Genomic DNA, 71,794 nt, shown 5'->3' with positions numbered 1-71,794 from the left:
ATAAAGAAAAATTATGATGTAAGGTAAAATTACTATATAAAAAAGTAGGGTAAATGATAAATAAAATAATTTAATAATAATAAAGGGTGAGATTGAGAGAAAAAGACAAGGTAACGACGCGACCACACCAAATCGGTCGTTACGTAAAGTGGCACATTTCGTCGTTATGTAACAATGGATTTAACAATAAGATACAATAAAAGTTGAGTAACAATCAAAACAAACATTGTATTTAAAGTAACAATATGATACGATACAATGGGTAACAACCATCCAAACAAGTTGTAAAACAAAATTGAGTACCAAAATTGATTAGGGTGGAGTTATGGTGGTGTTGAGGGCGACAGAGGGTTTGGGAGATAGGGGAGTGACGGCTGGGGGGTCCTTACGTCTCTAGGGTTCTGTCGCTGTTGAATTTTTTATCGAGAAGAAGGTCCCTAGCGGCCGTTTTCAGGGGTGTGTTCGGTTGCTTCTCCAGCTTTTAGGAAGGTGAAATATATAAACGGCAATTCAGTTGTATCTTGTAAACATCTCGCCCTGACAGGGCAATTCAGTTGTGTCTCAATTAAAATCGAGCTCGTGAGGATTTCTGTTACAATTTTGTTTTTAATTTTCAGTTTAAATTATTTTTAAGTGGGGCCTGCACCACATTTAATTTTTCTTCACCCTCACTCTGTCACTCTCTTTTCTAAAGCAGACGCCGAACTCACCGTCTCTTTTGCCGGCCCAGCCTTTTTTCTTCGAAATTGTTTCCACCTCCCCCAAAAATTTCAATACAACAAACAAACCTTCCTCAGCAAAGTCCAAGGTTGACTAGCAATAATCAGTGAAAAAATAAGTGATTTTGTCCGAGTTCATCATGCTGCCCATTTGTTAAAGCTCCAAATTGTACTGAAATTGGAGAGTATATTGCTTAATTGGTGAAGAACCCAGATGAGGCGGGTTCAAAAGAAACAAAATAGAAATTGAAGATATATTGGGTTTCTATTTTTGTTTTCTATTATTTCCGTCCAGTCAGTCCTCCAGCCGTTGCCGTCGTCTCAACAATTTTTACCGCCGCCACCTGTAAGTGATTTGCACCCTGGAAACATGTAAATGTTCACTGCCTAACATATCTTTAACATCTTAATTCTTAAATGTTCAGTGTCAAAAATTTATTTTACTTGTTGGAGAAAAACATGTAAGAATTATGAGAGAAGCCTACTGGAAATTTCTAGGCTCTATGTTAAAGATAAAGCATAGCTCTTGTTGGAAACATGTAGAAGAAAAATATTGAGAGAAGAAATGGAGAAAAATCAAAAAATAAAATAGGGGTGGGGAAGAGGATGAACTGTTCTTTTCCATGAAAGACAGTGAACATTTTGTAAAAAAAGGGAAATTCATTTTTAGTTTTTCCTGATTTTTAAATTATATGTGATAATTTTTTGTTTCAAATTACATGTGTCATTAATTGATTGGCTCATTTGACATGTCAAGAGCAAGTAGATCACACGCGAGGTGGGTTGACTAGGTCGGTATTTATTAGATACATTTTATAGCCTCTTAAAGTGTCTAACCGAAAATGAGCTCAGTTAAGATGGTCGTCTGATCGTTGGAGACAACTTAAAGGGGTCGTTCATGCATTTCGCCTTTTAGGAAATTAGGTCTTGGAGTCTGTATTGATGATCTCTTCTTCTTTTTTTAAAGGGTGGGGTTAAAAGGGGTTATGGGTTAAATACTTTGGGCTATCCGAAATTGGATTTTTCCAACCCAAAAATCTTAATTCTTTTCCTACAAATGATGTAAAATCTATACTATAAAATACATAATTAACTCTAATTAATTAAAATAAATAATATTATATTGTGAAACTATTTTTTAATATTTTTCAAGATTATAAAATACACGAAACTGCTAATATAGCTTGAAGACGTGGCGGGTCAAAAATTACATGTCTACACTTAAAATGTTTGAATGTTCCAATAAGTTTTATAGTCATTAACATTAGTAAATTAATTGAGATAACGGTGCGAGCTTCAGCTTTCATGAATTTCCAGCAAATACAGTCATATTCACCCTACAGGTAACTTAACGAATTATTAACGTTCTGCTAGAATTTAGCAAACCGAACCAACTCTTAGCTCATATACTATCAAAACCAAGCAAATATCCTTAAAAGCAAAATCAGATTTTTATCTTATGTCCAATAACCCAAATGACTTAACCTCAAATTAATCCACATGGCAAACTTTTTCATTTATTAAGACTATACAACACATAAACAATGCACATTAATCTTTCTCCGTAAACACATAAACATTAACATAAACACATTATTAGAAACTTTTCATTTTAGGGCAAATCAATCTTATGTGTTTATGTGTTAATTGTTGCTCCCAAATGCACACGCAAGTATACGTGGTCGATAAGTAATATAGGATTGTAAGTCCAGATATCGTATCCACAAGGACTTGTGATTAACTATCAACTAAATTAAACCAAACAATTATTCTATTCAAGTGAATCCTAACGTATGAAGATTTAACTAAAATTAATCTAGAGTAGCAAATAAGGAGATTAAAGAAAACAATGACAAGCTTAACAACGAATTCAATGTGAGTGAATATTCTAGAGCTATGGGATAGCTAACAATCCTGTTGAGTTTTTCACTTAAATCGTCTAATTAATTTATCTGGTTTATTGGTTGACAGGGTTAATATTGCTTGTACCCTTCTCCCGAAGTACAACTCGCATATTCAAGCTAACCTAACATCTATATTCATATGGAATTAGAATTAACAAGAACACATTAATAATTCTTGTATAGTAACCAAGCAAGGCGATTAGGTATATTCCTATCCTAACCGCAAATCCCCCCCCCTAGAGTTAAGATCTTGCTCTACTCAATCTTAAATGCAATCTAGAATTCCCTCTCCCGAGTTCAATCCTAGATTCGTAGATAGTATTCAATTGGTGATCAAGCAATCAAATAATTAAGCGCAAGATTGAATAAATAAACCAATATGATAAAATAATAAGAACAATTCAAGCTTCAAATTACAACGTTCATGTAGCACCCAAAACTCTAGAACTAATAAACTAAGAAATTAAAGGAAGAGAAGAGAAGAAAAACTAGTTAAAAGCCTCCTCCAAAGTGTGGTGTGTGTTCCTCTACGTCAATTCTCTCCAAAATAGTCTCCCTAGGTCTAAGATGTGTTACAAGTCCTCAAAATAGTGTTTTTACATGTATTTATACCAAGTAGGGTCGGGCCTAGACGAAACACCCTTTCCTGCGCAAAATAGGACTTTGGCTCTGTAAAATTTGTGCAGGCCCCCAGCACGTTGCGTTGCACTGTGCGGCACGTAGTGGGAAGCTTCAGAGGGCTTGTTTCTGATGCCTGCCGTGAAATTGCACTACTACGGCGCATGCTGCGGCACAGTGTGCGACGCGGTAGTGGGAATTCGCAAAAATGCAAAACATGATATTGTAGCCCTTTCGAATAGCTTTCCAACGATATATTGTAGAGCCCAAACAAAATTCTGAGCGAAAAGTTATATGTATTTTACTAGACAATGCACCGTATGATCGCTCGATTCTCCGTTTTGTTCTTAACTATCATCCATTGATCCCCGAACACAATCCCGGCTTGATTTCTTGGGCTTTTACTCAGACTTCAAAGGTCCAAATCACTTGAATTCATTCCATAATACCTACATAGCTCGGAATCACTCCTACAAAGCATAAAATACATATCTAGTGCAAAATACTAGTGATTAAAGCTCAAACTCAATTAAAGTGCAGTAAATTAGAGTGTAATAAGCGACTAAAATACACAATTATAGTCGATCATCAACACCCCACACTTAAACCATTGCTCGTCCTCGAGCAATCAAACTACACTTTATATAGACACGACCTTTTTAAACAATTCTCGTAACTCATCACACCAAGAATATTTAAAATAGACTAAGCACAAGAGTGTAACATCTTCACCTCAATATTTGACTCACAAGTATCACGCATTAACTCACCCACTTACTCTAACATAGAGGACATAGAAATTACCTTTCCTTCATGAATCAAGTGCCCTCATACAACAAAAGAGAGTAGTTTCACACAATAAAATTTAAGAACACTTAGGAACTCAAGATAGAAAGAATTCACTCACTCTCAGAAATAACATTCATATGTCATAAGAGATGCACCATAGGCTTGCCCGTAGTGTATTACTCTACTAATCGAGCTCATTCGGTCTAGGATCAAGTAGTACTTTATTTGGTTGTAATGTAGGCTACGGGACGGGTAGGATACATTTAGATATAAGAGTGACTACACCTCCCTAAGCACTTTAATACATACACTTTAACATTTAAAACCCCATACTTATGTCAAACCATAACTCTACCCTCACATCAATATATATATTAACTCTTCACTTCTTTAAGCACAAGTATATCACTAGCCACCACCATCTAGAATTATTTTTCACAACAATACAATTAATTTTTTTTCTTTTCAATTCATGTGGCTCTTACTTTTTTAAAACAATGCACCTTTCTCCTTATTTCATTAGTTCCACTCAAAAACCAACCCAACTACCCCACACTTTAACTTTTACAAAGTTTATAACAATTCAAGTGCTCATGAGAGGTGAAAAGGTTCAAATAGATGGTTAATTCAAACAAATGGGTAAGGCTTGTAATGTAATTGCCAAAGAAACAGGATTACAGGCTCAAAGGGGTTAACTATAATTCATAACAATTAGGCAGGTAATATATATATATATATATATATATATATATATATATATATATATATATATATATATATATATATATAGGCTCAACAAAGAAACACATATATCACTTCCAAGACTGAACAAAACTACTATTTCGCATTTCAAACAGACGGGGCATGTTATAGACATCAAATGCAATGCACAGAATAACACAAAACCTTACACACACATGGCACATAACTCACTCAGGATTGGACTCAATAAGACACTCTAGTCAAAGAAGTTAAACAAACTTAAGATCATACGATTTAAGGTACTTATACAATAGTCAAAAGTTGAGCCTAATCGTCACAACCAAAGTACTCACTATTCTCAAGACATAACAAAGTTAAAAGATATTGCTTCAATTCAATTCTCAGCACAAGTTTTCCTAGTTCTAAAAAATAAAAACTAACTATACCTGGTTCAAACAAAACCATTGGAAAAGAAACGTGGCACAAAGAAAAACTAAGGGGGAATTACTACACTACCTACCAAGAAAATCTTTTTATCCTTTTTCTTTAGACTTAAATCCCTCAAGAAAACTGTCTAGGAGATCCATCGTCGGGAAAATTCCAATTTTCTATTTATTTTTTATTTTTTTAAAAAAAATCTACACTAAGAACGAGTACTACAACTAAGCTAAAATAGCACAGAAAATCACACAGACAATCTCTTCACCCCACACTTAAAATTGTGCAATGTCCTCAATGCACACTGAAAATAATACGAGGGTGAAAGAGACTCCCTGGTAGGCTAATAGCCGAAGTATTAGCACCTCACGGGATACTCAGACTTCTCCCAGGTATGATTCTTTGTGCGGGTACCTCACACTCAGTTTCAAACACATGCTTGCTTTTGCACTCACCTATTGGCTTTAACTCCATGTTCGTACTCCTACAAAATACAAAAACAACACTACAAAAGAAATAACACAAAAAAAAAAAGCAAAAGTGAAAAAGAAAAAAGAAAATTGGGTTGCCTCCCAACAAGCGCTTGATTTAACATCGCGGCACAACGCCATCACTTTCACCACTTTTGCTTCCACTTTGAAGATATGAATTGCGCCCCCAATTTGGCATCAATTTTTCTGTCACGTTCACGAGGCGGTGGTGTAAAAATAAAGGAACCAAGTAATAGGTATCACATCTTGTACTTCTTGGCCTTTAAGTGAGGAATGTCGTTTTGTCTCCTTGGTGTGGCAAATTTCAGAATATAAACACTTTGTTCCTCATCCATTGACTCCTCCATATGCTCGACTGGATCAATTCTCATGTCACCAACCAAACACAATGTTGAAAAGTGTTTAGAATGAGGTCCAATATGCTCCAACTCCAAAATATCATTATTTTTGACATTCTCAATTTTGCACTCTTCGTCAACCTTGGTATCATTAATAATTTGATCGAATAGTTGGGATTCCTCTTTTTTCTCCATAGTTGACCAGTATCCATAACAATTAGTTGTATGGCATCAGACGTCTCAACCTTTTTATTCAGTTGAGCTTGCAGGTCATGGATATCTGAGCCAAATTGATCTATCTCTTGCCTGAGCTCAGTTCTTCCTTTTATCAGTTGTTCTGTCATATTTGAAAGACCATCACAGAGAAACTCATGAGATTTTATCAGTTGAGCTTATTCCTCTAGCCAAGATTGGCTTACTATATCTGCTTCTTCTAAATTATCTTCTGGTGGGAATTCGCTCTCTTCAGCCACTTCATCCGCCTCGACCTTCATTCTCATGATTACTGTACTAATTCTTTGTATAGCCTTTCGATTTTCATCTTGTTGCTCGGCTACTTGCCTCATCATCATGTCATGTTGCTCGGCTACTTGCCTCATCATGTCCATAATATGAGCCGTGCTTTCCATATCCTACACTTCCTTGCTCCTATCAAACTCATAAACATTATTAGAAACATTATAATAAGAACTCTGAGAAGGATAATAAGAATTAGGACAACCATACCAATCTCCACCTTTACCACCACACATATTACAAATATTCCACCCATAAGATTAAGATTCACAACTTTGCCACAAGTGTGGTCCTCCACAATATGGACAAGAATCACCATAATAAGAATAACCAATATTCGACCAATTATCATTCCAAGATGCCATATCAACAAAGATAATAAATATTAAACTAAAATAAAAACTTAAAGATTTGAATAGACAAAGAGTAAAAATCTAATCTAGTAGACTAGTTAATTTCTAAGCCCCCGACAATGGCACCAAAAACTTATTGCTCCCAAACGCACACGCAATTATACTTGGTCGATATACTGTAGAGCCCAAACGGAGTTCTGAATGAAAAGTTATTGTATTTTACTAGACAATGCGTTGTATGCCCGCTCGATTCTCTATTTCGTTCTTAACTATCATCCATTGATCCCCGAACACAATTCCGGCTTGATTCCTTGGGCTTTCACTCAAACTTCAAAGCTCCAAATCACTTGAATTCATTCCATAATACCTACATAGCTCAGAATTACTCCTACAAGGCATAAAACACATATTTAGTGCAAAACACTAGCGATTAAAGCTCAAACTCAATTAAAGTGCAGTAAATTAGAGTGTAATAAGCGACTAAAATACACAATTATAGACTATCATCATTAATCATCTCCATAAACACATAAAAATGCACAAATAATGTAAGCTCAACAACGTTAAGCTTCAAGCCATGGACGAAATAAATATCGAAAGTAAAGATGGACCTTTATTGCTGAATTTGCTACGTATACAGTGAAAGGAAGTCTCTGATGCAGCAAACCAAAATGAGCTAACAACCTGAGCCTCAAACCAGTAATGGAACCTCGAACAATTCAAATCGAATGAGTTGGACGACGATTTCGGGCTGATTTTCACACTGATTTGGGATAGTTTCAGGGCATTTTGGAGCTGGGTTTACTGCTGGGTTTGAGCTATGTTTCGCTAGTTCAATGGAGGGTTGCCGTATTTTCAAAAGAGATAGAAGGTGAAGGAGAAGAGGAGAAGGGCAACAACAGCTTCAGTCATGGTCGTCGCCTCCGGCAACGGCAACCATGGAAAGGGCAAGAGTTGCTGAGTTTTTAGCCAACATAGAAAACGGGTAAAAATGACTTTTAAGAAGTAGAAGATGAAGCTCTATTTTTCTTTTCTTTCTAGTTTCGCCCAGATCTATTTTCGTTCCCCTAATCCCTTTTCGTTTTTGTCCAAATTTGTTCCTCCCTTATTCCCATTCACGTTTCCCCTCTGTTCTTTGTTTGTTATGGCTCTTCCTAATTAAGAAAATGGGGTAGTTTTTATGGTTCAAGGTTTTGAGAGGAAAGGGGTCCTTTCTTAAAGGGAATGAAGGAAAGTAAATGGGGTCGTTTGGAAGAAGGCAACGGCTAATAAGAGCTCTTAGGGTGCCGCTATTGTCTCTCTTTCTATTGATTTTGGAAAATAGTCCTTGCCCATCAGATTTTTAGAAGGGAAATGGCTGCTGCTCTCTCTGTTTTTGTCCAAACGAAGAGACGATGGGTGTGTGGCTCAGGGGTCTACTGCGACTCTTAACTTCTTACGGTGGGCAGCTCTTGTGTGTGAGAGATAGGGTTAGGATTTTAGTTATAATATGGCTTATATATGAGTGTGGGGAGTAATTATGGCCCTTGGATCTAAAGGATTTTATGGCTGAGATTGAAAAATAAAAATGAGACAGGTCAATAGATAGGGTTGTAGGTCAAACTGATGGGTCATGGGTTTGGAAAGATTGGGCTTAAGTAGCTCAAAATTGGGCTAAATATGCTTGGGTTTTTGATAAATCTGAAAATCCTAGCCCAAAACTCTACTTGTTCTAAAAATTAATAACCTCAACTTAAATATAAAATAAGACAAAGTAAAACTATTTTTGTGCTTTTAATTATTTATTTTTTATATTTTTTTTCAAAAGTCTTAATTAATATAAAATGGACTTAAATTCTAGAAAATTAAAATTAACTCAAATAAATGCGTAAAAATAATAAGAATACTTAAAAAAATACGCGGGTCAAAAATTACGTGCTTACAGCTGCCCCTTTTTGCTTGGAAACATGAAGAGTTTTCGGAGCAAAGAATAATAAGCAATGCAATTGATTTATGACTCGACGCTTATTCAAAAGAAAAGAAAGATGGGTAAAAGATTGTGACCGAGCTCTGGTATCTAAGCTGCCTACATATCCTTGACTATAAAGGAATCAGGTCACGTGTAGTTCAGAAATGAATGAAGTGATGGAGTGTGTGGAGAGGACGAGAGAGTCGAGTGAGGTACCGTTCCATCGATATTCCGGTCCACGGTCCCGTTTACAACAAAATCAAAAATGAAAAAGACTAACTAAGCCTGTCAGCTATATATGAGTTACAAGATTCCTTTCTATAAATCTTCTTAAGCTTGATCTTGAGTCTTGAATGGTTCTTCATGCAGACTTTGATTTGAACCTTGATGCTTGCTAGTTGCAGGTGTTGATTCACTCTTCCATGACTTCTTCGGATCAAGATCGGACATGCAGTGCTCGTGACCTCAGCCACGTCTTGAGCAGTTCACATCTTTATTTGCTTCTGCATTTTGGATTCACTTTTTTTATTCTGGATTGAGACTACTTCTGTTGGTCATCTCGGACTGTCGACTCGCATTCTTGCTGCGAGCTTCTGCTACTTCTAACTTGAATTGAATTCTGAAATGACTTCCCTCCTTCTCCAGGTGGGCGCCTGCTACTGACTTGAAACTTGTAATAATTCCAAAACGAATTCCCTCGTTCTCCAGGTGGGTGCCTGCAATCGAAACAACAAAACAAAGAAAATTTTCTGCCCCTGTTTGCACTCGGAAGATTTGTGAGTTATTAGCAAAACTGTAACCCACTTATGCTATTGATGCAATAATGAGAGTAAACTAAAGATTCGACTAGGATGTGTGTCTCCGGTGAGTAAAACCAAGAAACTTTGACTAGCAAATACGTCTGCTAAAATAAAACATGAATGACCCAAACTAGGAAGTGCGTCTCCTAGGGATGAAATCTCAATTTAGGAAGTGCGTCTCCTAAAATAAAAATATAACTTGAAAGACCCGACTAGGAAGTGCGTCTCCTAGGGGTGAACTTCAGTGACTCAAACTAGGAAGTGCGTCTTGTCACACCTCCTTTTTACCACCCGAGAGGGAAGTATATGGGAGTTTTTCCAATTAAAGTGATATTATTCGAAATGGGATTATTTATTTATTTTTCAGAGTCGCCACTTGGGATAATTTATGGTGTCCAAAGCCACCGATTTTAAATCCCGAATCGAGGAAAGATTGACTCTGTTTTATTGTCCGCGAACACAGAAATCCGGGTAAGGAATTCTGTTAACCCAGGAGAAGGTGTTAGGCATTTCCGGGTACCGTAGTTTTAACACGGTCGCTCAACTGTTATTATTAGCCTAATTATCTGATTTTTAAAACACTTTTAAACCTATGCGCATTTTAACTTTAAAAAAAACGCCTTTATTTATTTAAGGAATTATTTCAAAGTTATTTAAAATACATCGCAAGCCATGCTACATGAAATGCACCGTGGTTCACGACACGTCCTATTTAACCTTGTTGGAAATTAGAACCGGGCCACATGAAATGTACCCTCAGATTTTAATAACTGTGATAACTATATAGTTAATGCGCCTAAAACAAACTACGAAGTTCATTTTTAATATCTAAATTAACATTTGTAAGGGCCGTAGATGATTTAATTTGCTTATGGCACACCTCAAATCTATTTTCTCTAGTGATTTATAGTCTTACTAGGGCCATAAATTATGGGTCTTGTTTGATATGGCACACCTCGAGTTGTTATTTTATTTTAAGAAAAAATTGCACTTAAAGCACATTACGAACTTCATAATTATTAAAATAAATTCAAGGTTAATGGCAGATTGTGGAAAATCGAGCGCAAGCGGAAAAGTCATTCCCATGCCTCTTTATGGCCTTGCCCCATTCTTTAGTCCCAATGGCAATGAATGCCCAATTTCAACTATCTCACAAACGTATAACTGATTTTCAGCAGCATACCAAAGAGGTGAACGCATCAAATAAGAATTTCACTCAGATGGGATCATGGCATTATTACAAATGGATTATTTGACCAACTTTATATCATTTTCCCTTCCTATGGCAGTACTCATGCATGAACCACATAGTGAAAAGAGAAAAAAGGCATGAACTATTACATAAACCCTTTGAACTCTTATTTGAACCAATTCACAACTGATGGATTTCTATTTAAATATTTTTTCTACATCATGCTACCATCATAACTAAATCAAAACAGACGGTACACGATACTCATTAACCTAAACAACAACTTTGCATTAAATCCTCGAGAAGAGGAAACTCATACATACAATGTAACCTGCCAGAATATCAGCATGCAGTGTAAGGCCTTATAACATGCAGTACAACATCCTTTAATATCCTATAGTCCAAATGAGATTTTAAACAGAACAATTTCCTACAACATTTCGATCCTACTAGGCCACATTACTGTATACATTCACAACTGAATTCTAATTAGTTAAATGGAACATGGGCAATAGAGTAAAACAACAAGAACCAAATCAGCTAATATCAATCACTCCACGTGTTCATTATGCCATTTTAGAAGTAAGAGGCAGACAGTCCACAGCTTCACATGCACAACCGATAGCCAAAGATGTTCAGCCTACATACCTGGACACAGATAAACCAAACAAAGGAATAAACCTTGAGCTCGACAAAGAATAAGAGAAGCAGCAAAACCAGCAGCAAAGATCAGCAATAATAATCAATGTTAGCTTCAAATTAAATAATTTCCTTCATGCCAAATCACTAGAAATCGAATAGGGAGTTTCCTTTTAACTTTTTTTTTTGAAGAGAAAAGAGTGAAAAAGTTGAAGACTAGCACTAATATTTTTCAGACTAGCACTAATAGGTTCAGTGATTAACAAGAAAAGAAAATATTCCAGAACTAAATGATTTTTTTTTCTTTACAATTAACCCTTGATTTATGTTATTGACTAATTGAAGATAAAGACAAGCTAAGCCTAATCCAACTAACCGAAATAACGAAACAAATGAAAGCAGTAATATGTATAAGAAGAAAAACAGAAATTGATGTAAGACATAGAATCAAGAGAGAAAAGAGGGGAAGGGTACCAATTTATGCCGGAGTGACTTGACAAATTGAAACAACTCGATAAACAGTGAAGGGATTCGAGGTTTGTCCGGAGTCCGATGAATCAGTCAAAATACGACGGGCCTTGAAATGAGCTAAAATTGATACTAATCAATTGTTCTCATTGAGAACAGTTGATTGGCATAAATTCCAACTCAAATCGAACCCTAAAACCGTTTCAAATTATGAAAGGGAGATGAACTAGGTTTTTTCTATTTTAGATTTGAAATTGGGGTAAATGGGTGAAGATTTTGGGGAAATCAACACCGGCCCAGTGTTTGGAGGAGTATGGGGAGTGTATGGTCGATTTTTGGTGGAGTTTGGAGCTCTACCGCCGCCAATGGCGAAATCCGGTGGGTAGCGGACGGTGGTAAGAGATGAGATGAAAAAGAAGCTAAACAGGGCCCTAGGTTAATTTGATTATATTCAGACAATTTTAAACAAAAAAGGAAAAACATCACAGCCGTTGGATAAAATAAGATGAAGGGCCAAGATCTTTTTTAAACACTTGAGCTTAAAACGACATAGTATTGACTTGATACTACGTCGTTTTAACTGTCTCAATGCCTGAAGGATTTGGACCAGGTATGGATTGGGCCTGGGCGAAATTGCTTTGGGTTTTCAATGAACTGGCCTAATTCCGAGACTTTAAATCAAACTCTCAATTTTCCATTTCTTTGTTTCTTCTTTTTTTAAAAAAAAATTATTTTCTTTTCCTTTTTAATTAATTAAAACCTAAATTAGACTCTTAAATTAAACTAGGTTGTAAAATTAAGCTAAGTATCTGCTATAATATTTACAAAATTAATTACTCCTAAATTGAGAGAGGAAATTGCTAATTTAACATTAAAAGGCTAAAAATGCAAAAGTGAGCCATTTTTGTGATTTTCATTTTTTATAAAACAACTAATTTACTAATTAACCTAAAAATGTAAAAATAAATCCCAAATACAATGCAGGATATTTTTTGTATTTTTCATGATTTAAATAAAATAAACATGCACAGACAAAAATAATTAACAAAAATCCTACGAAAAATCTACAAAAAATGCAAATAATGGGGAAGAAAATTATTTTCTTAGAGCTTATGGGAGTAATTCATATAGGAAAAAAATCATGTGCTCACACGTCTCCTAGGAATGAACTTAAATGACTCAAACTAGGAAGTGCATCTCCTAGGGGTAAAATTTCAATTTAGGAAATGCGTCTCCAAAAACAAAATATAACTTGAAAGACCCAGACTTGGAAGTGCGTCTCCTACGGGTAAAACCTCAGTGACTCAAACTTATATGACCCAAACTAGAAAGTGCATCTCCTGAAGCAAAATATAACTTGAAAGACCCAGACTAAGAAGTGTGTCTCTTAGGGGCGAAACTTCAATGATTCAAACTAGGAAGTGCGTCTCCTAGGAATGAATTTAAATGACCAAAGCTAGGAAGTGCGTCTCCTAAAAAGTATAATCTGAAAGATCCCTACTAAGAAGTGCGTCTAACTTCAATGACTCCAACTAGGACGTGCATCTCCTAGGGATAAATTTAAATGACCAAAAACTAGGAAGTGCGTCTCCTAAAGGTGGAATCTCAATTTAGGAAGTGCGTCTCCTAAAACAAAATATAACTTGAAAGACCCAGACTAGGAAATGCATCTCCTAGGGGTGAAACTTCAATGACTCAAATTAGGAAGTGCGTCTCCTAGGAATGAATTCAAATGACCAAAGCTAGGAAGTGCGTCTCCTAAAAAGTATAATCTGAAAGATCCCTACTAGGAAGTGCGTCTCCTAACGGGTAAAAATTCAATGACTTCAACTAGGATGTGCGTCTTCTAGGGATGAATTTAAATGACCAAATAAACTAGGAAGTGTGTCTCTTAGGGGTGGAATTTCAATTTAGGAAGTGCGTCTCCTAAAACAAAATATAACTTGAAAGACCCAGACTAGGAAGTGCATCTCCTAGGGGCAAAACTTCAATGACGCAAACTAGGAAGTGCGTCTCCTAGGAATGAATTTAAATGACCAAAACTAGGAAGTGTGTCTCCTAAAAAGTATAATATGAAAGATCCCTACTAGGAAGTGCATCTCCTAACGGGTAAAACTTCAATGACTCCAACTAGGACGTGCGTCTCATTGGGATGAATTTAAATGACCAAAAACTAGGAAGTGCGTCTCTTAGGGGTGGAATCTCAATTTAGGAAGTGCGTCTCCTAAAACAAAATATAACTTGAAAGACCCAGATTAGGAAGTGTGTCTGCTAGGGGCGAACTTTAATGACTCAAACTAGGAAGTGTGTCTCCTAGGAATGAACTTAAATGACTCAAAACTAGGAACTGTGTCTCCTAGGGGTGAAATCCCAATTTAGGAAGTGCGTCTCCTAAAAGTATATCCTGAAAAACCCAAACTAGGAAGTGCGTCTCCTAGGGGCGAAACTTCAATGAATCAAACTAGGAAGTGTGTCTCATAGTAATGAACTTAAATGACCCAAACTAGGAAGTGAGTCTCCTAGGGATAAACCTCAATTTAGGAAGTGTGTCTCCTAAAAGTATAACTTGAAAGACTTTGATTAGGAAGTGCGTCTCCTAGGGGTAAAATCTCAATTTAGGAAGTGTGCACTTGTCACGATCAACTTGGATTTCAACTTGGAAGATAGTGCTTGCTATCAGCCGACCGCTTTTCCAGACCGCCCTTATCACAAGAAATATTCCTGATTCGTTCAAATCCAATACCTTATGCCTGATACATTGCACTCGTATTCTAACATTCACCAAATCTTTGTATTTTACCTATATCCCAAAGAACATCTATTATCACCAACTCAGTTCACCCACTATTCTCATGCACCTTATGCCAATTTGATGTGCTTTCCAGACATCGGCTTCATGTGATTAAAAAGCCGGTAGCAGATTTTGAAGTCATTTCTCACTTGTTTCGACAAAAATAGGCTCAAAAGTGACTTAAACAAAACAAGAGGAACAAAATAAGTAGAAAAACGAGAAGAAATGGTATCTAACAAGAAAAAAAAACTTTTACCCAAAAAAAGAATAAAGTAGGAACTAATATTATTTGAAGGCCATCTCACTAACCATGACATGTATTTTGGACTAAGCGGCCTGATCTGTTAAGCGAGTCTAATCTTTAACTCTTGTTATGCCTCTAAGCTGTGAAACTGGGCTTCAACGCTCCAATTGTCCTATTTGATCCACAATCCTCAGTTGACTTGTAGTGCCCTGAAGGGTTTTCACCATTAATCCTCTCTCATTTTGCTCTTTTCTCAACGTACCGTCGCCTTAGGGTACGCATAAGGGTTTTCACCGATAAGACTTTCTCATTTTATCATTTTCTCTCTTTGTGCTGAGAACAAAGGTATTACCCATTATGCAGGAAGATCATGCTTTCACCACACACTTGATTTGATATCCTCAAAGATTGGTTGGAAGGTCTTTCGTTAGACCGTAATGTAGGCTTTTGGACATGGTTGGAAAGAAATGGTGGCATGAAGGCTCAAAACAATTTATGATGAAAGGGTTCAAAATTACAACTTTTGGGAAAAGATCTTTTAGCCAAAATTAAAACTTTTGCCCTAGTTTCCTAGGGTCTGGGGAATTTTTTTGATTTTTGTTTTGATGGGACCGAACCTCAGAGTAAAGCTACCTACGTATCCTTAGAAGGAATCAGGTCGAACGTAGTTCAAACACAAAGTTGAATTATTTTGTTGTTTTTCTTTTCCTTTTTTTCCCCTTTTTTTCCTCTGTTTTTCTTTTCCTTTCTTTTTCTTTTTTTTTTCTCTTTTTCTTTTCTAGTTCCTACCTCTACTTCTGATTCCAAAAGAGGCGTATGAAACAAAATAAATTAAGGCTCAAAAGAGGTAGCAAAAAATAAAAGTGTTTGGGTAGCAAAATAAAATGCCTTCGTCATACCAAACTTTAAGAATGCCAAGTACAAACATGCAATCGAAGATAAGCAAAGAAATCATACATAGTATCTATTGATGGCATCAACACAAACAAAAAGTGCCAATGGGCAATACTTTTATCCCAATGAATGACTCTTTCCAGTTCGAAGCAGACTTGACTCAACCTTATTTTTATGTGGAAGAATGCATTTCAGCACTGACTGATCTACCTCAAACTACTTGAGAGACATTTCTTTGTTGTATGCTCTTATCAACCTCTTGATTTCCCAGACTAACTACCTCAGTTTCACTCAGTTCAAGCTTCAGGTTATCTCAAAATGCGTGAATCTTTACTTGTTTCCTCAAATGCATCCTTTTATCATATTCAAAACTGTGTTATTTCTTCATGATTAGACTAACTTTCAAGACCAGGCTGAGAATTATGCCTGTATTTCATGTCACTAAGGTCAGAACTATAAAAGGAAAAGTGACCTAAACAAAAACTGACTAGAACTAGCAGAAAACAGGAGACTGCATTAGATATAAGGTGAAAGGGTTTGAACAGAGAAATAAGCACAACAAAACTTGGGTTACAACCCTAGAACAATCTTAGATAACACTAGACGAGTTACTACGCCAAAACGAACTAGGAAAAATAGAAGGATAGAAGGGTTTGAGTCACAAAACAACATCCAGATTACAACCCTGAAATAACCCGGACAATAGAATTGATAAAATAAACTACCAGGGCTCCTTCATGGCTAACCAAGTAAGGAGTGTCTTTCCAATTACTAAGCTCTACATTTTAGCCAGTGAGTTGCATATCAAAATTACTGGGACTTGTTGGGCCAACTCTTGGGTGTAGTATTGGGCATCATGAGGTTTGAACTGGTGTTCACTATTGGATCTGTGAAGGAGAGGTTGTTGAGAAATTGTGATAATGGGGACAGTGGATATGACAGGAGGACTATTTATTGGGAAATGTAGTTGGAGGACAAACAATAGAGTTACTAGGGAGGTTATAAAAGCTATGATAAGCGGGAAAATCTGGAGAATATGGTGGATCATCTGGCACTATGACCAGGACTCGGGTGAGGGTAGCATCTAGGTGGTGGTGGTGCCTTCCTAGTCATCCAAACTTGATACATGTCCGGCATTGACGGTGACCTAACGTGTGCCTCTGCCTGCATGGGTAGGGGATACCTAAGAGAGTGATATAGACTATAACTACTAGTAAGGAACCATTAATTGAGCAAACGAAGAAGATCGAAGACATGCAGAAACTGCCGAGCTGAATGGAATAGTTGTAGAGCTCTAATGAGACATGACCGCCTTTACATGAAGTGAATTCAGCTAGATCAACTCCAATTGATAAAGGTGAATAAAGCCAAACTGTGAAACTACTAGAAAAAGTTCCAATTACAGAGAAAATTGAGGTTGAAAAGGTGATACAGAGGAAGGAGGTCCAACAGACGGAAGCACCGAAGCTAGCTATGGCGAAGGAAGTCCAAATCCATAAAAAACTAGATGAGGCACATAAGAAGGAGTGGGTGAACCTATTTGCTGGAAACGATTTGGCGTCTAGAGGTATGAACGAATTTATTGCTCCGATGATCAAAAATAGTGAAAAAATAGTTGAAGTAGATATAGATGAGGTTGAGCGAGAAACTTTAAAATGGAAACATGTAATTGTACTGTATGTTGTGGGTGACTCCCCCTTAATTGGTGTTTTTGATTGATTTATTGCTGCACAGTGGAATTTTGTTAGCAAACCAAAAATATACTTCCATAATGATGTGGTTAAGCTCAACAGTGTGGAGGATAGGGATGTTGTGTGGATGTCTGGACCATATACAATAAGAAACAAGCCTATAATTGTTAAAGCTTGGTCGCCTAACTTTGATTTCAGCAAGGAAGTTTTACAGGCTATTCCTATTTGGGTAAAACTACCCAACTTGTCATTGAACTGTTGGAGTATGGATTCACTCAGTAGGATAGGAAATGACTTAGGAATTCCCCTATATACTGATGAATGTACTTCAAAAATTGAGAGGATTTCTTATGCAAGGCTTTTGGTTGAAATGGATATTACAAATGAGATGCCTACTTTTCTAAAAGTTATGGATCCTAAGGGCAAAGTTTTTGAACAATCAATTGACTATGATTGGGTTCCTGAATATTGCCACACCTGCCTTTAGGTGGGACATAGCTGCAGGGCTGCCCAGACAGTTATAGAAGGGAAACAAAAACAACAAAAACTAAGGATGGAGTGGAGAAAAAGAACAGAACCAGGCAAGACTAAAAAGGCTGAAAGTGTTCCAACTAACAATACTGGAAAGGCTGAAAGTGTTCCAACTAATAATGTAATACATGCAAGCAAGATAGGTGATGCTGAGGCTGATCAACTACCAGACTGGGAACTAGCTAAAAGGGAGTATACAACTAAAAATGGGATGGCAAATATAAGAGATGATACTGGTATTAATGTGGTGAATGGATTTAGCTCACTTAGCTTTGAGATAGGGGATATAATTATGGAGAAAAGGCAATGTAGCTACCAGGGTGATACTGGGGATCCTAAGTCTAAACAATCAAACAAATGAGACTTATAGCTTGGAATGTGAGAGGTGTAAATAAAGTTTATAAACAAAAAGAAGTAAATAAGTTCATTGTAAATAATGATGTAGCACTGATAGCTATACTGGAAAACAGAGTAAAGGAAGATAATGCTAGCAGAGAAACACAAAAAATTGCAACTAACTGGAAATGGTGTGCAAACTATGTACATAGCTCAAAAGGAAGAATATGGGTTATTTGGGACCCAAACAGACTGGAGTTTGAAGCTACTAATATGAGTTCTCAGGCTATTCACAGAATCCTTAGCATTCCTCATTTACATCTAAAATTGCACTTGACAGCAGTTTATGGTTTGCATACTATTGAGGCAAGGAAGGAGTTATGGGAAGAGTTGAAGGGGGTGAGTATGTCAGTCCAAATGCCATGGTTAGTCTTTGGGGATTTCAATGCTATAACTGATATAGAGGATAGGCAGTTTGGCAACCCAGTCCAGGAGAATGAAATAAGGGATTTTATTGACTTTATACAAGCTAGTGGCATGACAGAGTTACGAGCAATAGGAAGGAAATATACTTGGTCAAATGGACAAATCTGGAGCAGGATAGACAGAGCTCTTGTGAATGCAGAATGGTTGATGACAGTTGCTATTACTGAAGTAATGATCTTAAACCCTGGGATTTTAGACCATACTCCGCTAAGTTTCAACTAAAAAATGATGTGCATAGAAGTCCAAAGCCTTTTAGATTCCTGAACTGCCTTGTAGATCACACAAACTTCCTAAAAGTGGTGGCTAATACTTGGTGCAAAACTACAGAAAAGCAGAACATGCATGACATATGGTGGAAGCTTAAAGCAATGAAGAAAGAGTTGAAACAACTGAATCATATAGAATTCAGAAATGTAGGGGAGAAGATTAAGTTCTATAGACAAAATTTGCAAGATATTCAAACAAAAAGGGGCCATCACACTCAACTAGATCTATTGTTTGAAGAAGAGAAAGAAGTGAAGGTTAAACTAGAGAAATGGAGCCTAGTGGAGGAAAGTATTCTGAAGTAGAAGTCTAGGAACTAGAGATCTACTGTTTGAAGAAGAGAAAGAAGTGAAGGTTGAACTAGAGAAATGGAGCCTAGTGGAGGAAAGTATTCTGAAGTGGAAGTCTAGGGACAAATGCAGCTAGTATCACAGGTAACTCAAGATGAAGTATTTCAAGCCCTTATGATATTGATGATCATAAAGCTCCCGGATGTGATGGATTTAATGCACTCTTTTTTCAAGAAAGCTTGGGGTGTGATTGGAAGTAATGTTAGTCAAGCTGTCCTTCAGTTCTTCATGGAAGGAGATATATGCAAAGCAATAAACTGTACAACAATTACATTAATCCTAAAGATTAAGAACCCCACAAGAATATCAGAATTCAGGCCAATAGCATGCTACACTATGCTATATAAGCTGAGCTCTAAAATCCTTACCACTAGGATGCAAGGGGTGATGGACAGTCTTGTGGATAAAAGTTATTCTTGGAGATTAATCAGAGACAATATCCTTTTGAGTCATGAACTGTGTCACACCTCCTTTTTACCTTCACCCCCGGGAGGGTATGAGTATAAGGGAGTTTTTCCAATTAAAGGACAATCGAAACATGATTTATTATAAAAGGATTCAGAGTCGCCACTTGAGAGATTTATGGTGTCCTAAATCACCGGTTGAATTCCGAATCGAGGAAAAGCTTGACTTTGTTTAACAGTCCGCGAACCAGAAATCCGGGTAGGACATTCTGTTAACTCGGGAGAAGGTGTTAGGCATTCCCGAGTTCCGTGGTTCTAGCACGGTCGCTCAACTATTATAATTGGCCTATTATCTGATTTTTAATACATGTTCTAACCTATAGTATATTTTAACCTATTTAACCGCTTTTATTTAATTATTTTTAGGAAAGATTCAACGTCATCTAAAACACATCTTGAACCACGTCACATAAATGTACCCACGGTCCCCGACACATTTTACCCAACGTTGTAAGATTTTGACTTGGGTCACATAAATGCACACCCGAGTTCGAAAATTAGGTGTCATGATCACGTCACGGGAACCATACCCGTAGCTATGACAAATTAATATAGCATGCCTAAAGCAAACTATTATAGAGTATTAAATATAAAAAGTATGCTAGTTTTATGACTTATTAGCGATATTCCCGTACCCACTTATCCCTTGAATTTTAGAAATAAACTAGATTAAACAGTTGAAAGCACACCATGAATCCTTAAACATAATGAACAGTTATTTTTCACAGCTAAAGCAATTTTTTTTTGCCCAAAACTTTGGTAACACATATGAATTAGTTTTCATTGAATCATGCAATTTATGAACCTTCATAATGGACAAGATGCAATAACATGGTTATGATTTTGAATTCTTGCTTTCTTTGTTAATTATAAATTTTATTTCCAGCGCAAGGTGTTACCAACAACAATTTGAAATATAATTCAGCAAATGAAGTCAACATGGGTATGAAATCTGCTAATCAAACTAACCAAGAAACTCAATAACTGAATAAGAACAAACATTCCGAGAAACCCATGTCGTTCACACAGATTTCACACAAAAAACAAATATATATTCATAAACATTGTAACAGAACAAAACAAAATGGAAGCAGCACACACACGCCATTGTGTAAACTAAAATCGAGCAGAAATTCATTCTATATCAAAATACACGATGACAAATCACTACCAATTAATAAGTAACAAGTTTTATAAATAGACCTCAAACCGCTAGAACCCGGACGAAACTCGAACCGGAAACCGGCGACAGTACCTCGACGTACGACTGGAAAAAACTCCTTGAACGACAACCTCCGGCGAACTCGAAGCTCGCCAGAAAACTCAAACTAAACCAAAAAGACAAAGTCGACAGTCTCCATAACAGTGACTCGCGATTCGGAGCTGTTTCGGGCTATTTCACATTGTTTCGGTGGAGGTTTCGAGCAGTGGAGCGAGGGTACTGAGATTCACTCTATTTACTCTGTTTCTGTGATGTGAAGAAGATGATGACGGGTGAGATTAGCTCTCGTTCCTCGTCTTTTGTCTCTGTTGCTGTCCGTTTTCCCAACCCCTGCTTTCCCTCGTTCCTCTCGTCTCCCTGTAGGTGTGTTGTTTTGTGAATGTCTGCATTTTTTCCAGCAGAAGAGGATACAGAGCTGCTAGTTCTCTTTTGGGTTCTAGTTAGGTGGAAGACGACCCCCGTATGAGTGTTAGCTGCTGGTGAAGAAGGGTTTCTTAGATGGGATAAGGATCGTGTCTCCTAGGGTGCTGAAAATGAATGGTCACGGCGGTTGGTGTGCTGAAGCCAAATGAGTCGATGGTGGGGGAACAAGCAGATGAGATCGTGAGTGGGGGGGTCTGCGATGAAGATGATCCGAGGGGGGGAGGGGTCTTGTTATGCGCAGGTTTCAGCTTTCCCTCCTTCAGCCCTGTTCTCTTTGCTTTTTTAAGCATTAATTTATAGGTAGAGTCTAGGTTTAGGTGTATTTTTGTGTATTTTGCCCATTAGTACCTAGGTCTTTTGTGTTAAGTTCTTAGGGTCTTCTTTATTTGTTTTTTTTATTCCAAAGAAAAGTCTAGAAGGGTCCCTAGACTTAATGGACTAATCCGAATTGGGCCAAGAATTGGGTTCTAAAACTCTTAAAATTATGATTCAACACCTTAATTGACTCATTTTAATGTAAGACAAAAATATTACCCCATGCCAAAGGCTAACATGAAACTATTATATATTTTTTATTTTCAAAATTATATAAAGATAAAAATAAGTATCATTTTTGTATATTTTTATTTAAATTTATGAAAGATACATAAGCTAAAAATATATTTTTTCGTAATTTTCCATTTTTATGACGAAAATAAAGTAAAGAAGTTAAAAATAGCTGAAATAGCTATATTAGACCTAAATTAAATATTTACATGCTAAAATATAAAAAATCTTGGGGAGGGTCAAAAATCATATGTCTACAGCTGCCCCTCTTTGACTGGAAAAGCGAAGTGTTTTCAGACAAAGAATGACTAGACAGGTTTTTGACCCGACCCTTATTTGGGAGAGACTAAAGTTAAGAGAAAGGAGGAATGTGACCGAACCCTGGTATCTGAGCTGCCTACATATCCTTGCCTATAAAGGAATCAGGCCACGTGTAGTTCAGAGATGAGTGAGATGACGGAGTATGTCGAGGTGGAGATCCGGTCGAGGTGCCATTCCGCCGAGGTTCCGGTCCGCAGTTCCTGTTATTACATCAAAAGAATCAAATGAAAAAGACTAACTAAACCTGTCAACTACGAGTTACAAGATTCCTATCTATAAGTCTTCTAAAGTTTGATCTTGTGTCTTGAATGGTTCTTCATGCAAACTTTAGATTTGAACCTTGGCGCTTGTTAGCTGCAGGTGCTAGCTCGTTCTTCTACAGCTTTTTGGATCAAGACCGGCCATGTAGTACTTGTGACTTCCACTGTGTCTTAAGCAGTTCACATCTTCCATCACTTCTGCATTTGGATTCACTTCTTGCCTTTCTCTCTTTTTTTCTTTATTGTGACTAACTTCTATTGATCACCTCGGACTGTTGACTCGCATTTTTGCCGCGGGCTCCTTTTGTTGCTGACTTGAATTGTAATTTGAGATGCTTTCCCTTTCTCCAGGTGGATACCTGATTGCTGAACTCGAATTGTACTTTGAGAAGCTTTCCTTTCCTCCAAGCGGACGCTTGACTGCTGAACTTGAATGTATTCCCTGCTCTCCAGGCGGGCTCCTAATTGTTGAACTTGGAATGTATTCCCTGCTTTCCAGTCGGGCTCCTGACTGCTGAACTTGAAATGTATTCCCTGCTCTCCAGGCGTGCTCCTGATTGCTGAACTAGAAATGTATTCCCTGCTCTCCAGGCGGGCTCCTGACTGCTGAACTTGAAATGTATTCCCTGCTCTCCAGGCGGGCTCCTGACTTCAACAGAATAGACAAAACAAAAAAACATTCTGCCCCAGTTTGGGTATCTGGGCACATATGTAAGTGTAAAACGAACCACATTACCAAATATCAATAAGAACTTGAAAGCTAAAACTTGAGTTATACTCCCTTGTTCTCCAGGTGGGCTCCTGATTGCTGACTTGAAATGTATTCCCTACTCTTCAGGTGGGCTCCTGACTGCTGAACTTGAATGTATTCCCTGCTCTCCAGGCGGGCTCCTGACTGCTGATTTGAATGTATTCCCTGCTCTCCAGGCAGGCTCCTGATTCCTGAACTTGAAATGTATTCCCTGCTCTCCAGGCGGGCTCATGACTTCAACGAAATAGACAAACAAAGAAAATTTTCTGCCCCAATTTGGAGGTTGGGCACAGATGTAAGTGTAAAACTAAATCATGTTACCAAATAAGAACTTGAAAGCTAAAACTTGAATTGTACTCCCTTGTTCTCCAGGTGGGCTCCTGATTGCTGAATTGAAATGCATTCCCTGCTCTTCAGATGGGCTCCTGACTGCTGACTTGAAATGTATTCCCTGCTCTCCATGCGGGCTCCTGACTGCTGACTTGGAATGTATTCCCTGCTCTCCAGGCGGGCTCCTGACTGCTGAACTCGAAATGTATTCCCTGCTATCCAGGCGGGTACCTGATTTCAACAAAATAGACAAAACAAAGAAAACTTTCTACCCCAGTTTGGTAGCTGGGCACATATGTGAGTGTTAAACTGAATCATATTACCAAATATTACTAAGAATTTGAAAGCTAGGTCCCATTATCCAGGGGGATCCTGACAACTCTTAACTAAACGACAATTTTAAATTTAAGCTATATCTTTTAAAGGCATGACTTCCGCTACATCTTGTTATCTAAGAAGGTCTTGAACTACTCCCCATTATCCAGGAGGGTCCTGAAAATCAAAGGTCAAGTTTTATCTTAAGGGTGACAACTTTCATGGCTGAATTATACTACCCTACAATAGAGTCTACGCTAAATGTTGTTATCTAATCGAAATCTTAAAGCTAAGTCCCATTATTCAGGAGGGTCCTGGAAACTCCTAATTGAATTATATCTCGAACATGCAAACTTCTAAGCTAACTTATATTCATTTGGGATACATTTATGCTAGATTATGCTATTTCTGAACTTTAAATTAGGTCCTATTTTCCAGGAAGGTCCTGAGAATCAAAAATCAAACCTATTTGGTGACTGCCTTTCTTTACGGAGGGTTTCTCCGAAACAAACGAAACTTTCTGCCCCTGTTTCAAATCAATGAAAAATCTTGTCAGTTTAAAAATATGGTGGTTGGTTTGTGGCCTTGACTTTGAGGACGGTTGCTCCTTTACTTCCCATGATAACTTTGATTTCCACTCGAAGACCTTGCTTGTTTATTGATTAACCACTTTCTCTGTCACCCTTATCACGGAAAATACTTCTGACCCGTTCCAACCCAATACCCTTCATCTATTGCATTGTGCTCTTGCATGTACTAAACCTTTTGTGTTTCTCATGAATCTCAAAGCACGACAATTGCCACTCACTCATCGCGCATGTTGTTTTTTCTTGACTTAAACCACTGGCCCTGGCCTTGAGGTCTGTTGCTCCTTCACTTTCCACGATAACTTTGATTTCTGCTTGGAGGACCTCGCTTGTCACTGATTAAACACCTTTTGTCGATCTTACCACAGAAAATACCTTTGATCCGTTCACTAAACCCCTCCATCTTGTTGTATTGTTCATGAAATGATATGCACCAAACCCTCGTGTTTCACCAGAAATACCTTTGATCCGTTTACCTAGAACCCTCCATCTGTTGCATTGTTCCTGAATTGATGTGTACCAAACCTTTGTATTTCACAAGGGTCCCAAAGCATGTTGATTGTTACCAGCTCAGTGCGCTTGTTGTTCTTTCCTGACTTATGACACTTTGATGTACTGGCCAGATCCCGTTTTGTGCAATTGCAAAGCTGGTGGCAAATTTTGAAGTCATTTCTCACTTATTTTGACCAAACAGACTCAGGAAGAGGAAGTAAACAAGACAAAAGGAACCGAGTAAAGGACAAAGAAAAGAGATGATTCCTAACAAGAAAACTACAAAGTAGAAACCTATCAAATGTGGACACCAACTCTAATGACCGTGACATTCACCTGTGGCCTATTCTGTCAAGCATGTATGATGTTCAACTCTTATTATACCCCAAACCGTGAAACTGGGCTTCCATGCTCCGATTATCCAATCTGATTCACAATCCTTATTCGACATGTAGTGCCCGAGGGGTTTTCATTATCAAGCCTCTCTCATTCTGTTCTTTCTCTTAATTTACCGTCGCTTTACGGTGCTCGGGAGGGTTTTCACCAATAAGACTCTCTCATTTTTGGATTTCTCCCAGCTCCCGTCGCCCTACGGTGCCCGTGAGGGTTTTCACCAATAAGACTCTCTCATTTTCATTATTTTTCTGCTTGGACCAGAGTGTTTCCCCTGATATGAATTACCTCTCCTTGCTTGATTTGGCATCTCTCGAATACTGATCGGAAGGTCTTTCTTTGGACCATAATGTGGGTTTTGGATAGGGTTAAAAAGAAAGGATATCAAAGGCTCAAAACAATTCACATGGGTTCAAAATTACAACTTTCAGAATCAGATTTCTTACAACAACCACAACTTCTGCCCTAGTTTCTTGCTTGGGGACTTTTGGATTTTTATTTTGATGAGACCGAACCGTGATGCTGCCTACGTATCCTTAAAAGGAATCAGGTCGAACGCAGTTCATGACATAGGAATTACGTTGTTGTTGTGATTTTCTCTTCTCTCTTTCTTTTCTTTCTCTTTTTTTGCTTTCTTTTTCTCTTTTTGTTGTTTTTTTTCTTCTTTTTTTTCATTTTTTTGATTTTCATTTTTTTCCCCTTTTCGTTCTTTTCTTTTCTCCTTTTCATTTACTTATCTTTCACGCTTGTGTTTCTGATCTTTGCTACTGATTCCGAAAGAGGGGTATGAAAGAAAATAAACAAGGCTCAAAGGGGTGACGAAAGATAAGGTGTTTAGATAGCAGAACAAAATGCCTTCGTCATTCCAATCTTCAAAACATGCCAAGTACAAACAACACAATCAAACAAACCACAGAAAACATTCGTAACATCTTTTGATTACGCCAAACTTGATGACCTATCCACACATTCGCCTTCTACATCTGTTACATACAAAGCACCATTGGACAACACTCTCACTCTCACTACCACGAACGACTCCCTACAAATTTGGGGCAAACTTGCCGTTATCTTCACCCGATGTAGCATGATGCATTTCAATAGTGTATTTTTATGTTCTATCTGCCCCAGTTTCACATGATTCGGGCTTGAAGTGATCTCAAAATGCCTTCACTTATTTTCCTCCAATGTCCCTACATCTTTAACATTGTTTCATTGCTTCGTGATTAAACTGACATTTTAAGACCAAGCTGAGAATTACGCATGCATGTCATGTTACTAGAGTCAACAGGAAAAGAACTATAAAAGAAAAGAGAACTAAACGAAAATGACTAGAAATCACAGAAAATAGAAAAATTACATTAGACTGATGGTGAAAGGGTTTGGACAACAAAACAAACAAACTAAACTGGGGTTACGAACCTAGAACAAACCTAGACAACGCTAAACAAGTTACTATGACTAAACAAACTAGGCAAAATAAAAGGATAGAAAGGTTTGAGTCACAAGACAATATTCGGATTACAACCCTGAAATAAACCGGACAGCAGAAATGACAACAAAATAAACCACCAAAAACTCCTCCTTGGCTAACCAAGAAAAGAGCGTCTTTCCAATCATCAAACTCAACATCTTAGCCACTGACTTCTGCATTAACAATACTAGGACCTTCACACGTCTCCATCACATTGTTCTTAACAGATTGCCTTTGGGTTCCCTTTGCTTGCTCGTTCTTAGGATCAACCTCCGATAGCGCTGAAAGCTTAGTAGCACATGGACCTCCGAGGCTCCCAGAAGAATTCTCACATTCCTTTTCAAATAAACCATACCCACCATATGCGTCTCATTATGCACAGGCGATGGACTTTGGCTAGTGTCTGCTGCTTCTGGATTTTGCACAACAATGTCGCCTACATCAATAAGCTTCTGAATCGCATTCTTCAGATTCCAACACTTCTCTATGTCATGCCCCGGGGCATCTACGAAATAGGCGCACCTTTGAAAAAAATCAAACTTCTTTGGAAGAGGGTCTGACATTTTTATTTGGGTCGGCTTCAATATGTCCAATTTCCTTAGCCTTTGGAACAGACTGGCATATGACACTCCCAATGGAGTGGATGTTTTCTTCTTCTGTAACCTCTCGTTCTTAAAGGCTTGACTGGGCCGAAAACCTGATCCAGGGGGTTTTCGATAGGCTCGTGGGGGTAGATAGGCATTCTGTGGAGCTAGGTACTAGGAGAGTGATGTACGACTTTGGGAGTTCTATGGAGAGAAGTGGCATTGGGGAGGATCATCTGGTGCATAAGGATATCTATGGGGACGATGTCGAGGCTGGAAGTCTTGATCGGGAAAGCCCATTGGATCATCTTTTCTATTACTCTTTCTTCCACCCAAGCTTACTGGGATGTTCTGAATGTTTTTCGAACAACTCATGGTTTTGCCTGACTTGATTCCCTCTTCTACTAGCTCCCCCATATTTAACACATCATTGAAAGGTTTCCCCAGGGCCGGGATCAAATGACTGAAGTAGGTGGGGCCCTGAGCTTGTAGGAAAAGCTCAACCATTTCTTCTTCACCAATCAGAGTACTGACTCAAGCAGCTTGCTCCCTCCATCTGAACCCAAACTCTCTAAAGCTTTCCTCCGGCTTCTTTTCCATTTTAGATAGGGAGGAGTGGTCCGGGGTAACACCTGGTCTGTATTGAAAGTATCGAACAAAATCTTGAGCCATGTCACCCAATGTAGGCCACTTACCAACATCTTGACGATTATGCCATTCCAAAGTTGCTCCGGCCAGGCTCTCACTGAAGTACGCCATCAACAAATCATCTTTCTTTCCAACACTTCTCATTTCACTGCAACAATCCCTCAAATGGGCTACCGGATCTCCACACCCATCATACAAGTTAAATCTTGGCACTTTGAATCCCGCGGCAGGCGAACGTCAGGGGGCACAGACAATTCTTTGTAAGCCATGCTACCCTGGTCCCCCCTTCCTTGTTTGTTATTTTAGGATTTTTCTATGCCTTTCAGCCTCCTAGGTATCCCATCTCGTCCTTTTCTTCCTGTGAACTCTTCATTTACAACATGAGGCCCATCCCGCGGACCCTGCTTGTATGGGTTGGGAACCTTGTGGGCAACCTCTGAAGGGTAATATTGGGCATCATGAGCTTTGAATGAGTAGTCATTGTCGGGGATATTGGATGTGACAGGAGGGCGATTTTGGGGAGAGGTAATTGGAGGATGAGTGATGGAGCTACTAAGACGGTTGGGAAAGCTGTGATAAGCGGGTAGATCTGGAGAGTATGGAGGATCATTTGGCATTGTGTTCGGAGCTTGGGTAAGGACGATATCTAGGAGGCTAGGTGGTGGTGGGGGTGGTACCTTCCCAGTCATCCAGGCCTGATACATGTCCGCCATGTGTTGTCTCAACATCTTTACCTCTTCAACCAACCCATTGTCCTGTTCAACCAACTACTTTCGGGCCCCGGTATCAACCAACTCAGTTCTGTTGTTGTCTGCCATTGCCTTTTGACTTTGTGTTGTAGCGAAGAGTTACCACTTTAAAAATCACAAACCAACCACCCTTCTGCTATGAATATAACAAAATGAAGCCATCACGTTAGCATTAGGACATTTAACATAAGATAATCTCACTTTATGTGCAATGCACCTAGCCACAGTTATCGGTTCTAAAATGACTTCGAGGGTACAAAAGTCAGTTGGCATCATCCCATTTTGTTCATTTCAACCTCTCTTTTCTTTGTTTTTCTAGCACTTCTTAGCTCGCTCCTTTTCCTTCCCCTTTTTCTTTCTAATTACCGCACTTTTTCTTATTTCTCATTTCTCACATCCCATGACTTCACCCCCCTTTTTTCCTTTTTTTTCTCTTTTTTTCTTTTTTTTCCTTTTAATAATAAAAAAATAATTTGATCGAACCCTATGTAGGTTGCCTAAGTATCATGACCCCGCATAAATCAGATCTTTGCGTAGTTCTGGATGACCAGGAATAAAGGAAACAAACTGACGTTCTCTGTTTCTTTTTCTTTTTCTATTCTTTTTACCTTAATAACTACTCTACTGAGAAAAGAGAAATAAATGAAGCAAATCTTTTTTTTGAATTTTCTAAACTTAATGTCCTATAACCTATCTTAAACTCAAGCTTAACAGATTTTTTTCTTTTCTTTGAAACAAATACTCTATTAAGGAAAAACTCTAGAAGAGAAAGATATTTTTTGATTCCTTTTTTTAGGAAGAAAATCTAAGGAGTGAACCACAGAAAAATATTTAGAATTTTCATTTGATATTCTGATGCAAGGTTCCGAAACAAGCAATGAAAAAGATAAAACAAAATATTTTTGGATTTCAATTTTGATTGCCTAAAGAAGAATTTCTAATGATAAACAAAGGATAAAGTATGTTTTTTTTCTATGTACAATATCCTAAAGTTCTAATGAAAATAAAAAGAATTTTTTTTCACTTTTCACTAATTTCCCCAAGAAACACCTCAAAAGAAAATCTTTTTGGATTTTGGAATTAATACCTTGAAGAAGGATTTTAAAGAAGTACTAAAAGAAAATTCTTTTTTTTTTTGAATTTTGGTCCTAATATAGTAGAGGAAATATAAAAATGATTCATTTTAAGTCCTAGATATTAGTTGCCTAAGGGATAAACAATCTCAAAGGAGAATTTTTTTTTATTTCTTATAACAAAAACGCAAAATTTCTTCTTTTTTTTCCTGGATTTTCGACTTGTAACACATTTCCACATACAAAATAAGAAATACAATAACAAAAGACTCAGCAAACTTAACCTAACTATTACAAACTCTAACATCACCTAAAAGACTAAAAACTACTATACAGGACTAGAAAATAAAACAAAAACAATTGACTCAAAACATAAAATGGCTCCTCGAGCAGCTCCTGAATGCAGTGATCTTGGGGTATCTGTCATGCTCAAACTCCAGTAAGTAGATCCACACCTGTATGAGAAAACTTAAACTAGCACTATGTGAGACAATAACATTTCCTAAGACACATGCAGGACATGATTGAAGCTATTTTGGCAAAATGGCTTATTTGGCCAAAAGGTGGCTAGAAGTGCAAAATTTGGCTATGACCTCGCAAAGCCAAGAACCTAAGATTTACTAGGAAGACCGGACCCTATGTGGGTTGCCTACGTATCACGCCCCGAAAGATGAGAATCAGGTATGCGTAGTTCGGGCAGATTGGATACGGGCGAAAATAATAAAAAAAACCACTAATTTATAGAAATCACATTTTTTTTGCTTTTTCTTGAAAAATGACGAAACATGCAAAATCTTTTTGGATTTTCTTTTTCCCTTTTTTTTTGATTTTCTGATTTTCGACAAATGATGAAAAAGTGCAAATTTGTTTTTTGAATTTTCAAGCTTTTTTTAACAACATAATTGGGCCCAACTCGCTTTATCTTCACACTTCACCCTCTCTTTTTCTTCTTTTTTTTTCTTCTTTTCTTTAATTTTTCATTCGCCCTCAACTAATATTGGTCCGCCAAATAACCCTTTTACCCTTGAATAAATGCAACATGTAGCACATAAGATGCATCAGGATGGTCTTTTATTTTTTGGGGTATACCTGTCCTAGACGGACCCAACCCCTGTGTTGAGTCCCCAAAGTCAAAATGCACATGATGAAAACAAGCGTTCCTACTAGGGATCCTGCATGAGGCTTTGTTATACTAGGTTTAAAACCTGAGTTTATTGTTCTAGACTTGGCTTACCCGAGCGGACAACTCGAGCCGAGGGGAGGCTGCGTACCGGTAACCAAAAGATCATCCGGCTTTGCAACTTGTCCGAACCTCGTTCTATTTGGGATATGACACTAACAGAAAGAAGTCACGACCAGCGTGCACTCCTCGGAAGAGAGAAGAGAGGAGTTTCATAGCAGTTTATATATAGTTCAGATAATATCAAAGCGATAAAAGCAACATTTGGCACATTAGGCCCAAACATGTAATAAAATCAGATAATAACTAAAGCCAAATATAACAATTCATCTAAGCTCGAATTCTGAACCCTAAACCAGAGATTCTGGGTTCGATCCCCAGTAGAGTCGCCAAAGCTGTCTCACCTCCTTTTTACCTTCACCCCCGGGAGGGTATGAGTATAAGGGAGTTTTTTCAATTAAAGGAAAATCGAAACGAGATTTATTATAAAAAGATTCAGAGTCGCCACTTGGGAGATTTATGGTATCCCAAGTCACCGGTTGAATCCCGAATCGAGGAAAAGCTTGACTCTGTTTAACAGTCCACGAACCAGAAATCCGGGTAAGGAATTCTGTTAACCCGGGAGAAGGTGTTAGGCATTCCCGAGTTCCGTGGTTCTAGCACGGTCGCTCAACTGTTATAATTGGCCTATTATATGATTTTTAATACATGTTCTAACCTATAGTATATTTTAACCTATGTAACTGCTTTTATTTAATTATTTTTAGGAAAGATTCAGCGTCATCTAAAACACATCTTGAACCACGTCACATAAATGCACCCGCGATCCCCGATATATTTTATCCAACGTTGTAAGATTTTGACTTGGGTCACATAAATACACACCCGAGTTCAGAAATTAGGTGTCATGACCACGTCACGGGAACCGTACCCGTAGCTATGACAAATTAATATAGCGTGCCTAAAGCAAGCTACGATAGAGTATTAAATATGAAAAGTATGCTAGTTTTATGACTTATTAGCGATATTCCCGTACCCACTTATCCCTTGAATTTTAGAAATAAACTAGATGAAACAGTTGAAAGCACACCATGAATCCTTAAACATAATGAACAATTATTTTTCACAGCTAAAGCTTTTTTTTTTTGCCCAAAACTTTGGTAACATATATGAATTAGTTTTCACTTGAATCATGCAATTTATGAACCTTCAAAATGGACAAGATGCAATAACATGGTTATGATTTTGAATTCTTGCTTTCTTTGTTAATCATAAATGTGATTTCCAGCGCAAGGTGTACCAACAACAATTTGAAATATAATTCAGCAAATGAATTCAACATGGGTATGAAATCTGCTAATCAAACTAACCAAGAAACTCAATAATTGAATAAGAACAAACATTCCGAGAAACCCATCTCGTTCACACAAATTTCACACAAAAAAACAAATATATATTCATAAACATTGTAACAGAACAAAACAAAATGGAAGCAACACACACACGCCATTGTGTAAACTAAAATCGAGCAGAAATTCATTCTATATCAAAATACACGATGACAAATCACTACAAATTAATCAGTAACAAGGTTTAGAAATAGACCTCAAACCGCTAGAACCCGGACGGAACTTGAACCGAAAATCGACGACAGTACCTCGACGTACGACTGGAACGGACTCCTTGAATGACGACCTCCGACGAACTCGAAGCTCGCCAGAAAACTCAAACTAAACCAGAAAGACAAAGTCGACGGTCTCCATAACAGTGACTCGCGATTCGGAGTTGTTTCGGGCTATTTCACATTGTTTCGGTGGAGGTTTCGAGCAGTGGAGCGAGGGTACTGAGCTTCACTCTGTTTACTCTGGTGCTGTGATGTGAAGAAGATGACGATGGGTGAGATTAGCTCTCGTTCCTCGTCTCTCATCTATGTTGCTGTCCGTTTTCCCAACCCCTGCTTTCCCTCGTTCCTCTCGTCTCCCTGTAGGTGTGTTTTTTTGTGAATGTCCGCGTTTTGTCCAGAAAAAGAGGATACAGAGCTGCTAGTTCTCTTTTGGGTTCTAGTTAGGTGGAAGACGACCCCCGTATGAGTGTTAGCTGCTGGTGAAGAAGGGTTTCTTAGATGGGATGAGGATCGTGTCTCCTAGGGTGCCGAAAATGAAGGGTCACGATGGTTGGTGTGCTGAATCCAAATGAGTCGATGGTGGGGGAACAAGAAGATGAGATCGTGAAGGGGGGGATCTGCGATGAAGACGATCCGAGGGGGGGGAGGGGTCCTGTTATGCGCAGCTTTCAGCTTTCCCTCCTTCAGTTTCTCTTTGCTTTTTTAAGCATTAATTTATAGGTAGAGTCTAGGTTTAGGTGTATTTTTGTGTATTTTGCCCATTAGTCCCTAGGTCTTTTGTGTTAAGTCTTTAGGGTCTTATTTATTTGTTTTTTTATTCCAAAGAAGAGTCTAGAAGGGTCCCTAGGCTTAATGGACTAATCCGAATTGGGCCAAGAATTGGGTTCTAAAACTCTTAAAATTATGATCCAACACCTTAATTGACTCATTTTAAAGTAAGACAAAAATACTACCCCATGCCAAAGCCTAACATGAAACTATTATATATTTTTTATTTTCAAAATTATATAAAGATAAAAATAAGTACTATTTTTGTATATTTTTATTTAAATTTATGAAAGATACGTAAGCTAAAAATATATTTTTTCGTAATTTTTTATTTTTATGACGAAAATAAAGTAAAGAAGTTAAAAATAGCTGAAATAGCTATTTAGGCCTAAATTAAATATTTACATGTTAAAATATAAAAAATCTTGGGGAGGGTAAAAAATCACATGTCTATAAACTGGTGAAGGGATATGGAAGGAAAGGCATCAATCCTAGTGTATGTTAAAAATAGATATGAGGAAGACTTATGATTCAGTGGAATGACCATATATTGAGCAAATCCTTCACTGCCTCCAGTTTCCAGCAAAGTTTATTAGATGGATTATGTGCTGCATTTCAACTGTATACTATTCAATTCTTCTCAATGGAGAGCCACTGCCACCATTTCCAGCTAAGAAAGGACTAAGGCAAGGAGATCCTCTCTCCCCCTTCTTATTTGTGCTTGCCATGGAATATTTCAGCAGAAGTTTGAAGGGTGTCTATGAGGACAAAAGGTTCAAATTTCATCCAAGATGTAAGAAGCTGCAGATTATACAGCTTGGTTTTGTAGATGATCTCTTATTATTCTGCAAAGGTGAATTGGAGTCTGTCAATATGCTGATCTAATGCTTCCAAAAATTCTCACAGGTGTCTGGATTGATTGCCAATGTTGAGAAAAGTTCAGTGTACTTTGGTGGTGTCCACCAGGATATACAACAATTGATTTTACAGACTATTCAATTTGGTAGGGGTGAATTGCCTTTTAGATACTTAGGAATTCCCTTGAGTACAAAAAGGCTGTCTATTATTCAATGCAATCCTCTAATAGATAAGATGCTGGCTAGAATCAAATCATGGACCACTTGATACTTATCATATGCTGGAAGAATCCAGCTTGTGAAATATGTGTTGTACTCTATTCAAGTCTATTGGTCACAAGTGTTTGTACTTCCAAAAAAGGTTGCTCAAATGGTAGAAGCCACCTGCAGAAGCTTTCTGTGGTCTGGAGGAAGCGATTTTAGCAAGAAAGCACTGATTGCATCGGATAGACTATGTCTTCCTAAAACTGTTGGGGGTCTAAATATATTAGACATCTATGTATGGAACTAGGCTGCTATAGGCAAACTGCTATGGAACATATGCAGGAAGAAAGATTGTTTGTGGGTAAAATGGATCCACTCCTACTATACCAAGACAAGGGATGTATGGGATACTAAAACTACTCAAGCTTCATGGATGGTACAGAAGATCATTAAAGCAAAAAAACATGTTTGAACAGATAGGCTTCAATGAAACAGATGTAGCAGCTATGCTTAAGTACTCAATAAAGGACATATATAGAGCATGTCGTAGGGAATTTCAGAAAGTTCCTTGGAGAAGATTGGTATGCAACAATGTTGGGCAACCTAAATGGACTTTCATTTTATTCTTGGCTCTTCACAGAAGACTACAAACTAAGGAGAGGATTGCATGCTGGGCTAATCTAGATGATATGGAATGTGTGTTATGTGAACAGGAGAATGAAGACATCGATCATCTACTGTTTGAGTGTGTATATGCTAAACAGGTGTGGTCAAAGCTTCTAGCCTGGAAAAGTATAAGAAGGGAAGCGTGGAACTGGAAGCATGAAGTGCAATGGGCTATAGAAAATGCTACTAAAAAGACTGCTCAACGGGAGATATATAGGATGACACTAGCTGGTGGAGTTTATCATTTATGGCAGGAAAGGAATGCAAGAATCTTCAAGGCTAAACGAAGGTCTGCAGATCAAGTGATTAAGCAACTGATAAGAGAAATTCATGTTAGAACTCGTAGAGTTAGAAGATTGGATAGATGTACGAAAGATTTGAACTTTTATCCATAGGCAATAGAGTTGTGTAGATGTGATTGTGTAGAGTTGTGCAGTAAGTTTGGGACTTATGTCCAAAATGCTGCTTTCCAGTTTTAGCGATGGTTGTAACTGAAATTTTGATGAAATAAAATGTATAATTACCAAAAAAAAAAAATGACATTATAGGATCTTCTACTTTCCCTCGACTGGGCTTCCTTCATCCTGTAATTGTTACTTGAAAATCAAGATGTACTAAAGAGTAATATAGGATTATGAAGGTAGATCTCAGTTTCCCTTCAACGCTTGATATGTATTCTGAAGCTAAGAATTTCCTTAGCCAGGTAAATTGATTATTACTTGTCTATGCTTTAGTTATGTGAGAAGAAACATGGGCATGTAATAATAGTTGCACTCGTTTTTTATGGTTTACCTTTGCCCTTCTTAGCTTCTTGTGAAGAAATCTTCAAAGAGGCTCTCTTTTCAAAAGATCATGGAGCACCCTCAGATAACTAAGGATGCCGATCTTGAGTGGCATGTGAAACTGTAATAATCTCAAAATCCGATTTTTAATCTGAAGTTTTGAAACATAAACTTGCTATTCGAATTTCAACAATCTAACACCTAAATCTATTCCGATAAGCTCAAATTCACTTTCAAATATCATAAATAACAAATCTCAATCATCAATTTGTTAAAACAATAATAAATTTAACAAACTCATTTTGTAACTAAAAAGAAGAAGAAAGCAACATCGAAAAAGAAGAGAAAAATGTATGTATCTGGAGTTACAAAAAACTTGGGTATCAGTTATTTTTTATTATAAAAAAATGGGTACATATTCAATCAATGGTGCAAAACTGGGCACCACATGAAAATTTGCGGACTTCTTGACGTGAATTCGAATTTAATCGAACCCTAATATAGATATCAAACATCGGGTCGAAAACCCTAAAAAGTACTGCTATTTAGAGATTAGCAGTACTTATTTTGTCCTGAAATTTTAAACTAAAAATCTTAACTTCAGGACAATTCAGTACACTTTTATCCCAAAAAATTAAACTAAAAAACTAAAATTCAAAATACACTAGCTAATTGCTAAATATCAGCGATCTAAAATGATTGCTTGGTGTCATTTTTTACAATAAAAACATATCATCCCATGAGAAAACACCATCTCCTACACCTTTCCACGGTTGGCCCTAATATTTTCTTTTGCACTTGGTCCGCTAGGTCCATTGGCTGTAACTCAAAACATGGCATTTATTCCTAATTTTGTATCTATATGAAAAAACTTTTTAATAGAAATAAATGAATATTAATTAGATTAGATGCCCATACTAGTTACAAACTCAAAATAAATTCATTTTACTTTAATAACCCATTTTATCAATGTTTAGGGTTTTAGCCAATTAAGTAGTTTTGCGAAATTGAAGGCATTTTGATTCTAAATTAACATATTTTTATACATAACTAATAGTATATGTTTTCTTCAAATGTTCATCCGCATATTTTCATTATAAGCTTCAATACACTTCTTGGTTGTTTTGTTGCTGATTATAAAATAATAAATTCAAGAATATCCAAACACGAGCCATCAGTGTATTCCTGGATGTTGAATAACTAAGTTACTTTGATAAATTTATTTGCTTTCACACAAATAAACTATGATAAAGAAAAAAACAGTAACGACTGAGTTTGAAGCCTTTATCCTGAATTTTAGATCGAAGAACCCCCAACTTCTTTAAAGAAAAAAAGGAGGAGCAGAAGCTAAACAATTACCCCTGCCCTTTTCCGAAATTACTCCTTAAGCCACTATATCACGCAGTCCGCGTTGCGCAAGCTTTCAAACCTTTATAAACTCACGTCCCCTGCACACCCGCCAATTTCCTTCATTTCTCCAAAAACATTTCGAGAAACTTCAGCTCAATTCTCCAAATCTCTCTATCTCTCCATCAACTCTTAGTTCTCTCTACAGAAATCAGGCAAACAATGGTGAGCATAGAAGAGATATCATCTCGGAAAATGCTTTCTCAGTTCAACTATGCTTTGATTCATTTGCTAATTCTACACTGTCACTCTAATTTTCTATCAAATTTTACAGGTTGTGGCTCAGAAAGTGAAGGAATCAGAAATTACGGAGCAGGACTCACTCCTCCTAGTAAATTACTTCTTAACTTCGTCCTTTTGAAGTTTTTGTTCTCACCTGCTAATTAACTATGGTCGTGCGACTGTATATTTGAATTTTGAATCTGTTCCTAAAACATTTGGAAGAAACTCAGTTCTCTGTGACTTAAATTTACTTTGAGCTATATTATATTTAAACAGGTATTAATGAACAGTAACTAGCTACAAGAGCAGTAGAACACGCAAGCATAAAGTCTAGTGTAGCTATTCAATTGCAACTGATCGGAATCATAGTTAGTTTGAGCGTTGACTACATCTTCAGCTTTGGTTATTTTAGATTGTTTTTAGATATCTTTGTTAGCGAACTTCTGGTGCTAAAGTTCATTTAACCTGATCTAAATAACTTGTGAGATTTGAGATGTTAACTTCATTTAGTATCAAAACTTTGAATTATACTCTGAAATTGTATCGACCTGCCGTAATCTATGTTATTTATGCTATATTGACCATTTCCCGAAATTATGGTTATCCATTGCTAACTTCTCTATGCTTAAATATTCCGGTGAAAGTCAACACTAACATTTTAGGGTTACGAACACACAAACAATATACTTAGTGCTGTGATCCTTTTACTACTGAACTAGTCTGGGTAAAATCATAGAGAAGTCTAGGCTGTAAGTTCAAAGTTAACAAGTTCTCATGAAATTAACTTATGAGTTTATCAGCTGTTACAATGTCATAATCTATATTGTGTTTGTCTCTCTGGTAAATTTGCCAGTTTGAATTGTCACTTGATCTATTGGTCAGTTAATCGAACTTTTGACATTCCTGATCCTTCATGGTTTTGAGTTGTGACTTTTGTCAGGTGTCATTGTACTCATCTATTCCTTCTTGGTTTTAAAAAACAGACAAGGAACCTGCTGCGCATTGCTTTATTCAACATTACCTACGTCAGAGGCCTTTTTCCTGAGAATTATTTTAGTGATAAATCTGTTCCAGCTTTAGGTAACCTTTTTCTGCTAAACTTGTGATGTTAACAGTCTCTTTCAGTTCTCTGAGCTAATTCAGTGAATGCTTCTATCATAAACAGAGATGAAAATTAAGAAGCTCATGCCCATGGATGCTGAATCACGTCGACTGATTGATTGGATGGAAAAAGGCATGTGGTCTTTGGCTAGTCTGCCATACTTTGTGTCAAAATTTTATATTCTATCCTTTCGGTTCTTTACATTTCTTTGTTGCTTGTAGGTGTTTATGATGCATTGCAGAAGAAGTATCTTAAAACACTCTTGTTCTGCGTGTGCGAAACAATAGATGGACCAATGATCGAGGAATATGCATGTATGACAACAAGATAAGATGGTTGCGTTTGGACTTTAATTATATTGTCATATTATTGAACTGATTAATGATATCACAGGCTAAGTAATTTTGTCAGAATAGTATGGCTTGAAATAATGAAAAAGCTAAATCATAACTGTTCTATGTTAATTTTATATCATTTCTGAAACTATAATCTTGGAGCTTGAGATAACTTATGCTTCTCGTCCTCTACTTGCAGTTTCTTTCTGTTACTCAAACTCTGACAGCCAAGAAGTGTCAATGAATATCAATCGCATTGGAACGAAGAAAGGAGGAACATTCAAGTGTAACTCAACCACTGAAATAACACCCAATCAGATGAGGTAGTAATATTGATATCATGAAATTCTTGTGTACTGATTCTTCTCATGCTAGTGATTTTGGATAGCTAGAACCAGTGAGTTAAGTAGTATCATTGTTTCAGGAGTTCTGCTTGTAAAATGGTCCGTACATTGATTCAGCTGATGAGAACTTTGGATAAGATGCCAGAAGAGGTAAAGAGTTATGGTATTCCTTAAAGACATGAGTCATTGATCAGTCGTGTTTCATTTATTTTGAAAATTTATCTTGTTTCTAAATTCAAATTTTCCTTTTTTTCAGCGAACTATACTGATGAAGCTCCTTTATTATGACGATGTTACTGTATGCCCTTACATCAACTTTTTGTCCTTTCCTAACTTCCTCTACACTTACCATTTTAACATTTTACTCTCAAATGTCACTTGGCTTGTTAATTTATTGGTCAAATGAAGGTTGGTAACAGATTTGCTTGTGTGCAGCCTGCTGATTATGAGCCTCCTTTCTTTAAAAGCTGCACTGAAGAGGAGGCTGTTAATCCATGGGCTAAAAGTCCTTTAAAAATGGAGGTTGGCGATGTCAACAGCAAGCACTTTGTATTAGCTCTGAAGGTATGGGGCAGTTATTGCAGGAAGAAGGATATATTTAATGTTAAATCAATTCAGATTACGTAGTTTTTGCACAGGTTAAGAGCGTGCTTGATCCCTGTGAGGATGAGAATGACGATGATCAAGATAATAGTGTGAGCTTGGGAGCTGATTCATTTCCGGGAGATGACAGTGAATCTGATAGTGAGGTAGAACATTATTTCTCTCCTCAATTGTATGTAAAGCTTGACTGCACTTACAATCCTCTCAAATTTGTTTGCGGGACTAAAATCTTTGAAATGATGATATATTTCAGTTCAGTCACTCTGACGATGACCAATACATAGTTGCGCCAATTGGTAATACATATGTCTATACTTGATGGATTTGTGTATACATTTCCTTTCCTCAGTATTTCTGAATCACATTAAGTTTAACTAAGAAATGATGTCTTCACAGAGAAGCAAGATGCTCAGGATAATGGTAATATGGCTGATGAAGGTACTGTAAATGCTGCCAACTTTCTGCAGTCCTGCTGGACATAGTTCCAAGTACTTCTAATTTGCTATTTGATTTTTCAGATGATACTCAGGATCCAGCAGAAGATGAACAACAAATTGATAGGTTAAAGGACTGGATCAACTCATACCACCTTGACAGAGTTGAAGTGACTGATGTTCTCTCTCATTTCCCAGACATCTCAGTGGTAAAAACTCGGGTGTTGGTGGTCATGTAAAGTGCCTGTTTCTCCCATAATTGGTCAGTTTACCTAATATTCTGTTCTGGTTGCAGGACTTGGTTGAAGGTAATGGAAGGACCTCTAATAAGGACATGCTAAACCGATGCTTTGTAAAGGAGACTCTTGATCAAATAATATGTCCAGTTCCTAAAGTTTTGGAGCAAAAAAACCCATAAAGAAAAAGCTAAGATGAATAAAGCATCTTTTTCTATCAAATTTAAGTAGTTCTACTGTTTCTTGTTCTTTTCATTTTGATTTCAGAAATTGTTGAAAAGCTTGTTAAGGAAGGCATGCTTTCAAGTGTCGGCACAGACTGTTACATCATTAACAAGCAAAAGGTTTGTTAACTTTTCCTTTACTAGTTAATATTTCATATATGTATTTCCTCCATTAATATATCCTTTCTGGTATACCATTATTTCAACTAATTCTCAATTGTAGAAATTCAACTATGAGTTCGACATTGTGAAAGAAGAAATTGACGGCCAACAATACCCCAAAAGCAGCCAATTGCAGCATGGCAAGAATGAAGATTACATGTACATGAAGGTGAGACTTTTCATATTTTCCATTGCCCTGATGATATCTAAGTGCGTGTGCTGTATCCTTCTCCAAATGTGTTTGAAGCTGCTTTTATTAGTATTTTCTCATCTATTCACTTTGTGTATTTATCTATATATATAGACACATGGATTTTGAAATTGTTCACCTACTTTTTGCCCTTTTTCATTCTTCTTTCTGGAACTGGCCCATTCAAATAGAATTAAATGCACGTGGTGGCAAAGCGGGTTCAACTGAACCCGCTTTATCAAAAAATTATACTGTGTATATGTATAAATTACGATTAAAGCTGCGTAAATTTTGTTTAAATATTTTATTTGAAGCCACTTGACATCTACTATTTTACGACTAAAGTTATGTACTTCTAAGATTGAATCCGCTTGCATAAAACCCTGAGTCCGCCACTGGGTAGAGCAGGTCATTTTTGTACAGAGTCCTGTCATAGAGTTTGCATTTTCTTCGTTTCTACACGTTGTGCGTCTACCTTATCAAGTTAAATGCTGCTCTATGCATGCCATCCCCACCATAACCCAAATCGATGAATGTTTCTATTGCTTTTATAAATGGACGCATCCCAATATTATCATCAAATGAAAAAAATATAAGTGATTCAAGTAGTTATAAAATGTGAAATGAAGGCTATTGATGTTCTTAGACACTGCATGTTCAGAAAGGTAGTCCTGATATAGAAAGTAGAAGTACTTTGGACTTCAATTTGATGGAGATCAAAGGGCTCAAGGTGGTGTTGCGGAAGCCAAATGTATAGAGTGTGAATAAGTCACAACTACTATACCAAAAATTATGACAGCCACCAAATAATAAATAAGACAATAAAACAACAATAAAGGGAACACCAGAATTTACGAGGTTCGGCTAATTTTGCCTACTCCTCGGACACAACCAATATTTTATTTCACTCCAAAAATACAAGTGAAATAATACTAAAGAGAGAAGATACAAATGCCTTAAACAGATGAGAAGGCAAATGAGAGGTGTGTTTCAATCCTAAACATTAGGCCTTCTTTTATAGGGGAAAAATCCCCCCAAACTTAACTCCCAACCAATGTGGGACTTTGGCATTTTGCCAAACTTCAACAAATCTCCACCTTGGCAAAATTCCACATTTTCAATTCTCTCTCAATAACAAATTTTGGTTGTGTCTTCATCTTCAATCTTCAGTGTTCAACAATGTTGATCAAATCCAAACAATGTTGAAACTTGACCGCAGTCACCACCTTTGTCAGCATATCAGCAGGATTCTCTGTAGTATGAATTTTCTTCACCGTGACTCCACCTTCTTCTATGATTTCTCGTACGAAATGATACCGAACATCAATGTGCTTCGTCCTTGCATGATAAACTTGGTTCTTCGCTAATTGAATAGCACTTTGACTATCACAAAAAATTGTGATACCTTTTTGTTCAACACCAAGCTCCTTTAGCAATCCTTGAAGCCAAATTGCCTCTTTCACAGCATCTGTAATAGCCATGTACTCTGCCTCTGTTGTAGACAAAGCAACTGTTGACTGCAAAGTAGACTTCCAACTAACTGGTGCCTTTGCAAAAGTAAACACATAACCAGTAGTTGATCTTCGTTTGTCCATATCACCCGCAAAATCTGAGTCACAATATCCAACTACAAACTGATTGTCTTCCTGCTCAAAAACTAACCCGACATCTACAGTATTATGAATATACCGTAGAATCCACTTCACAGCTTGCCAATGCTCCTTCCCTGGATTGTGCATATATCTGCTAATAACTCCAACAGCTTGTGAAATGTCAGGCCTTGTGCAAACCATTGCATACATCAAGCTACCAACAACATTTGCGTATGGTACCTTTGACATATACTCTCGTTCAGCTTCATCCATTGGCGACATAGTAGTACTTAGCTTAAAATGGGAAGCAAGTGGAGTACTAACTGGCTTAGTCTTGTCATCTATGCCAAAACGTTGAAGTACTCTCTTCAAATATTCCTTTTGAGATAAACAGAGTTTCTTTAAACGTCTATCTCTAATTATCTCCATGCCAAGAATTTTCTTTGCCTCACCCAAATCCTTCATCTCGAACTCCTTCTTCAGTTGAATCTTCAACTTATCAATTTCTTCCAAATTCTTGGAAGCTATCAACATATCATCAACATATAGGAGAAGATATACAAAGGAACCATCTTTAAGCTTGTGCAAATACACACAATGATCGTATTTGCTTCTCTTGTACCCTTGCCGCAACATAAACTCGTCAAATCGCTTGTACCATTGTCTAGAAGATTGTTTCAATCCGTACAACGATTTTTCAAGTTTGCACACCATATTTTCTTTTCCAGCAACTTTGAATCCTTCTGGCTGAGTCATGTAGATTTCCTCCTCCAAGTTTCCATGTAAAAACGCAGTTTTTACATCCATCTGAACTAGTTCCAAATCCAATTGTGCTACCAAAGCCAACATAATTCTAATGGAGGAATGTTTTACAACTGGAGAAAACACTTCATTGTAATCAATTCCCTCCTTTTGAGCATATCCTTTGGCCACCAATCTTGCTTTGTAGCGAACATCTACTTGGTTAGGAAATCCTTCTTTCTTTGCAAATACCCATTTGCACCCAATTGCTTTCTTTCCCTTCGGGAGATTGGCCAATCTCCATGTATGATTCTGATGAAGGGACTGTATTTCATCATTCATGGCAATCCTCCACTTATCTTCTTCTGAACTTTGGACAGCATCTTTATAAGTGGTAGGAACATCATCAGCTACAATTGAGGTTGCACAAGCAACTGTCTCTATGAGACGAACAGGTTTCGTTATTGTTCTTTTTGGCCTGCTGGTTGCTATTGATTCAAGTTGTTGTTGAGGTTCCTGAGTTGGAATCTCCTCTACTGGCTCTCCTTCCAGAGGGTAATCTTCATTTGTTTCCTCCTCTGCTTCTTGTGTAGGAAAAATAAATTTTCCCTCAAGCTCCACCTGCTTAGAAGCACCTTCATTTTGTTTGGTATCTTCTGTTACCTTATTTACCATAGCAGATTCATCAAAGGTAACATCCCTGCTGAATATTACTTTCTTTGTCATAGGACACCATAAGCGATATCCTTTGACTCCAGAAGTAATTCCCATAAAAATAGTCTTCTTTGCCCTTGGATCCAATTTTGACTCCGTCACATGATAATATGCAGTTGAGCCAAACACGTGCAAAGAGTTATAATCTATGGCAGGTTTTCCATACCATTTTTCAAATGGTGTCTTGCCATCAATAGCAGCAGATGGTAAGCGATTAATGAGGTGACATGCATATGTAACTGCCTCAGCCCAAAATTCTTTGCCCAAGCCAGCATTGGACAACATACACCGTACCTTCTCCAGCAAGGTCCGGTTCATACGTTCTGCCACTCCATTCTGTTGTGGTGTATGTCTAACAGTGAAGTGTCGGACGATGCCATCATTTTCACAGACCTTATTGAAATGATCATTTTTGTATTCACCTCCATTGTCTGTGCGAATACACTTGATCCTCTTGCCTGTTTGATTCTCCACCATCGTCTTCCATTTGAGAAAAATTCCCAACACTTCATCTTTGCTCTTCATTGTATACACCCATACTCTTCGGGAAAAATCATCAACAAAGGTTACAAAATAGTGCTTCCCACCCAATGAAGGTGTTTTGGAAGGACCCCAAACATCAGAGTGTACATAATCCAAAATGCCTTTAGTATTATGGATCGCTGTACCAAATTTAACCCTTGTCTGTTTCCCTTTGACACAATGCTCACAAAACTCCAAGTTGCAAGCCTTTACTCCTTTTAACAATCCTTGATCTGATAGAGTTTTCAAGGATTTTCCTCCAGCATGTCCCAAGCGCATGTGCCATAGCTTGGTTGCTTCTGCCTCTTTGTCGTCACTGGATGTTACTGTCGCTGTCCCAATAACTGTACTGCCACGATAGCGGTACATATTATTATTCTTCCGATTAGCCTTCATTACCACTAGTGCACCGGAGCATACTCTCATCACTCCATTTTCTGCAATGATTTTGAACCCTTTTGATTCTAGGGCTCCCACAGAGATGAGATTCTTCTTCAAATCCGGTACATATCGAACATCTATCAATGTTCTGATCATTCCATCATGGTTCCTTAATCGTATTGAACCAATGCCATATGAGGTAAGAGGGCTGTTATCCGCTGTGTGGATGACTCCATATTCTCCTTCTTGAAATTCCATGAACCAGTCCCTGTTGGGACACATATGATAGCTACAAGCCGAGTCCATCAACCATATGTCTGATGATGTTGATGACTCTGTTGTAACTAATGAGAAGTCTGAATCATCACAATCAGCTACATTTGAATCCATAATGGCCTTTCCATTGTTATGTTTGGCCTTATTCTTCAACTTCGGACAGTCTTTCTTCCAGTGCCCTTTTTCTCGACAAAAGGCACATTCATCTTTGCTGGGTCTGGATCTTGACTTGGATCTTCCCTTCTTTGTCCTCGTTTGATTTTGAGGACGACCCCTCACAAATAGTGCTTCTCCTTCTCCGCCCTTCTGTTTTTCTCGCTTTCTTTGTTCATAGCTGTACAAAGCCGAACAAACTTCTCTGAGAGAAACTTCGTCATTTCCATGGAGTAGAGTAGTTTCAAGGTGCTCGTACTCATCAGGAAGTGACGCCAACAACATCAAGGCCAAGTCACCATCATCATAAGTTGTATCCATATTTTGCAAATCTGTAACCAACTTATTGAAACTGGTGATATGTTCATTCATCGTGGTACCAGGAACATAGGTGAAGTGAAACAGTCTCTTCTTCATGTACAATTTATTTTGACTGTTTTTCTTCAAAAATTTATCCTCCAGTGCTTTCCATAATTTACATGCAGAAGTTTCCTTTGTGTATGGATATTTCTGCTCTCTAGCAAGGTAGGATCGAATGGTACCGCAAGCAACACGGTTGATAATTCTCCAATCTTCTTCTCCAATAACATCTGGTTTCTTTTCTTCAATGGCCAGATCTAGCCCTTGTTGAAAAAGGACATCTAGAACCTCGCCTTGCCACATCCCAAAATGTCCGGACCCGTCAAATATTTCGACCGCAAATTTCGCATTTGACACAATTCTTGTCATAAGCGAAGATGCCAATGATGACGTATTGTTGACACTTGATGTAGATTCTTCTTGTTTATTGTCTCCCATCTTTGACACAAATATTATTTAATAGCTGACGACACAAATCAAGATTATTTCCTTTCTGGTGTGGAAGATCAGACTAAGCTGCAACCACAGAGCATACTCAGACAGAACCTTGACTCAGTTACCAAGATAAATCTTTTCTGATGTGGAAGATCAGACTATGCTGCAACCACAGAGCATACTTAGACAGTACCTTGGCTCTGATACCAATTGTTGCGGAAGCCAAATGTATAGAGTGTGAATAAGTCACAACTACTATACCAAAAATTATGACAGCCACCAAATAATAAATAAGACAATAAAACAACAATAAAGGGAACACCAGAATTTACGAGGTTCGGCTAATTTTGCCTACTCCTCGGACACAACCAATATTTTATTTCACTCCAAAAATACAAGTGAAATAATACTAAAAAGAGAAGATACAAATGCCTTAAACAGATGAGAAGGCAAATGAGAGGTGTGTTTCAATCCTAAACATTAGGCCTTCTTTTATAGGGGAAAAATCCCCCCAAACTTAACTCCCAACCAATGTGGGACTTTGGCATTTTGCCAAACTTCAACAGGTGGTTCACCTGATCATTTATCAACTGCAATATAATTACTGAATAAAATAAAGGTCTGTAGCACTTGGGATCAATATCCTGGTGCTAATCTAGTTTCTGTGTTCTGGGTGCTAGAGGATTTACGATAGGGGAAGGTAATGGTCCTGTTAGAGGCGGATCCATGTTTTTTAAGTCAATGGATGCTAAGTCATAAGGTTTGGGATCTTAAACAAAACTTTGAGCAAAGGCAGAGAGGAGATATCTGAGATCTTGCCTGAAGGATTTGGAAAGATTAGATATCTGAATGACATCCGATAGAATGAGGAGAAAGGTTTAATATTCTTATTTAGTTAACAGAAGTTCTCAAAGCTATATGAGTAGTGCATATAACAGTTTTCTGTTTCACTAATTGAAAAGTTTTGTTATGAGCTGTGTTGAATATAGATAAGTCCTGGAAAAACTTGTAATGGCACTGTCTTGTTTCAGGCTTTGTATCATGCTCTTCCGATGAACTATGTAACCATTAGCAATCTCCGAAGCAAACTAGGAGGAGAGACAAATCAAACTACTGTGAAGAAGCTAATAGATAAAATGACAGAAGATGGCTTTATTGAGGCTAAGAGTAAACGCAGGCTAGGTACTCAGTGGCAAACTGCATTTTTGGCTTTGCACAGAGGAGAAAGATATAAATAGCAGTTACAACCATTTGCTGGATTGCTTTTGTTATGCAGGCAAGCGTGTGATCCACTCTGACTTGACTGAGAAAAAGCTGGTTGAGGTTAAGAAGGTCTTAGAGAAAGATGCCATGGTAATAGTCATGCGTTTATATGGGTTCAATAGATTATGTACTGCAAAAGTTCTAATTCACTTTTTAACTGTGTTCATTGGTCAGGACGTGGACATGAACAAATCGGGTAATAACTCCAACTGTTCAGAACTTCCCATAGTGCTTACTCAATTTACTTTATGCTTGTCATCAAGATTAATATCATGAAAGCTAAGACAGATTTGTTACTCGCAGAAAACAATCCCACAGATTTATCCACTTGCGGTGCTCTCCACTCTATTGGATCAGATCTCACACGCACAAGAGGCAAATCTGATGCCTACCAGAATGGCTCTGCCTTGAGTGATCAGACTGTCTCAAAGAGAAGGGACCATGAAAATACACCATCAAGCCGAGCTGAGGTTGTTCACTCGAAATTGTCATTAGTCTGAAAAGTTGGTTGCTGAAAATTATGCAGGAATAACTAATAACATATGAGATTTTGCAGCCCATAGCTTCTACTGAGAGTTTTGTTCCTGGAAAAGAGAATGGAAAATCATATGGAAGCACCAACCATTTTAATGAGTTCGAGACAGTTATCTGTAGCAGATCGGGTAAGCGTAAAAGGAAAGCAAGCATGGTATGTATCAACTTCTCCAGAGGAACTTGGTTATATTTCACAATCCTGAAAATCAATCCGGTCACATTTTTGTTGTCTACAGGTGGAAGAGCCCATTCTTCAGTTTGGGAGCCGCCAAAAATCTCAAATTGCGTGAAGCTCACCTCTGGATGCTCAATTAGTGACATTTCTTGGTAGTTTCTTTAGTGGTAGTCTTCTCTTAACCCGAGCAGCTATGTGTTGGTTTAATCTTGGAACTTTCGTTTGTTAACTAGCAAATATACCGGTGACCATGATACTGTAGTCAACAAAAACTAATATTTCTCTTATGGAAACTGAAATATAACCCCAAAGTTGAAGTTCACGGATGTTCTTCCCGACTGTCTATGCTGGTTTTGGATGAGAATGTGGACATCATCCTGATTTCATGTGTGCAAGACACGGGCGGAATTGAAGTAGATTATTTTAATCTGCTAAAGATTTAAAGAAGATCAGTTGTCAGCCTACGGCTATCTTCACTATTGACCAGTCTTCTAGTATCTTTCTGTTTTTTCTTTTTGAATTCAGTTTGCAAGTTCTTTTTGTTCGACGCTTCCGAAATCTTTCACTTAGTTCTATTCATTAGCAACTTGAGATCAGTAGCAGCACTCACAGAGTTTAATTTGCTGAGGCCAACAGATAGTTCTTTGTATGATAGTTATTTATCACGTCTATCAAAAGTATTTCTATTTCGCCAAACACTCTTTCATCCATTCGATAGCAGACAATTCTGAGAAAGAGTAAAGGAGAAAGATTGGAGATACAAAATCAGATGTTGGGAATGGAAGCTGTATTGTGCGACTCCGAATATCTAAGTCAATAATATGAGTTTCTCACCATTTACATGATATTTAGTTGATTTCGTTTTTTCCACTTAGAATACAAATCCAGTCCGTTATACCTCTGTTCCTTTTCCTTTATACTAGTGAGGATTAGCCCGGCCTGTGCCCGGGCCCAATAACCGTGAAGTTTTCGTACGTCCTCTATGATTATTTGAAGCAACAGATCCAAAAGAAGTTGCACGGGGCAGTTTAGAGCTAAAGTATCAATTTCCTTAGCAAATATGCTTGCTACCTCATTTTCGCAGAAGTATAATTGTAAATCCAAAAGTGATTTAACCCTTCAGTAGTACTCAAAAAATAAAATATGTTGCTCTGACAGAAAGCAAGAAGTTATACTGATCCCAACAGTGGTTAGTAGTAATGCAAACAGAAGCAGGGATAGGATCTATCGATTGACAAGCATCTAAACTAAAATCCTTATAACTTGTTACAAAATGGTGCACTTATCCACTTTATATCTATTTTTTTCCAACTGAGAGGCCAATGTACGTTATCTGTATTCCACGTGCTAGAAAATACGAAGTTGATAAACTCCATACTCTTGACTTAGTTGTACATAGAACAGATACAACAATAGGTAAATTGTCTAGCACGATTAGGATGTGTAGAAATGTAGATTAGAATATTTAGCAAAGATATTTAAGAAGAGTCAAATAAGCTAACCCATCAGGCAAAACTCGGCGACGTCCATTAACACATAAAATTGCTTCCTTTGATCATCTCCTATCCTTTCCATTTACTCTCGTCCATCAATGACCCCATTTTTTAAAGATTTGATTTTTTCCAGTAATGAAAAATTGTTTTGGCTTTGATGATTAAAGGAGACAAAAGAAAAAAAAAATAGTTTATATTACTGGAAAAAAGATTTGAAAAGAGTTATATGTTATATGTAAGTTACAGGATTTTATTTGAATTATAGTCATTTGGTCCAGTGGATAGAGATGAGCTATCCAATTATGCTATACGATACTATAATTAATTAATATGGAGAATCGTGATGGGAGGATTATGAATTTTTATTCTCAAGTCTTAATTAAATATTACGAGTTCGAGCTGTAAATATGGTTTCTTCACTCTTAGTCAAACGTCCCGGGTTCAAGCGATGAGGCAAAAATAAATTTGCTCAGCTCTGGTTCTATTTAAGATATCCATGTTTTAGCTTTTGATGCCTGCTAAATTACTTTGTTTTACCACGTTTTATCCAAAGTTTTTATCTGTTTTGGTATATTTTTTTAGTACCACCATAATGAGTGCTGATATTCATTGGTTTGTAGTGCATATATTTTACTTCTAAGTTTTGATTTGATATATGTGAAACTTATGCAGACCAAAGATGTCAAATTTTAAAAAGGGATGAGGCAAAAATAAATTTGCTCAGCTCTGCTTCTATTTAAGACATTTATGTTTTAACTTTTAATGCCTGCTAAAAAGTTTTTATCTGTTTTGGTATGTTTTGTTTAATACCACCATAACGAGTTTGATATTCATTGGTTTGTAGTGCATATATTTTACTTCTAAGTTTTGATTTGATATATGTGAAACTTATGCAGACCAAAGATGTCAAATTTTAAAAAACCTGTGGATTCAACATGCTGGAAACAAAAAGGGAAACGTCAATGCTCTGAAGAAAGAGGCATCCAAATTAAACAAAGACGTCGCGAAATGTATAGGGCGAGGTCAGCTGATAAAAGAGAACTAAATTTACTGGAGCGCCGAACGACATACGTTCGTTCTAGAATGCAGAATCCAGCCAGTCATTCTACTGAAGTATCAGCTTGCTACCAATTTAATAGAGAATTAGCGAGGCAGCGAGCTGCTCTAACAGGAGCCTCATCTTCTACCTTGAGAACAGGTTTGTGCGCTAAGATTTTGTTACCCTTGAATAAACTATGTGATACACATATTTTGTATGCTCATAACTTGCTCTTATATTTTAGTAAATGTGTTCACAGTTAATGATTCCACTGTTTCTGATAATGGGAAAGATCTACATGATCGCTCTTCCGTTTTTGAAGTTGGTAAGTGCGAAAGTATAGAGTTCAAAGTTGTGCAATCTTTTAAGACCCATATTATATGATAATTCGTTTTCTCTTAGGGTCTACATCAGGAACGTGTAGTGAACAATATAATATTACCATGCATAACGCTACAAGCAAAGGTTCGTTTCCATCTAACTTTAATGTTATTTCAGTCATTTCTTTTTCAGGACTGACCTTTTTTCATTATGGTAAATCTAAAATATATAGGTCGTACATCTAAAAAAATGTGTCTCTGGAACACCAATGACTTGACCAATAGCCCTTATAGACTGAAAACTGTGTCGAATTGCAAATTTTGTAGAGCCAAAGATTTCAATATGAATCACCGGGATTTTGTTGTGATAATGGATCAGTGAAATTGATTCACTATGGACTACCTGCTAAATTGCTAAATCTTTATTTAGGAAACTCTGAGGAGCCCAAACATTTTCGCACTTATGTTAGATTGTATAACAATATGTTTGCATTTACTTCTCTTGGAGTGAATTATGACAGAGATTTAGCAAGAAGAAATTGTGGTATTTATACTTCGCTTAAAGTTCAAGGGAAAATGTATCATTTCATAAATGACCTTGTGCTTTCGAGTCAACTAGCAAAAAATCTACAGTTGTATTTCTATGATACTGATAATGAACTAGCAAATCGGATGGCATTCTCTGACAAGCTTAACGAATCAGTTATCAGAACTTTGATGGACGCATTAAAAGTTAATCCATACTCTATCTTTTTGAAATATTTAACAAATATCCCAAAATTATTAAACTTCTACATTGCGCTTAAGTTCGACTCTGGTTTAGATTAAAAAACATATAACTTACCGACATCATCTGAAGTAGCAGCAATATGGATAGAAGATGAAAGTAGTTCCAGTATTTCTCTACCACATATTCGAATTTATACACATAGTAGTAAAAGCCAATTGGTAAATTACTACTATGATTGTTATGATCCATTGCAGTATCCATTACTATTTTCTTATGGACAAAACGGATGGCATTGTGGTATTAAAAAAATTATTCGAACGAATAATACTATTAACCATGGAACTTATTGTGAAAATGAACAGCTACCAAGTGTAGAAAATATGTGTTCAGTCAACATACTACTTGACATGGAAGCAGAACTTCTGGAAAAAAAGAAACGAAAAAGAAATACTGTGTCATGTCGTGAGTATTATTGTTACAAGCTCCAAATGAGGGACGGTGAAGAAAATGGGGTTTTACATGCTGGAAGAGTATTCCAACAATACTCAGTTGACGAATTCATCAAGCTTGAGACTCAAAGGTTAGATTTCTATTCATTTAATCAAGATTTATTTAGAATTGATGCGTTAGCGGGGATTCTTGATGTTCTAAGACACGAAGAGAGAGAGAGCCATGCAACATTGGTAGACAAAGTTTTCTTCCTGCAAGTTTTATAGGAGGTCCTAGGGATATGCACCGACGATATATGGACGCTATTGCGTTAGTGCAAAATTTTGGGAAACCTGATATATTTTTGACAATGACATGTAATCCATCTTGGCCAGAATAGAAGAACATTTATTGGTAACAGATGAGGTACAAAATAGGCCCGATTTAGTTAGTCGTGTGTTTAGAGCAAAGGTAAAGGAGATGAAAACATATATTCTAAAGAGAAATATATTTGGAAAAGTTGTTGCTTTTATGTACACTATTGAATTTCAAAAGCGTGGTCTTCCACATGCTCATTTTCTTATCATACTCAAAGACGAATATAAATTGTTAACTCCGGAAGCTTATGATAGAGTTGTTTGTGCTGAAATACCCGATTCTGATAAGAATGATTACTTGTATTCAGTTGTTACTAAATATATGATGCACGGACCTTGTGGTAGTTTAAATCCTAAATGTCCTTGTATGAAGAACCAAGAATACTGTAAGTTCAAATATCCAAAAGATTTTGCTGATCATACATCAAAGGGAAAAAATGGATACCCAATTTACAAAAGGCGAAATAACGGTAAACGTGTAAATATTAGGGGACAATTTCTTGACAATTCGTGGGTAGTTCCTTACAATCCATATCTATTGAGCAAATTTAACTGTCATATTAATGTTGAAGTTTTTTCTGATATTAGAGTTGTCAAATACCTTTATAAATATATCTGCAAGGGAAATGATAAAATTGTCTTTTTCGTACATGCTGATGATCCAAAGATTGAAATAGATGAGATCAGAGAATATCAATCTGCTAGATGGGTATCTCCACCAGAGGCAACTTGGCGTTTATTTGGTTTTCCCATTAGCGAAATGACTCCATCCGTTTATCATCTTCAGCTACATCTTGAAGGACAACAATTTGTCTCTTTTAAAACAACATAGACCGTAAATGCAATTATAAATAATCCCATGATTAGGTGTACAATGTTGACGGAATTCTTTTTGATGAACAGAGAAAATCAAGATGCCAAGAAACTAAATTTACTCTATAAAGAATTTCCAGAATATTTTGTATGGTCCAAACAATATAAAATGTGGATACATCGACAACAGAGCACTGTTATTGGACGTATTGTGACATGTCATCCAACAGAGGGGGAAAGATATTATCTTAGATTATTATTAATGAATATTAGAGGACCGAAATCATACCAACATTTGCTAACTGTAAATGGAATATGTTGTAGTACATTTAGAGAAACCGCAGAAAACCAAGGATTATTACAATGTGATAATAACTTGGTTGACTGTATGTCCGAGGCTGTAAGATATCAGATGCCTTATAGTCTAAGACGTTTATTTGCTACACTTTTGGTATATTGTAATCCTACTAACCCAAAAGAACTTTGGGACCGATTTGAAGATTCTATGTCTGAAGACTTCAAGATTTTGCCACATTTGAACGAGAAACAAATTTGTCGTATGGCTTTAGATCATATTAACAACATTTTGCATTCATTGGGTCGTGACATAAATGAATTTGCACTTGTATCAGAAAGAATTTTAGCTTCATTTGCTGCTAAGAAGGCTCAAGATTCTCATTTTGAAAGAAATATAATTGTTAGAGAAGAAGATTTATTACTAGAAACAAAATTGGACAATGAACAACGAAAAGCATATGATGTAATCCTTGATAGAATATTTAAGAATAAATCTGGAGCTTTTTTAATCGATGGTCCCGGAGGAACAGGCAAAACTTTTTTGTATCGTGCATTATTGGTTGCTGTACGATCAAAAGAATTTGTAGCTTTAGCAACAGCAACCTCTGGTGTTGCAACTTCAATTCTTCCCGGAGGACGGACTACTCACTCTCGTTTTAAATTTCCTATTGATATTGATGAACAATTCTTCTGTAATATTAATAAGCAGAGTTCCCTTGCATCATTGATACGAGATGCCAAACTAATTGTGTGGGATGAAGTATCAATGGCCAAAAAATAATTGATAGAAGCTTTTGATTTACTACTGAAAGATCTAATGGATACAAAGACACTCTTTGGTGGAATATATATATATATATATATATATATATATATATATATATATATATATATATATATATATCCGGATTACCATTTGGGTAATTCAAGAAATTCGTCAGCTAATAGCACTTTTACATGACAAGAAGTGTTAGAAGTGTTACACGTCTGATCAACTTTGGTGATATAATGCCAACTTTCCATTAGGAGTGGTTGATTCATATATACTCTCTATAAATCAAAAGCCTAAATGTGCAAATACCAGAACATTCGAAAAAAGTAGAAGATAAAACTCACCAAAACAATATGTGTTGGTAATACTCTACAATTTCTGTTTAGCAGACAAAAGAGTTCAGAATCAACTTCAAATCAAAATTTTAACAAAATACCAAAGTATAGTTAAGGAAAATACAAAGGTCTCCATAAATACTAGAGAGATACATTTCATTCCATGACAAAGCTGAATTCTGGCAAATGTACATTGATGATTAACTTAAATTCATGAAATTGCAACTTTAACAGTCTTATGCTTAGGTGGTGGAGGAAACTTCTCAACTACCACAGCCAACACCCCATTCTCACATTTAGCAGTAATAGCTGAAACATTGCAGTTTTCAGGCAGCTTGAACTTCCTCATCAATTTCTGAGGTGGCCTCATCTCCAACCTCACATACTTGCACCCATCTTCCTCACTCTCCTCACGCTTCCTCTTCCCATTGCTTCGTATCACCAATATGTTTTCATCTTCCACCGTCACCTACCAACTTTTCAATCAGTAACAAGGTTCACTAACAAAATCAAATTTTGTAGAGTAAACATTATGCACATTTAGAATAACTTATACTAATAATTTAAGTGAAATACAATAACTTACACAACTTTATTCTAAAAGGTAAACAAAAAGGGTCGAGCAAGTTGAGTCATAACTCGTTTATTGATTTTAACCCGTTTAACCAGAGCCTGATTCTGACCTAAACCCTAAACCCTACCCGCCCATTTGACACCTCCTATGAAATTAGGAGCTAGAAATACTCTTTAAATCAAAATTGAAGATTGAATCTGTAATACCAACCTGAATTTTAGACTTAGATAACCCAGGAACGTCCATGTAGAAAATGTACTCCTTTTGGGAATCGAGAATGTCGACTGGTATGCTACTCAAACCCCTATTCTCACTTGTCTCATGTGAGCGAGACGAAAACACTACCCTTTCAATGATTCTGGGAAGTGGAGAAGTTGGTTCACTGCATCCACAACTGCGCTCATTTTCACACAGAGATCTCTACAATACACATTAATTTAATCATAGAAAAAACACAAACAAAAAACAGTCGGTACTTAATTTAAACAACATATGATAATAACTCGAAAATATGATTAATCATGATTTAATGATGTGAAACGCAAAAAGAGGAACCCCAAAATTACATAGTTTTGGAGAGCATTCTTACCAGGACTCACAATTCGCTGTGAATTTTAAGACTGTTGTAGCTCTTCAAACAAGCACCAGAGTTTTTGCCTTTAGAAGAAGAAGAATTATCCGACTAGTAGCTGAGAAAATATTAGGCAAGTTCAATTTAAATTAAGCGAATGCTGGGCCTCAGAAACTTCTAATATGTTCTTTGTTTTTCGGTTCTCGACACGAAGGATCTAGAAGAGGCTGGAACACAGGACACCTTTTACGTTTAGCGCATGGCCGTGATCTTCTATTTGTCGTCCACGTATAGTTCCTCCCAATCGTTGGGAATTTTCGTTTGTCTTAGATATTTTGTTGTTGCTGCCATTTTTGCATTCGACTCTTTTATTGTTATTTCTTTTTAATATTTCACCAATTTTTTATTTTTGGTTTGTGTGAAGTTGACTTAGAGCCCGTGTGGCCATAAAATTCTTTTTTACTTTTTTTTTTGAAATCAATGTTTGGCCATAACATTTTTAATTTTCACTTGTTGTATGGGTCCAAATTTGGAGGATGACCACGGCCACTGACAAGGGACGAGATCCTTACGATACAACGTCCTTTGGTCATTGAGGGAGGTGATGACCGGCAGCGGCTGGAGACATTGGCAATAACGTAGGTGCAGACTGAGGCTGTCAGCATATACTTTCGAATATTCTTTTTTGTTGTATCTTTTAGGGTTCAAGAGGGAATGTCCCATATAACTAGAAGGAGAAGTCTCTGTGAAAGATGATTTTTTTCGGAGACATTTGACTCCTGACTAAGAATATTCGTTGTAATATCTTCCTACATCCAAAGTTACCATATTGACGCTTAATCATTCGATTTCATGATATTGCAAAACGTTATTCATCCTATTCATTCCTTATATCCTTCAATCTAGAGTTTATTATACTTAGCTGAGATTTACCTCTTCATCTTTTCTAATTAATTTAACCAAAAAGGTTTCAATAACTGGCAGGAAAGGGGGACGCAATATTAAAGGTAATAGTAAGTATCACGAACAACTTTTTGGATTCCATCAACGAAGCCGGCGGGGAAGACAACGAAAACGCAACACTAAGTGCTACACCTACGAAAGATACATCATGCCCCCTACATGAAAGCGTGATTGTCTTGCGCGAGAGGGGAACCTCAACATTCGCAGCAGGAGAAACACCACCAGCTGTGAAAAGGCTGTTAGAAGAGTGGTTGACAAACACCCTGAGCAACATACTCGACAAACCTGATCAAAGGGATATCAGAGGCACAGTACATGTAGACACCGCAACTATCGCCGGTGAGCCAAAAACTCCACGCACAGGTAACACTTATATTGTCATTGATGCAGGTAACGATGCACTTGTAGCCATCTTAAAGAAAATGGAAGAAATGGAAAATGAGAACAAAACGCTCTGTGATTAGATTAAGGAGCATCAAGAAGGGGTCGATAAAATACCGGGCGCTCCGAAGTTGCTACCAAAATGAAACGTTGCCTGATTCGTCGAACAACCATACAGTGAAGGGGAAGCCCCACACTCTATCCCAAAAACCTTCAAAATTCCACCATACTTGAAAATATATGATGGCAGCACGGACCCGGAAGATCACATAATCTACTACATCACGGCAGTAAAAGGCAACGATCTGTCGAAAGAACAGGTGTCATTGGTGCTGCTGAAAATGTTTGGTGAAACCCTGACATGGGAGCGCTGACATGGTATTCCCAAATACCGGCACGGTCAATATCAACATTCGAAGAAATGGCAGACAAGTTCGTCACCGCTCACGCGGGAGAGAAAAAGGCAGAAGCCAAGGTAAATGACATCTTCGCCGTTAGGCAGACGACATGCGAAGGACTCCGAGACTTCCTAGCCCGATTCAACAAGGTAAGAATGAGCCTACCGAACGTATCAGAGGAGATGACGGTAGCAGCCTTCCAAAATAGGTTAAATAGAAACGGGTCGAAAGCAACCAAAAAACTACTAAGTAGGCTCATGAAATACCCTCCCACCACATGGGAAGAAATCCATAATGCCTATTGTGCCGAAGTAATGGCAGATGAGGACGACCTAAATGGTCCGATCCACCGGCTAACATCAGTCCAAACCGAAACAAGGAGAGATTGTCGCAACAATGGTCGAAGGGATCAACTACCCCATTTCGGTCGAGAAAGGCATCAGCCCTACATCCGGACATCCGTCCCACCTCCTCCCCGACATGTAGATGCCACTCCTCGACACACTGCTCCACACCGAAATGAAAGAGGTATGCCTCCATGTTATCTGCTCATAACTTTTGCGTTTCTCCTTTAGAAATAGTGTATGCACTAGAAAAGCTCGGCACAAAGGTGTAGTGGCCGCAAAAGATGAAGTCCAATCCGAGCACCCAGAGATCGAATGTTCTATGCGAATTCTATCAGGAAAGGGGGCATAAGACCGAAGACTGCATAGGTCTGCGACAGGAAGTAGTAAGAATTCTAAATCAGGGACACCTGAAAGAACTGCTGAGCGATCGAGGACGGGTTAACTTCGCTCGTGGCGCGACCAACCTCAAGGACCCCCAAAACCACCTTCACCCGCTCGTACCATACAAATGATCATTGGTGGCAGCAATGATACGGTAATCAACCATGTGAAATTCACCACTACACACAAACTCAAGCGGACAGTCGCTCATGAACGGTATGATGACCTCAAAGATAGTATCATCTTCGATAAGTCATATACCAATGGTTTGTCTTTCCCTCACTATAATGCTTTGGTTATAACTTTACATATCACAGATACCGATGTAAAAAGAATAATGGTGGATGATGGAAGCGACGCGTGTATTATTCACCCATGAGTCCTCATATAGATGAGACTCGAGGATAAAATAGTACCGCACTGCATAACACTAACAGATTTTAATAATGCAGTAGAACGAACCTCTGGAGAGATAGTGCTGCATGTTCTGGCTGGAGGAGTCACTCTGGAAACGACATTTCACGTCATGAACCAGGAAACAACCTACAACGCTATCATAGGGCATCCTTGGATACACGCCATGCGAGCCGTCCCATCAAGTTTCTATCAAGTAATCAAATTTCCTACCCCATGAGGAATATTCAGCATCCGGGGCGAGCAACGCACCGCCCATGAATGCTACCAAATAGCCCAAGATTGTACACATACCCAACAACTAAAGGGGCAACTGCGGAAGCATAGCAATCAGCCATATCGGGAGCCAAACCCAACATACAAAAAAAGGCCATCAATGACCCAGACGTTGTAGAAGCCTGCAAGGCAACCATAGAGGACCTCGATCCCGTTCAATTGGACAACAATGATAGCACAAAAAAAAACTTATATCGGGCACAACCTCTCACAACCAGGTAAGTTCCATGAGTTCTTAACTAACAATGCCGATTTGTTTGCCTTTTCCCATTCAGATATGCTGGGAATCCCAAAGGGCATCGCCACACACAGGCTGAATGTCGACCCTCTTTACCCGTATATGCGGCAAATGTGGAGAAAGTTCAATGCCACAATTAATGATGCAGTAAGTGAAGAAGTCGAAAAGCTGCTCGCTAATAGTTTCGTTCGAGAATCAAAGTATCCTCAGTGGGTCGCCAATATGGTCATGGTGAAAAATAAAAACGGGAAGTGGAGGATGTGTGGCGACTTCACCAACCTAAACAAAGCATGCCTAAAAGATTCCTTTCCGTTACCACACATCGACCAGCTCATCGATGCAATGGCGGGGCACAAATTATTAAGCTTCTTAGATGCCTATTCTGGTTACAACCAAATTCTAATGGCAGAAGAAGACCAAGAAAAGACTACTTTTATCACTCACCAGGGAACATACTGATGAATGGTGATTTTACCACTCAATTTAGTCTCTTTTCCTTAACTTTTATGTCCTTTAGCTATATTATGAGGTCGTTTATGGTATGTATTGTTAGATTTTCAGGTAAATGATGCTATGAAGTGATTTGAATTGAATTGAAGTGGAATTGAGCAAAAGAGGGTGAAAATAATGCGAAAACTCCCCTGTGATTCCGCATCTGTGGAAGGATGGCCGCAAAAGTGACCCCGCTCTTGCGTGAGAAGACCCGCTTCTGCGGTGGAGTCTGAGCTTGGATAAAATCACATCTGCGAGTCATTTTTCGCTTCTGCGGTAGCGCATCTATGCTTTTGGAGTCCGCATATGCGGTGTCAAGCATATGCGGTGGAGTCCGCATATTGGCATCTGCAGAACTGCATCAGCGAGAATTCATCCGCAGATGAGATCAACAGGTATCAGACCTGGGAAAATTAGGCATTTTACATTTTTTTATTCCCAAACCATTTATATACTCGTCCAAGCAGATCTTTGGCAGATCTTTGGCTTATTTTCAGTTCTTAGGGCTAGAGAGAACAAGTTTTGGAAGCTAGAGCTTTGCACACACACTTTGGTCTTGAAGATTTGAAGCTTTTGGTTCAGATTTTCTTACCCATTTATGTTTTTTCTTCATTTTCTTGCTTTGTATTGTATATATAAGTGTGTAGTATTTTATTCAACACTTGAATCTTGTTTATGAAAATATTCATGTTTAAAGTATGGATTAAATACCTTGTTGTGCTTATGTATTGAATGATTTTTATCTTTTTATGAAGTGAGTTGTTGTTTCTTTAATTATTCTTGTTCTTTAATGTTTTCAAAGGGATTAGCTAACCCTAGGACTCGCCCATTAACTCCGAATTAATTTTGGAAAAGATAATTTGGGGTTGGAAAAGATTAATTAACAAGAACTTGAGGTTTTAACCCTCGTTTTATAGATTCTACCTAGGGATAGGATTGAACTACTTGTCGCCATTCCGAGTGTGCTTAATCTCCTAATTGTTTTAGGGATAATTCAATTAGGAAGTCTTGTTAGTCTTCGGGAGAAGCTAATTAAGAATTATTATCTGTGGCTAATTAACATAGGCTCGCTCATATTTGTAAAATAGTGAAATACATTGGATCGTTACTTGAGTGTAATTCCCGATGCATCCAAAGTTGTAGCCATTGATCATTTTACTTGCTTTCTAAGATAGTTTACATTTCCGCATTTAGGTATAAAAATTTTCAAAACTAAATTCTTAGTGTTTGGCATTGCGCGATAAGTGATAATTCTCTTACATTCCTAATGACCTACATATTTTTCTTTGTGGGATTCGACCCCGACTCATAGTTAGGTAAATTATATTGCATGCGACCGTGTCCATTTACTTTTTAGTAGTGGATTTGGACGTCATCAAAATTGGCACCGTTGCCGGGGAACAATTTGGCGTAGTTTAGGTTGTTTGAGAAATAAGCGTAAGTGCTTTAGTCCAAACTTGTGAATATATGTGTTATTAATTTTTCTTACCTTGGTCTATTTTTCTTGTTTATTTTCTTATTTTTGAAAAATGGCATCATTTAATGATAATTGGTCGGATGGTAGTTGTTCATACTTTGATGACCCTTGTCCTTATTGTGGAGGACCACACTCGTGGAAAAATTATTTAAATTCTCCCGGGGGTGGATTGTGCGCACAATCTAAAATCCATGAGTGGAATATTTGTGATAAGTGTGGTTTTGAAAATGGTCATTGGGATAATTGTGCTTATTTGTCCTTCCCTTCCCCAAGCCCCCGCTATGATGATTCTACTTTTTGTGATGAAAATTATAGGGCTATGGAAGTGGAAGAAGTTGAGCATGGTCGAAATGGAGAGTTAAAGCTCATGTTGGAGTGCCTACTTGAAGGAGGAAACAAAGAACAAAGTGTCTTGGATGAGCTTTTGGAGAATAGTCTCCAAAATGACTTGGCACTTGAAAGGTTGCACTCACAAATGGTGGAAATGCTTGAAGCTTTAGAGGTCCAAAAATCCTCGGAAGTTAATGATAGCCAAGAATTTTCCTTAGATGTGGAAGCCGAAAATCCTTCCTTGGCACTTGATCAAAACCAAGACGAGCTCTCAAATGCTCAAGATGAGAAGATGATGCTCATGTTGGAGTCCATTCTTGAAAATAAGGAGAAGCACAACTTTGCACTCGAGGACTTGAAAGAAGGCTTGTCTTACAATGATGAACATATCCACACTCTGGAAGAGCAAATGAAAATATTGTTTGAGGCTCACTATGCCCACCAACTTGAGAGTGTAGAAGGAAGTCAAGAAGAGTCGAATTCCGAGAAAAAAGTGAGCTTTACTTTGAGGATTCAAGAATTGAACATCCGCCAACCAACTCCATGAGTGTTAATGATGCCGAGAAAAATTGGAATTAGCGTCAACCAGTGTAAGTGAAAATTTGGTTGAGATTGACTCTAATCCGGGGAAAGAAGAGAATGTCAAAATCCGAGAAAAATTGCAAATTGGAGGTTTGAAGTCACATTCCAAGCATTTTTCAACATGGGAATTGTGTAGTGATATGGGAATTGAACTACACGATTCAATGAGGAATTGCGAGGAGGAAAGGCAAAACCATACATCCTACAATTTGAGGGAACAAGAAAGCAAAATGACATTCCTCACATGAGAGCCAAGAAGTGCAAAATGAAGAATTTAAGGCTTGGCTTGATCATCAACTTACCACCCCTCATCGCTCGTGGTCACAAGCTTGATTCCAAGCTAGGTGCCCAGTTCATATCCTCCAAGTGGCGAGAAAAGTGGTAATGTTATTTTGCGTCGTGCCACGACGTTAAATGTGGCGCTTGGTGGGAGGCAACCCATCGTTTTTCAAAATTATTTAGTCATTTTTGAAATTTTATTTTTTAGAATATCTTAGAATATTATTTGTGACTAATCTGCCAAGTTTTAGATTTTTTGGAATTGATTTGAGCAGGTTGGAGTGGTCTGGAGGGCCAAAACCAGTAGCTGCAGAATCTGTGCATCAATCTTCTGGTGTAACCGCATCTGCGGATCTTTTACCGCAAAAGAAGTCACGTAGAAGTGGGTTTCTAACCGCAGATGCGCTCCACACCGCAAAAGCGGCAAGCTGGCCGCATAAGCGGTGTCGCAGATGCGGTAATCGAGCAGGTTTTAAAAATTAGAAATCTCATTTCATCAGGTATTCTCTGCATACTGCTCCCCCCAGCCCTAAACTCCCCCATCTCTAACATACCCCAAAACCTCCATTGCTTGTGAACTCTACTGCACTCACACGATACTCAGGTACTTTCTTTTAGTTCTCATCTACTCCTCTCTCCCTTTGTCTTCTCTTCTCTCCCTCTTCTGTGCTTAAGGCCTGCCATGGCTATGTTCCCCATTCCCCTCTGAATTGTGTGAAAATAAAGTGAGGGAAATTGGTTGAGAGATTCATGTGTGTGTGCTGTTAGTATTGAATCAAAATTGTGGGAAATCTGAGTACCCAAATTGTGTGAAGAAGAAGAGGTCTTTTTACACTGCTTACAAGGTGTTCGACACAAAGTTTAAATGAAAATTTCTTCCTAAGTACCACAAAGTCCGCCTCATTAGAATCAGAGTTTCATGTATTGCACTAATTTAGAAGTCTTGAGTATAAATTAGGCGCCAACATCGGGTTTAAAATTGAAAAATAAAAGAAATTCTGGGCAGTTGCACAATATGATGAACATCGCAGATGCGGTCAATTTTCTGCAGAAGCAGTTTCACACTTGCGTCGACTGTTCCATAGGTGCGATTTCTGGAAGCTTGAGCAAAACCGTAGATGCAGTTGAAATTACGCAGAAGTGGAACCGCTCCTGCGGTCACTATTTCGGAGATGCGAAAACTGGGCAGAAATGCCTATTCTAGTAGCTTTGCAACAGGGCATTCCCGGGCCCGTTCAACCTGATTCTTTGGCTAAATTGCAGTGTTTTGAATTGCTTAACATGATTCTATTGCCCGACTGACTTTGTTTTGATTTTATGAAGGTATTTGGAGCTAAAATGGACTCGAACATGAACGAAAATGCCCCACAACAACATGAAATTGAGGAAGATGTTGAGGAACCGTTTGATGAATCACGCTTCATGTCCGCTGACTATCAGTGTAGATATTTGGACAACCTCGTCAACAAAAGTATAGTGCTTGAAAAGGGGATCAACGAAGAAAAATTAGCCGAGAAGCTCCCAGATTTCTATGCCCGTCTCCATACATCCGGATGGTCATGCTTCATTCCCACTCCATGCAAAGCTAATGAGGAGTGGGTATGAGAATTCTATGCTAACCTTAAGCGCACAAATTTTGCCAACCCATAGATCGTCATTAGAGGAAAATTGGTAAGGTTTGGGATAGAACAGATAAATGACACTCTTGGGATTCACAACTATCCAATGAAGCTGGTGCAAAAGAAAGATCAGTGTGACAATGTGGAGTGGCTTGTCTCCAAACTCTACCCTCCAAGCATGAGAGCCAAATGGGGAAACATGAGAAAAGGTTTGAGGTCAATTGACTTCACAACTGAAGCAAAAATGTGGCTATACATCCTATGCAACCGGGTGTCTCCTTGTGGAAATGTCTCGGATGTCTCCTACATCAGGGATTTGATTATTGCATGCCTCCTGGACGGCATTCCTGTGAATGTCGGTTACTATATCCTGCAGGAGCTAAGGGAGTATTTGCGGGACAAGGATGTAGGGATGATGTTCCCTTCATTGATCACACAGCTATGCATGAGAGCAGAGGTTGAGGTGCGTAGCACCGATCGCTGGCTACAAGCTGATAAACCTTTTCATCCACTGAGAGTGATAGGAGAGGGTAGTGCAGTCAAGAGCAAGAAAAGGAAGGTCACCACCACGACTGCTGGTTCAGAGTCATCTTCACAGGCAGTAGCCCCTGAGGGACCATTCAGGGTGCTAAACTCTGAGCTTGCATCTATTCGGGAGTTAGTATCACAGCTTCCGAGTGGGCCTTCATCCTCCTAGCCTGGGCCCTCGTACTTCTCCAGGGACGAAATGAAGAGTTACTTAGATGTGCAGAAGAGCCAGAAAGATTCTCATGAGAAGATGACAGCATCAGTGACCAGACTTGAGGCAGCCTACGACACTTTGGCCAAGGCCCATGCAGATCTCCAGTCAGACTTCGAGAAGGAGAAGAAAAAGAACAAGAAGAAGAGCAAGTTCATGATAAAAATGTGGAGAGGCATAAAGGCCATCTTCAAATGGGGAAACCTAGGCAAGAAGATACCAGTGGCGGACAAAGATGATAGCGAGGAGTATTCCTTCATGTCAAAGGCTGTTGTTGATGGTGGTGATGATAATGATAAGGAGACTGATGATGATGAGGCCACAAGTTCAGCACAACATTGATCAGCCGTCTTCCCACAGTCTGCTAATGTGATGCAGACCTTAGGGAGACCCTCAAACTATTTGTGCTTTATATTTGATATTGTGTAGTGAGGACACTACAATGTTCTTAGTTGGGTTTGGCTGTAAGAGTATATTGTATTCATGTTATGATATTGTGTGCCTTTGCCGGGCTTATTTTGTGGCTATGGATACTGTGTGCCCTTGTCGGGCTTATTGTGATGTTGTGGATATTGTGTGCCCTTGCCGGACTATTTTGTGTAGCAGGTGCTCTTGCAGAACTTGGTGTGATTAGTCTATTGTTATCTTTTTTTCGTTATTTATTTTCTTTAGTAGCTTGTTGTTATTAGTATTAGTCGCTTTTATTTTAGTATCCTTTTTTGTAGTGTTGTTTTCTTTTATTTTTATTTCCTTAAGTAATATTTCCTTGGGTTTTCTTCATGCTACGATTCTTTCCCAAGGAATATTTTTGAAGTGAACCGGGTGACTTTTCCCTATGATAGATGGCGTGACAACTTTCTTAAGGGAATTAGTCTTATTTTGCTAGGAGGAGACTTTTGGATTATTTGGTACTAATAAAATTAGTCTCTCGTATGTGAAATGTGAATTAAGAATACCCCTCCGAATTTTGGTTTTGAACTAAAACAAGTAAGTTGCATGGTGAAGAATAATTTTTGTGATAAATTTTTGGCTCTTTTAGTGACTCTTTGCCCACTAGTTTGAATAATATTGCTCTAGATGCTATTATTAGAAAATGAAATTGATCCATCTTGATTATTTCATGTGCCATGTGTGTTAGGGTTTGTCCAAATAAATCTTGTGTTTACTTCTATCATCTAGAACTTGCCCGGTTGGTCTTTCAACGCTAATGATAGTATGTTTGGTTGGAGGGATGATCTTAGGCATTCTTTGTTTTATTTGCAAAACCTCTTTAGCCTTTCAAGCCTACCATTGCATAAATAATATCACTAGTACCATATTTGAGCCTTTAACCTTTCCTTTGGCCACCTCATTACAAACCTTTCCCCTTTTGTAAAATAATTCCCTCTTTTGAACCCATCCCTCCTTGAACATTGAGAATGAGTCTAATAGCCTAAGTTGGGGATGTGGTGTCACAGTGAAAATTGGTAAGGTCGTACATTGAGTGTAGGAGCATATACCTCAAAGTGTTCATATTAAATTATTCAAGTTCCAAAACAAAAATGTGTATAAAAAAAAGAAAAATATTTGTATGTACATAAATATGGAGCCTTGAAGAAAATTGAGAGGTATTTAAGGTGGTTCTATGTTGGTAACTAGATGCCAATGAGACTATGTGGTTTGAAAAGAAACAAAGTGCAAAAAGAAAGACAAATGTGAGTAGTGTTCAAGGAGGGTGGAGTCACTTGTATCCAAATGCTTATCCGACCCTTCCCTAAAACTACATTACAAGCTTAAAAAGTCCTTATGGGACCTCCAACCGAACATTCTTGAATAGGCGATGAATTAAAATAAGGGCAAGCTTATGGTATGAAATGTTGTAACACTTGAAATCCTCTGTGAGAGTGAGTGTTTTTGTAAATTTGTCCCTTATGTTGTATTGTAAATATAGTGATTTTGGGACTTTCTTTCTTGTGAGGGCACATGAATTAGGAAGGATTCGTGAAATTGAGCATATGTAGTGGACTAGTGGTTTTGAGTCACTTCTTGAGGCTTACTCTTGTCACTTGATTATTTTTGAAACTCCCTTGCATATTCTTGAAGTTGTTTTTAAATGAGGGAGTCATTCGAGAAAGATACACATACTTGAGCCTAATTATTAGTACCAACCAAATCCATAAGTATGGTGCTTAATTGGAGAATGTGATTTGTAAATAATAGCAATACCACTTGTGTTTTAAATGGTAAGTCCTCATTGAAATGTTGGTTTTGATTTGTTTGAGGACAAGCAAAAGCTTTAAGTTGGGGGTGTTGATGAGTGGGGTTTTACCACTCAATCTAGTCTCTTTTCCTTAGCTTTTATGTCCTTTAACTATACTATGAGGTCGTTTATAGTATTGTTAGATTTTCAGGTAAATGATGCTATGAAGTGATTTGAATTGAATTGAAGTGGAATTGAGCAAAAGAGGGTGAAAATAATGCAAAAATTCCCATGTGATTCCGCATCTACGGAAGGATGGTCGCAGAAGCGACCCCGCTCTTGCGTGAGAAGACCCGCTTATGCGGTGGAGTCTGAGCTTGGATAAAATAGCATCTGCGAGTCATTTTCCGCTTCTGCGGTAGCGCATCTGCGCTTTTGGAGTCCGCATCTGTGGTGTCAAGCATATTTCAATATTCCGCTTCTACTATAAGTTATCTGCATCTGCGAAACCGCATCTGCGAGAATTCATCCGCAGATGCAGTCAACGAGCATCAGACCTGGGCAAATTATTCATTTCACATTTTCTCATTCTTAAACCATTTTTATACTTGTCCAAGCCGATCTTTGGCTTATTTCAGTTCTCAGGGCTAGAGAGAACAAGTTTTGGAAGCTAGGGCTTTGCGCACACACTTTGGTCTTGAAGATTTGAAGCTTTTGGTTAAGATTTTTTTACCCATTTATGTTTATTTCTTCATTTCCTTGCTTTTTATTGTATATCTAAGTGTTTAGTATTTTATTCAACACTTGAATCTTGTTTATGGAAATATTCATGTGTAAAGTATGGATTAAATACCTTGTTGTGCTTATTTATTGAATGATTTTTATCTTTTTATGAAGTGAGCTGTTGTTTCTTTAATTATTCTTGTTCTTTAATGTTTCTAAAGGGATTAGCTAACCATAGAACTCGCCCATTAACTCCGAATTAATTTTGGAAAAGATAATTTGGGGTTGGGAAAGATTAATTAACAATAACTTGAGGTTTTAACCCTCATTTTATAGATTCCGTGCTTAATCTCCTAATTGTTTTAGGGATAATTCAATTAGAAAGTCTTGTTAGTCTTTGGGAGAAGCTAACTAAGAATTATTTTTCGTGGCTAATTAACATAGACTCGCTCATATTTGTAAAATTGTGAAATACATTAGATCGTTACTTGAGTGTAATTCCCGATGCATCCAAACTTGTAGCCATTGATTATTTTACTTGCTTTCTAGGTTAGTTTACATTTCCGCATTTAGGTGTAAAACATTTTCAAAACCAAATTCTTAGTGTTTGGCATTGCGAAATAAGTGATAATTCTCTTACATTCCTAAGCGCCTACATATTGTTCTCTGTGGGATTCGACCCCAACTTATAGTTGGGTAAATTATATTGCAGAGTCATGCCGTTTTGACTCAAGAACGCGGGGGCGACATACCAAAGGTTAGTCACAAAAAATGTTCAAAGAACAACTCGGAAAAACTATGGAGGTCTACATCGACGACATGCTAGTCAAGTCGAAAAGGAAGGAAGATCACATTGGTCATTTGAATGAAGCCTTCGGAATATTGAGGCAATACAGAATGAAACTGAATCCCGATAAATGCGCCTTCGGCGTAACCTCAGGTAAGTTCCTTGGCTTTTTGGTGTCGCAAAGGGGAATCGGGGTCAACCCGAGTTAGATCAAGGCCATCAAAGTAATACCAGAGACATTAACCAGCAAAAAGCAAGTACAAAAATTGATAGGACGAATAGCCGCCCTATCGAGGTTCATCTCATGATCATCAGACATGTGTCATAAATTTTTCAATGTATTAAGGAAGGACCATGGACTACAGTGGAATTCAGAATGCTTTGATGCCTTAAGAAAACTAAAAGTGTACCTGTCCTCGCCGCCATTACTCGTCAAGGTAGATCTAGGCGAATGCCTCCTGATGTACCTAGTAGTCTCCGAAGTCGCAGTAAGTGTAGTTTTGGTCCGCAAAAACAAAGGTACACAGTCTTCAATTTATTATGTTAGTAAAACCTTAATTGATGCCAAAACAAGGTACCCCTACCTTGAGAAATTAGCTCTGGCATTAGTCATAGCTTTGTCGGGCCCCCTTTTTCCCTCCGCGGGGAGGAAGTCCGGGTTTCGACATTCATGGGGTGTAATGACTCATTTCCTTTTGGGAATTGGGTATTTGAAGAGTCACCACCTAACGGATTATGGTGTGTTAGGGCACCTAGAGCGATTAACTCTTGGGTTGGTTTGCATTACCAGAGATTACGGTAAGGGCTCGAAATAACCTCGAAGGGAAGGTGTTAGACACCCCTCTTGATCCATAACTGTGGATTCCGAACGAATTTATATTCACAAATTAGTCCATACAAATAGTTGAATCAAACAAGTTGTTTGTAAAGCATATTGAACAATTCAAGTAGTGAAATAAAGGTTTGAACAAATTATAAACAAGCAAAGTTTTAAACAAGGAGAGGATTTGGGGTAAGGAGGGGTCCTAGGTTGTTTATCCTATAGGATCATCCCACGCAATGTCCGGTAAAAACTCCTCCATGAGGGGCTACACGTGACATTAACACGTAGTCATCATATCCCATGTGTACCCTTCCCATCCCCTTATTGGTCATGCAAAACGAGTGTTTGGTCAATGATTTCTATTGCGTGCTGCTACCCGTCCCTTCTTAATGGTCTTAGAGGGAGTTAGGACCTCTACCTATAGGTAGTTCTAGATGTACCCCTTAGGTTTAGAAAGGTGAAAAAATTCTAAGGCGACAGTCAAAACATTTAGGACTTTCACACATAATGGGAGCAATTAAGAGGCTTAAAGTTTCCTCCTCAAACAAACATACAAGCAGCAAGACTCAAACACAGTTAAGGTCTTTATTAATCAAATTCCTAAAACAGGATCTCTAAGTGAATATGTAGAAACAGACCAAACTTTTAGATACAAAAGTTATAACCTAGTAGCTGCCTAGGGCCTCTTCCTTAAAAGCTTATTGAAATTAGAACTTTGAATGACAGAAACAGCTTCAGAGAAATGCAGGCTTTGAAAATTCCCTTAGGCTTGCCTATATGCAGTACTGTGTGTATGTTAATGCAGAAACAAACAAGTTTTTGAAATAGACCCTTTTAGTACCCATAGGTAGGATATCAAATGAGATTAAAGCAATTTTGAAAGGACTACTTTTAGAAAGTGTTGACACTTATTAAGACTGGTTTTAAGAAGCAAGCTAGGTGAAATGAAATTGATCTATTGGGATAATTAGAATTACCAGACAGAATTGCGAGTATAGATCCTTAGAGACATGATATCTAGGCATATTATTGTTTTTAGTCAATTTGCAATAACATATAAAAGGCTTATTAAAGCTGAATCAGAATTAGATCTTATAGGCATGGTATCTATACTTGAATCGATTTAAAACATGATGGCTTGGAACCTAGAAACATGGTTTATAACATGAAAAATACAGAATTTATGAACATGGTTTCTATCTGATGTAAACGACGTTAAAAGTGAAGTCCTTATAGGCATGATTTCTATTTAATGCAGAGGAAATTAGAAGTGGAATCCTATAGGCACGATTCTCTATTATGCAAAAGCAACCAGATTCAACAAGAATAAAAACCCTACAGACATGCTTTCTAGTGAGTGAAATAGGCAGATTTGAAAATAAATCCTAAGAGCAGGATTTCTACCCATGTTACCACACAAGATATACATCTACCCACCCTTTTACTGAATAACCCAAATATCTGTTGACAAATTATTATAGGCCAATAAATAAATTACATAAATGAAATGGAAAACCAAGAAGCTATTCTATAGGGAGCCTGCAATTAGGCCCAAGTTTCCCAAAACCTCCAATGGTCTTAAAAGCCTCATTTCCATAGACAAATCAGAGTCTAAGTGCATCAAAGTTCCCTAAGGGTCTCAAGGTCCCCGGGCAATGATTACACCTAGACTTAGTAGCCAAGCATTGAACCAGTGCAGTATGGAATGGACAGCCTCAGAATGCCTGAGTTCAGAGGGTTCTCAAGAGGATCCCAAGGTAGTATACATACTAGAGGGGGCAGAACTTATTAACTAAGAGTAAATTGAAAGTGCAGGACACAGATTAAAAGAAGTTTATTAAAGTCTGGACTTAAAAGTCTGTTTGAAAGCAGTTAGTAAAGTAATGGAGATTGTTTGAAAAGGTTGGAGTGATAAACCAAATCAGGAACTCAGGATAGGATCACACACAGAATCCAAATGGATTCAATAGTCACACAAGGGGTCAAAAGGCTTTGG

General features: G+C 37.7%; 7 protein-coding genes across 8 annotated transcripts; 6 read left to right on the top strand and 1 right to left on the bottom strand.

Moving 5' to 3' along the window:
- Window positions 1-18,423: 18,423 nt before the first annotated feature.
- Window positions 18,424-19,457, top strand: LOC104226101 (uncharacterized). The gene is made up of 2 exons (XM_009777995.1): window positions 18,424-19,099; window positions 19,216-19,457. The coding sequence occupies exons 1-2, from the start codon at window positions 18,424-18,426 to the stop codon at window positions 19,455-19,457; spliced, it is 918 nt and encodes a 305-aa protein (XP_009776297.1).
- Window positions 19,458-35,165: 15,708 nt separating this feature from the next.
- Window positions 35,166-35,828, top strand: LOC104226102 (uncharacterized). Its single transcript, XM_070170345.1, has one exon. It carries the CDS (start codon window positions 35,166-35,168, stop codon window positions 35,826-35,828), a length of 663 nt encoding a protein of 220 aa, XP_070026446.1.
- A 1,764-nt stretch (window positions 35,829-37,592) lies between these two features.
- LOC104226100 (meiosis-specific protein ASY1-like) lies at window positions 37,593-48,942 on the top strand. Its single transcript, XM_070170344.1, has 22 exons — window positions 37,593-37,787; window positions 37,897-37,953; window positions 38,828-38,924; window positions 39,010-39,078; window positions 39,168-39,260; window positions 39,481-39,604; window positions 39,706-39,775; window positions 39,882-39,923; window positions 40,061-40,189; window positions 40,264-40,374; window positions 40,482-40,524; window positions 40,625-40,666; window positions 40,747-40,871; window positions 40,958-41,075; window positions 41,130-41,242; window positions 41,346-41,453; window positions 47,680-47,830; window positions 47,925-48,001; window positions 48,086-48,107; window positions 48,215-48,381; window positions 48,468-48,599; window positions 48,682-48,942. Exons 1-22 carry the CDS (start codon window positions 37,785-37,787, stop codon window positions 48,733-48,735), a joined length of 1,947 nt encoding a protein of 648 aa, XP_070026445.1. The 5' UTR covers window positions 37,593-37,784; the 3' UTR covers window positions 48,736-48,942.
- Window positions 48,943-51,058: 2,116 nt separating this feature from the next.
- Window positions 51,059-53,107, top strand: LOC104246433 (uncharacterized). 2 transcript variants are annotated; one of them, XM_009802243.2, is made up of 4 exons: window positions 51,059-51,311; window positions 51,412-51,477; window positions 51,555-51,617; window positions 52,565-52,691. In XM_009802243.2, exons 1-4 carry the CDS (start codon window positions 51,122-51,124, stop codon window positions 52,606-52,608), a joined length of 363 nt encoding a protein of 120 aa, XP_009800545.2. In that variant the 5' UTR covers window positions 51,059-51,121; the 3' UTR covers window positions 52,609-52,691. The 2 variants fall into 2 exon arrangements, with proteins under 2 accessions (XP_009800545.2, XP_070024741.1); XM_070168640.1 differs by having other exon boundaries at window positions 51,059-51,477; window positions 52,565-53,107.
- Window positions 53,108-53,111: 4 nt separating this feature from the next.
- Window positions 53,112-53,840, top strand: LOC104246440 (uncharacterized). Its single transcript, XM_009802250.2, has one exon. It carries the CDS (start codon window positions 53,112-53,114, stop codon window positions 53,838-53,840), a length of 729 nt encoding a protein of 242 aa, XP_009800552.2.
- A 150-nt stretch (window positions 53,841-53,990) lies between these two features.
- Window positions 53,991-54,899, top strand: LOC104246439 (uncharacterized). Its single transcript, XM_009802249.1, has one exon. The coding sequence runs from the start codon at window positions 53,991-53,993 to the stop codon at window positions 54,897-54,899; it is 909 nt and encodes a 302-aa protein (XP_009800551.1).
- A 537-nt stretch (window positions 54,900-55,436) lies between these two features.
- Window positions 55,437-56,203, bottom strand: LOC104246432 (17.4 kDa class III heat shock protein). Its single transcript, XM_009802241.2, is given in 3 exon segments — window positions 55,437-55,694; window positions 56,010-56,155; window positions 56,158-56,203. Coding segments are annotated over 3 exon segments (450 nt in total).
- Window positions 56,204-71,794: the final 15,591 nt, after the last annotated feature.

The sequence above is a fragment of the Nicotiana sylvestris genome, chromosome 3, assembly GCF_000393655.2.
Source record: "Nicotiana sylvestris chromosome 3, ASM39365v2, whole genome shotgun sequence".
Taxonomy (NCBI): Eukaryota; Viridiplantae; Streptophyta; class Magnoliopsida; order Solanales; family Solanaceae; genus Nicotiana; species Nicotiana sylvestris.
Note: the sequence above shows the minus strand (reverse complement) of the source record. Positions and strands in the feature narration are given on the sequence as shown.

Coding starts and splice junctions, on each gene's coding strand:
- LOC104226102 (XM_070170345.1), top strand. CDS start 35,166: ATGTATGGGATACTAAAACTACTCAAGCTTCATGGATGGTACAGAAGA.
- LOC104246439 (XM_009802249.1), top strand. CDS start 53,991: ATGTGGATACATCGACAACAGAGCACTGTTATTGGACGTATTGTGACA.
- LOC104226100 (XM_070170344.1), top strand. Junction 39,261..39,480: donor AATGATCGAGGAATATGCAT/GTATGACAACAA, acceptor CTCTACTTGCAG/TTTCTTTCTGTTACTCAAAC. Junction 40,190..40,263: donor ACTTTGTATTAGCTCTGAAG/GTATGGGGCAGT, acceptor GTTTTTGCACAG/GTTAAGAGCGTGCTTGATCC.
- LOC104246433 (XM_070168640.1), top strand. CDS start 51,400: ATGTGTTCACAGTTAATGATTCCACTGTTTCTGATAATGGGAAAGATC. Junction 51,478..51,554: donor CTCTTCCGTTTTTGAAGTTG/GTAAGTGCGAAA, acceptor GTTTTCTCTTAG/GGTCTACATCAGGAACGTGT. Junction 51,618..52,564: donor GCATAACGCTACAAGCAAAG/GTTCGTTTCCAT, acceptor GAAAATGAACAG/CTACCAAGTGTAGAAAATAT.
- LOC104226101 (XM_009777995.1), top strand. CDS start 18,424: ATGAGACTTATAGCTTGGAATGTGAGAGGTGTAAATAAAGTTTATAAA. Junction 19,100..19,215: donor TTTAGACCATACTCCGCTAA/GTTTCAACTAAA, acceptor GCAAAACTACAG/AAAAGCAGAACATGCATGAC.
- LOC104246440 (XM_009802250.2), top strand. CDS start 53,112: ATGAAAACATATATTCTAAAGAGAAATATATTTGGAAAAGTTGTTGCT.